The sequence below is a fragment of the Rhinatrema bivittatum genome, chromosome 2 (assembly GCF_901001135.1).
Source record: "Rhinatrema bivittatum chromosome 2, aRhiBiv1.1, whole genome shotgun sequence".
In the NCBI taxonomy this organism is placed as follows: Eukaryota; Metazoa; Chordata; class Amphibia; order Gymnophiona; family Rhinatrematidae; genus Rhinatrema; species Rhinatrema bivittatum.
In genome coordinates this window covers 785,606,800-785,678,888 of record NC_042616.1, presented here as the reverse complement: position 1 = coordinate 785,678,888, position 72,089 = coordinate 785,606,800, and positions in this window count along the sequence as shown.

The following is a 72,089-nucleotide window of genomic DNA, read 5'->3' as shown; positions in this document are numbered from 1 at the left end:
TAACATGGGATCTATTTAATGTTTGGGTACTTGCCAGGTACTTGTGTCTTGGATTGGTCACTGTTTAAGAGAGGAAACTGGGCTTCATGGATCCTTGATCTGACATATTTTATATTGTTATGTAAATTACTACGATATTGTGTTATAACTGCATGCATAACTTAAAAAGAAAATAATGGTAAGGTTTTTATGTACAAACTCCCTGAATGTACAGAGGGGAATATCACTAGTGTATCTAGATAAGATATTAGGACAACACGAGAGGGTACCTGGAACTATAACGTTTCAAAGGAAACAGAGCTACTATTTGCATTGTAGGAAAAAAATATGCTAAAACTTTCAGCATTACACATTGCAGGTCAGGAGAATGTACAAGCAGATATATATATTTTTTTTATTTGTACTTTATTATCTTTTTCAAAATGAACATCAAAGTATTACACTTTGTACAGAAACATGGCATCATAACGCAATAATTATAATTATACATAAAGTAATATTTACCAAGCAATCTTCCTATATTGTTACCCATTAGACCACTATCAAAGTGGGGGTGGTGGAATGAACAGTAGGAATATATAGGTAATTATTTTAAATTCTAAAACAAATAACAAGTATAACCTCAAATATCAGATGATGAGATTCCCTTAATTCTCTAGCATCGACTGGACTCTCTTTGATTGTATAAAGTCCTTTAATTGTTCTGGTTGAAAGAAAATATAACTGTCTTGATTATACTTTACTGCGCATTTGCAGGGGAATCTTAGAAAAAATGAAGCTCCCAACGCCAGTGTTTCCTGCTTCAAAGCCAAAAAGCTTTATCTGTGTAATTTTCGTCAAGTCCGGATATATTTTCAATTTTGCTCCCATAAACAATGATTCCATTTTTTTTGAAATATGCTCTCATTACATCTGTGAGATCTTTCTCATTATAGAATGTTATCAATAAAGTACTTCTTTCAGTTATTTCAAATCCTGAGGTTTCTAGAAACTCCATCAAATTGGCAAAGTCTCTTGGGATTTCTTGCACATTCTGTTTATTCCTGCTTGGCAAAAAGTATACTTTGTCTAGGGGTGGGGTTTCTTGAGAAGGAAATTCCAAAATCTCAGTGAAATACCTTTTAATTGTACCACGAGGAAATGATTTTCAATCATTTCTATTTTCAATCATTTCTATTTTCCTATTGATGTTACCACAATCTTGAATTATCACATTTTGCACAGATTTTACTTGCTTGATCTCATTTTCCACTTTTTCAAATTTCTCAGTTGCTTCCTGCTTTTGCATTTCAAAATTTTTATTCAACAAATCCATTTGTTGAGACAAGTTATTGATTTTATCAGAACAATCTCCACATGATTTTGCTATAGCAAACGTTAGATGCCAGAGAGCGTCTAAAGTCACCACCTCAGGCTTTTCCAAGCCTATCAATACTCCGGTGGAAAGAACGGGAGTTATTGCAGGCCTACCTTCACCACCTCCTGCCTGCACTTCTCCACCGTCCTGATTGCGCTCACCGGGCTGTACCGCCTCTAGGTCTAAGAGGCTAGCGGCTAGAGGATCCTGCGACGCAGCTCCCTCCTCCTGCGAGTGATTAATCTTCACTTCGGAGTTCGTCCTCGAGCGCGGGGTCGAAGTGCCTCTAAGCTCCGGTGGTGACCTCTCATCAGGTGGGGATAATGATATTTCGTCCGTGGTTAGCTCCGCTCCTCCTACCGCGGGTCCAACAGCCAGAGCATTATTCCCCTGTTGTACGGGGGTTATGGCGCACTGTAAGATGTTTTTTTGCCCAGGAGGCAGAGTGGTCACGGAGGGGTAGTTCCTCATCCTGCCCTTTCTTTTTGGCGGCATTTCAATGCAAGGAAACACATTTTTAGAAGAAATCGCACGGAGCAAACAAACAGTGCTGCCAGTCAGGGCGCCATCTTAACTCCACCCCCCACAAGCAGATATTTTGAGCAAAAATCTGAAGGCCAAGGTGCTAGGCCATTGGGCATAGAAAAATGGGGTGAACTATAGATGGTTCTAAAAGCAACCCATCAGGCAAGAAGATTCTTCAACCAACAAAAAAGACTTTGAATGCGCTGATACAGGAATGGCCAAGGGAAACATTGCTTTATGCTTTCTTCTTACCTTGCCATAAATACAATCAGAGGTATAGCGAGAATATTATGTAATTAACTTGTACTTTATTGTTAACAACATATGTTAAAAGATTTTTTACATGTCATGTGGACCACTAACAGAACTTGTAAACCATCAATCAATATACTAGGGATGTGCATCGGGTGCCCGATCGTTTACGCTTTCGGGTTCATGTGGCCACAGGAAAATCTCATTTTCCCGTGGATCGGCATTCTTTTTTTAGTAAAAAATCATTTTTCGGCTTAGTGCGCAGTAATGGAAGTTAGCGCGCACTAACAAAACTAACAAAAACTAACAAAAATAAATGGTTTTTTGTTAGTGCGCGCTAACGGGAGTTAGCACGCACTAAACCGAAAAATGATTTTTCTCGAAAAATCGGGGAAATGTGATCGTTTTTCGATTTTACAGATATAAACAAATTAAGAAATATTGTATGATATTTTAATTCGTTATAAAAATGATTCACATCCCTACAATATACATTGTCTCTGTAAGCAACTTTAACATTGTTCCATAGATCATGCAAATTATCAGTAAAAATACACCACCCATTAAACCCTCATATACATTTATGCATTACCCTCCATTCATACCATTCATACCTTATGCTTCACATACCAGCCACACTACACATCCATCTAAAATCCATTCACCAAGAGAAAAAAAGTCCCCCATCACACATTATATTCCAGATTATGTTGAGAAACACTTATATGCTTTCAAGCAGTTAAATCAACTTCTATTCTCTGTATATTTCTTCTGTTCTCAACTGCCTAAACTCCCGACGAGAGCCTCGTTTCCCCCAGAGCAAGGGACTTCATCAGAGAAATTGGTGAACAAATGCCATCTTAATTCACACATGTATGGTGTGTTCAAATAAGTTCTTCAACTTCTTCAAACACTTTCAATGATCAATTATGTCCGAAAGGGTCTACTAGACATCTACCCATCTGCAAAATAATAAAAAAAACTGCTAATTATCCATTCAACATCTGAACAACCAATTATTTCTATGATACCCCATGAAAAGGTTCCTTCATGCATATATTTTGACTTTATTTAAAAAATTACCGGTACCTAGTGCAACTGCGTAGCTTTCTGAAACTCAACTTTGATCCCGCTTAAAATTTCCTCAGCCACATATGTCATCCTCTTCTCAACAGTATATCGCCAACATTTTCTTCAAATTACCAAAACGTTTTTCAAAATTTGTAACATGGTACCTTGATCTGCAATAAATATGTATATGTATCAAGTACCATATACATCTAAATAAGTAATGTTCCTTCCTATTTACACAGACCACAATATAAGTTTACTTACTATTCAAACACGCGGTGTCGGCACTAATTTTTCAAGTACACCGCATTTCTCCATAGAAACCGCATAAGTTAATTACATAGAAACTCCATAGAACTGCATAAGTTAATTACATAATATTCTCGCTACACCTCTGATTGTATTTAGGACATGAGAGATTTTCAGAGGCACTGCATGGTGTTCTTCTCACCGAGGCCATTCATTGGCTATATAATAAAGAAGCTCAGGAAGGAGAAGGTATAGGAGGTCCTAGTAGCACCGGACTGGCCGCGAAGTCCATGGCATGCTGATATAAGCAAGCTGATAGTGGATCAACCATTGAATTTTCAAAGTATACTGGGTCTCCTTCGCCAGGGATCAGCAGTAATGGGAAACCCATCTTCATTCTCGCTTATGGCATAGCTATTGAGTGGGTGAGATTACCCAATAAGGGATACAAACCATCGGTTATTAGAACAAGGTTAAGTTTTAAAGAGAATTCCACAAAGAGTTTGTGAGGATATGGCAAGTTTTTGAAATATATTGTAGACAGATTAACTGTTCACCATGGTGTTACAAATAGAGATGTGTATCGTTTTTCGCCAGAAGTAGGAAATTGAACAAAATTTCCTACTTCGTTGCTGTTTCGTTGTCCCCGAAACACGAAATGCATTTTCCCCGAATTTCGGGGAAAATTCGGTTTTCGGGTTTGCCTGGGGAGAGGGGCACAATTTTTTTTTTAAAAATAAAAAACCACCCCAAACATTTAAATTAGCTATAATACACCCCCCCCCCCCTGATCCCGATCCCTCCCCAAGACTTACGAAGATCCCTGGTGGTCCAGCGGGGTCCCGGCTTCCATTTGCCCTCCGTGCCCGGTGTACAGTGCAAGCCCTGCGCCTCAAAATGGTGCCGAATAGCCCGAACTCCCATGTCACAGGGGCTTTCGGCGCTATTGGTCAGCCCCTGTCACATGGCCATCGGCGCCATCTTGTGCTCCTATCATGTGACAGGAGCTGACCAATGGCGCCGAAAGCCTCTGTGACATAGTATGGGCAAAGGCTATCGGCGCAATTTTGGTTACTGGCAGCCGAAAACGAAATCGCTCCCGGACCCCTGCTGGACCCCCAGGGATTATTGGCAAGCCTTGGGGGGGTCAGGAGCCCCCTCCTGACCCCCCCAAGGCTGCCAGTAACCAAAATGGCGCCGATAGCCTTTGCCCATACTATGTCACAGAGGCTTTCGGCGCCATTGGTCAGCTCCTGTCACATGATAGGAGCACAAGATGGCGCCAATGGCCATGTGACAGGGGCTGACCAATAGCGCCGAAAGCCCCTGTGACATGGTAGTTCGGGCTATTCAGCACCATTTTGAGGCGCAGGGCTTGCACTGTACACCGGGCACGGAGGGCAAATGGAAGCCGGGACCCCGCTGGACCACCAGGGATCTTCGTAAGTCTTGGGGAGGGATCGGGATGGAGGGGGGGGTTGTATATATGTACGAAAAATGCTTGAAAACGGTTTTAAATGCTTGGGGTGGGTTTTTTTTTCAGCTTCGTTTCCCGATTCGTTTTTCGGCCCGGTTTCGGGTTTTCTCGTTTCGTTTTTCGAAAAAACGAAACGAGAAAACCCGAATTGTACCACGAAGTATTCGAACCAAAAAACGACCCGGTAGAAAAAAACGAAGCACATCTCTAGTTACAAATAGAAGATTTTCTGACATTCTTACAGAAGAGTCTCAACAAAGTCTTGGCCTTGAATTCTTTAAAGGTACAGGTTGCAGCAATTTTTTTGCATTAAAGGGAAAGCTAATGGAACACCTATTTGTCTCACAAGGAGGTGTCACCCTTTTCAACAAGAGTAGCTTTTTCAACAAGAATAGACTTACTTTGTGGTCTATGATACTGTTATGGAATTTGAATTTGGTGTAAGTCCACTCAAAGGGTGAGCTATCGGTTGGCCTTTTGCTGCTAGGGCATCTGTAGGCTGGCTATAAGACAGCTGTACTGTGGGGCTATCCGTGGGAGTAGGAGTGCAGTTGCGTGTTCTATTTTTTAACAGAAGTGAGCAAAGAGAGGGAAGCAATCCAGTCCTTGTTTAATTTTGGACTCCTACTGTCTCTGAATCTTTAGACCCTCCCATCCTCCCCTTACCTACCTACCTATGGTCTAGCTTTCTTTAATAATTATCATAATAATCATATAATTAATCTAAATTAGATTCATCAATATATTTTCCATTTAAAACAGCATCCTCAAGTTCTGAAATGTTTGAAGACCTCTTCTTATTCCCCATGTCTTTAATATATTTTCTATTCCTGTTGCTATTCCTCCCTAATATTATTCCCTGCTGCAAACCACAACCACTGTCAAGTTCACCCTCCCCTAACCTTAATTTCTCTTTCTCACCTGCCATTCTGACATCTGCACTGGCCACTGCTCTTGAAATTCAAAAGTTCTTCCCCTCATCCTGCATTTTTCACTATCCTTGACACCATCTCATTGCTGTTGTCTTAACAGAGACCTGGCTTTCCCCTGAGCACGCTGCTTCAGTTGCTGCTTTGTGTCATGGAGGTTATCTTTTCTTCCACACACCTCGCCCAGTAGGCCGTGGTGGTGGTGTTGAACTGCTGCTCTCCCTCTCCTGCAGATTTCAACCCCTTCTCCCACCTCAATCCCACTCTTTTTTTTTCCTTTGAAGCCTTTTTCCTTCCACCTATTAACTCCACTACCTCTCCAGGTAGCTGTCATCTATGGACACCCCGATAAATCTCCCTCCTCTTTTTTCACTGACTTTGATTCCTGGCTTTCCTTCTTCATTGACCCATCTTTCCCTTCCCTTATCCTTGGTGATTTTAACGTCCATATTGATGACCCCTCTATCTCTTATGCCTCAAAACTCCCTTCTTTTATTTATTTATTTATTTATTTATTTGATCTCTGACTCTGCTCTACCACCTCTATTTACCAGCATGGCCACTGCCTTGACCTAGTCTTTGCTTCCAACTACTGTCTCTCAGATTTTTCCACCACAGTTCTTCCAATCTCAGACCATCACCTGAATACGTTCACATTAAACCACCCTCCCCCACAGACTCATCCAGTCACCACAATTACTTTTAGGAATCTCTAAGCTGTTGACTCTTGCATCTTTTCCACTGCTATTTCATCTCTCCTTTCCTCCAAAACTTTGTCTGAATTTGTTGATGAAGCAGCTTCTTCTTTCACTCTCCAGCATTAGACACTTTTGCCCCTCCTCTTACCCGTCCTGTAGGCACACTAAACCCCAGCCTTGGCTCATCTCTACAATTTGCTGCCTACTTTCCTGCGCTCACTCTGCAGAAAGTCTCTGGCTAAAATCTCGTGCCCATGCAGACTTCATACTCTTCATATTCATGCTGACTACTTTCCAGTATGCTATTGCACTTGTCAAACAAGACTACTATGTCCATCTGACATACTTTCTTATATCAAGCCTCACCATTTCTTGCCACTCTCAATTCCCTGATCAAACTTCCTTCACCTCCCTCTTCCCTTTCTTTCTCTGCCCAGACTATGGCTGACTACTTCCATGACAAGATTCACAAAATTAGTCTTGAGTTCTCAACTGTTTCACTTTTACCTGCCTCTCCCCCACTTCCTTCCTCTACCTTTCCCCTAGCTTCTGCCACTCTCTCCTCCTTTCCTGAAGTCACAGTGGAGGACTGCTCATCTTCTCTCTTCCTCCAAATTCACTACTTGTTCCTCTGAACCTGTCCCCACCCGATTCCTCAGCTCCATCTCCACTTCAGTTGTCCCTTCTATCTGTCACATCCTCAGTCTATCACTCTCCAATGCCACTTTTCCTGCTGCCTTCAAACATGCTATAATCTTACCACTCCTTAAAAAACCCTCACTGGATCCTACCTGTCCTGCCAACTATCGTCTCATATTCCTTCTCCCTTTTGCCTCCAAACTACTTGAATGTGCTGTTCAGTTCACCACCACTGTCTTGATTTTCTTATATCTCAAGCCATTCTTGATCCATTCCAATCTGGTTTTCACCCTCTACATTCAATTGAAACAACCCTTGCCAAAGTTTCCAATGACCTGTTTATGGCTAAAGCTAAAGGTCTTTATTCTATCCCTATCCTGCTTAACCTGTCTACTGCTTTTGACATGGTTGATCACCACCTTCTCCTTGATACTGTGTCCTTGCTTGGATTTCTGGACTCTGTCCTGTCTTGATTCTCTTCTTACCTCTCCCATCACACTTTTAGTATTTCCTCTGGTGGTTCCTCCTCTACTGCCAATCCACTATCAATTGGTGTGCCTCGGTGGTATATCCTGGGCCCTCTTCTCATTATATACTAATTCCCTTGGTGCTCTGATTTCCTCTCATGGCTTTCAATACCATTTTTATGCTGATGACTCCCAGATCTACCCATGTGCACCAGAAATTTCACCAGAAATCCAATCCCGGATCTTGGTCTGCCTGTCTGACATTGCTGCTTGGATGTCCCGCCACCACCTTAAACTCAACATGGCCAAGATGGAGTTCCTTATATTTCCCCCCAAGCCCACCTCTTCTCTTCCTCCTTTTTCTGTTTCTGTGGATAACATGGTCAATGCCCCTGTCCCATCAGATTGTAACCTTGGAGTCCTCTTCTACTCCTCTCTCTCCTTCTTTATGCATATCCAAAACACTGCTAAAACATGTTGTTTCTTTCTTTATAACCTTGCCAAAATCCATCATTTCCTTTCTGAACACATTACTAGAGCCCTTATCTGCTCTCTCATCTCCTCCAGCTTAGACTATTGCAACCTGCTCCTCACAGATCACATGGCAAACCATCTCTCTCCATTGCAATCTGTCCTAAATTCAGCTGCGTGACTTATCGTTCACCAAAGTTGCTATGCTCACATAACCCCTCACTGCATTGGCTCCCTATCTGCTCCACATACAGTTCTGGCTCCTCTTTCTCACCTACAAATGCCTTCTTCTGCAGGACCTCACTACCTTTCCTCTCTTATCTCTCTCTATACCCCTGCTTGTGCACTCCGCTCATTGGATAAGTCACTCCTATCTGTGCCTTTTTCCACTACTGCCAATTCCAGACTCTGTGCTTTCCACCTGGCTGTGCCATGTGCTTGGAATAGTCTTCCTGAACTGGTGCATCATGCTCCCTCTCTTGCCATGTTTAAATCCCAATTAAAGACCTACCTTTTTGAAACCGCTTTTAAATCTTATGCCTGATTGTCTGTTTTTAGTTTTGACTATCTTTCTTTAGTTTTAACCAAATCTCTTGTCCTGTATGTTTGTCTTATTAGATTGTAAGCTCTGTTGAGAAGGGACTGTCTTTTTGTATGTTTGTTCAGTGCTGTGTGTGTCGTGTACTGCTATAGAAGTGATAGTAGTAGTAGTAGTAGTAGTAGTAATAGTGGTAGTAAGTGCATTAGCAAGCCCTTCTTATGAGCCAATAGAATAAGCAACTTGGAAGGACTTGGCATTGAAACCAGCATTTTTATTGTCAATTCATTCAGCAAGATGCATTTTGGAGCTGCAGTCTTTGTCTTGCAAGGCTCCCTTTTTAAGGTTTAGTAAGGATACTGTAATGGTGAGGCCTATTTCATAAGGTAGTTTAAGCGTTTCATTTAAATCAGCACATAATAATATATATTCAGCATGTTTTATATTCTGCAGTCTACATAACAAGATAGATGCTGAGTACAGTATTAGACATAAAATATAAAAACAATGCATTTTTTGATGAGAAGGATTGCAGGGGCCTATAATATTTAAAGTTCTTAGATGCCAGGAAATGTGTAATAGAATATTTAAAGATGACAAGTGAATTCCTTAATTGATAGATTGTGTTATTAAGTAGCACACATAAGGGGGAAACTTCCTCAAAGGTCACCTTCTCAAAATGGATTAAGAAAGCTAGAGTGTCTGCATATTTACTTCAGGAGCTGCAATTGCCAGAAGGCATCAGGGCCCATTCGACAGGCGCATAGTCTTTATCGTAAGCAGAAATACCCACAGTAAATCCAGTTGATAAGGGTAAAGCTGCAACTTGGATATCTCTGGGTCCATTTGCCAAGCATTATAGGTTTGATGTTCTTGTAAGATAAGATGCTAATACTGGGACAGCTATCTTAATAGTAAGTTTGCAATCCACCCTCCCAATATAATGGGGCTTTGATACATCCCACAGGATCTTGACTGGTGGAGCAGAAGGGCAAGGAAGGAGAAATTGAGACTTACCTGCTAATTTCCTTACCTTTACTTCTGTTACACCAGTCAAGAAGCCCACTCTGGGATGTGCAAATTGGGCAACCTCTATGAGAGTGAGTTCTGATTGACAACATGTTATAAATTGCAAAAAGAAAAGAAAAAGATTAATAAAAGGCGGAAATGGCTTGAGGAGAATTGTCATTCCTCCAAGGATTTTTAAGACTAAATTTCTTAGTCAAAGTTCTTCTTAGAGTACAAGTTGATGATTTATCTCAAAGTATAGATATTACATTTTGGGGGGTTTTTTGTTGAGATTAGGTCAAAATTTTAGATTTGTAATTACATTTTTGTGTTTGTGTAAATTCAGTGACGAGGTGAGCGCAGGTATACGGTTCTAAGCCACTGCACAGGATTAAAAGGAGAAATAAAAGACAGTTTGACTAATAAAAGATTTACCAAAAATTTTCTAACGATGAAAATAGTAAACTCTGACAGATATTACTTTAATAATATAAAATAAAAACAGCTAATAATAATATGACATCAGGATAAGTAGGAATCTGCTGAACTCAGAAAAAGAAAAAGCAGTTATACAATCCAACAGTTGTGAGCCAGAAGTCTAGTTAAGCAGTAGTGCTGTCGAGGTCCTCTGACCTCTAGGCCTATATAAAGTAGGGGTGTGCATTCGTTTTTGCCGTTTTCGCCGTATTGGCGATCCGCAACGTACACTGCACTATTTGTAGTATTCGTGGGGAAGCGAAACGTATCGTGATTCCCCACGAATACACAAATATTCGCCGAATTATACGGCCACCTAAATAAAAATTTAAACAAACCCCCCATCCTCCTGAACCCCCCCAAGACTTACCAAATCTCCCTGGTGGTCCAGCGGGGGGGGGGGGGGGTCCGGGAACCATCCCCTACACTCACACCCTCAGTGCCGGTTTCATCATGGCGCCGATAGCCTTTGTCACAGGGGCTACCGGTGCCATTGGTCAGCCCCTGTCACATGGCCATCGGCGCCATCTTGTGCCCCTACCATGTGACAAGGGCTGACCAATGGCACCGGTAGCCCCTGTGACATAGTATGGGCAAAGGCTATCGACGCCATTTTGAGTACTGGCATCGGACGGCCGGAGTGCAGGAGGTCACTCCGGGACCCCCGTTGGACCCCAAGGACTTTTGGCCAGCTTGGGGGGCCTCCTGACCCCCACAAGACTTGCCAAAAGTCTAGCGGGGGTCCAGGAGTGACCTCCTGCACGATGGCCGTCCGATGCCAATACTCAAAATGGCGCCGATCGCCTTTGCCTCACTATGTCACAGGTACCGACAGTCAGCCCCTGTGACTTAGTGAGGGCAAAGGCGATCGGCGCCATTTTGAATACTGGCAGCAGATCACCTTTGCCCTCACTATGTCACAGGGGCCGACCGTCGGTACCTGTGACATAGAGAGGGCAAAGGCGATCAGCGCCATTTTGAGTATTGGCATTGGACGGCCGACGTGCAGGAGGTCGCTCCCGGACCCCCGCTGGACTTTTGGCAAGTCTTGTGGGGGTCAGGAGGCCCCCCCAAGCTGGCCAAAAGTCCCTGGGGGTCCAACGGGGGTCCAGGAGTGACCTCCTGCACGCCGGCCGGCCGTCAGCCCCTATGACATAGTGATGGCAAAGGTAGCGCCGGTGCCATTTTGAATACTGTCAATACGGCCGGAGTGCAGGAGGTCGCTCCTGGACCCCCGCTGGACTTTTGGCAAGTCTTGTGGGGGTCAGGAGGCCCCCCCAAGCTGTCCAAAGGTCCCTGGGGGTCCAACGGGGGTCCGGGAGCGACCTCCTGCACGCCGGCCATCCGTCGGCCCCTATGACATAGTGATGGCAAAGGTAGCGCCGGCGGCATTTTGAATACTGTCAATACGGCCGGAGTGCAGGAGGTTGCTCCCGGACCCCTGCTGGACTTTTGGCAAGTCTTTTGGGGGTCAGGAGGCCCCCCCCAAGCTGGCCAAAAGTCCCTGGGTGTCCAGCAGGGGTCCGGGAGCGATCTCCTGCACGCAGGCCATATTGCCAATATTCAAAATGGCGCAGGCGCTACCTTTGCCCTGTTACATGGTAAGGGCAAAGGGCCATCGGCGACATTTTTTTTAGCATAGCTGATAGAGTGGGAATGGGAGATCGCTCCCCGTGGCCCCCCTGGACCACCAGGTATGTGTAAAAAGTTTTTTGGGGGGGTCGGGAGAGTGGGGGAGGCTAAGGGGGTAATTTTAAAAGGTCGGGTGGGGTTTTTTTTATCGGCGCGGGCCTCACTAAAAAAAATTGGTGATGTGAATTGGAATCGGAACCGATTCCAATTCACATCTCGTAGCGATCAGATTCCCCCCCCCCCCCCCCCCCCAGCCGAACCCGATCATTAAAACGATCGGGCACACGATTCACATCCCTAATGTATATCCTTCGGGGTATAGATTGTTTAGAATCACTGAGTCATGGTCATACAGCCATGTTTCAGTTATGAGAATGATATCTGGAAGGGTATCCTGAATTAAATCATGGATGATTGGAGTTTTTTTCCTGATTGACTGAACATTGATGAGAAGAATAGTAAAGGAAGTCAGGATTAATGTGAATGGGTTAATTGAAACTTTGGTTAGAGGAATCGAAACTAAATGATGTGTTCCTACTGACCAGTGAAAAGATCACAGTGATCCATATCTTCCATTTCCAGTGATTGTTGAAATATTCATGTTGGTTACCATGAGAACTTGAATCTGTAAAAGAAAAAATAATGTTTAGTAGTGCAAAGTCTAAAAGATGCTCACGAAGGGGCGAACAAAGGGGTGTGCCCGTTTGTCGCGCACCTTAGGCACATGAACGCACCGGCACACAGCGCCTCCGGCATCGCTGCTATCCCCCCCTTATGCCGTCACCTCCAGATGATGTTGGAGGTGGGACAGGACAAGCCCGTGCAGCTAAGGGGGAAAGAGCAGATGGAAATCTCAATAGCAAGTTAGGAGCAGCGTTTTCTTGGCAGAAACTCCTGCACTGAAGCTAGGAGTTGATGTAAGTGGCATCTGCAGCAAAAGTGGAAGTTGAGTCCGGCGTCGCTGCTGCCCCCCTTATGCTGACGCCTCCAGATGACATTGGAGGTGGGACAAGACAGGACAAGACAAGGACAACACAGAGCATGGATCATAAAGCCCGAATGCAGCAATACAGGAAGGCCCTGAGGGCCAAGACAGATAGAGGCCTAGAAAGGCCATCAGGCTAGGCAAGGCCTGGATAGGCCAGACATCTGGAGTAGTCCAAGATAGGTTGCAAGCCAAGGCAAAGAACAGGAAGGCCAGATGGCCAAGGGCAAGGCTAGGAGCAAAAAGCCCAAAGCTGTAAGGCAGGGCAAGGCTAGGAGCAGAAGGCCAGATGGCACAAGACAAGCACAATAAGGAACAGAAAGCTGGAATGCCACAGGACAGGGCAATGAGCAAGAAGGCCCAGAGGCAACAAGCAAAATTAGGAAAGGCCTGGGTAGGCTGCAAGGCAATGGTGGCTAGGGCAAGGAGTCAAGGGAGACTTGATGCAGAAGCATTGAACAAGGACAGACAGGGTTATGTAGAGCTGGAGCCTGGGTGTGGTGCAGGCAGGAAGGAGGGCATGGCCAGTAGGGATGTGCAGCAGTGACGGATACATTTGATTCGGTATTTGTATTCATAGGGATCCAAATCCGTTACATCCGTTTTTGGGGGATCCCGATTCGTCCATTAGTTACATATGGGATTCGTTTCCCATTAAAGTTAAAAAAAAACAAAACCCCATCCCAACCCTTTAAACTTAATTACTACAACCCCTCACCCTCCTGACCCCCCTTCCCCCCAAGACTTGCCAAAAGTCCCTGGTAGTTCAGCGGGGGTCCTGGAGCATTCTCCTGCACTCGGGCCATTGGCTGCTGGTATTCAAAATGGTGCCGATAGCCATTGGTCAGCCCCTGACACATGGTAGGAGCAATGGATGGCTGGCGCCATCTTGTGCTCCTACCATGTGATAGGGGCCGACCAATGGCACCGGTAGCCCCTGTGACAAAGTAAGGGAAAAGGCTATTTTTAATACTGGAAGCCGACAGCCCGAGTGCAAGAGATCGTTCCAGGATCCCCGCTGGAACACTAGGGACTTTTGGCAAGTCTTGGGGGAGACTCCTGACCCCCAAGACTTGCCAAAAGGGTCAGCAAGTCTTGGGGGGGGTCAGAGGCTCCTGACACCCCCAAGACTTGCCAAAAGTCCCTGGTGGTCCAGCGGGGGTCCTGGAGGAATCTCTTTCACTCAGGCCGTCGGCTGCCAGAGTTCAAAATGGGGCTACCGGTGCCATTGGTCGGCAGCTGTCACATGGTTGGAGCAATGGATGGCCGGCGCCATCTTGTGCTCCTACCATGGGACAAGGGCCGACCAATGGCACCGATAGCCCCTGTAACATAGTAAGGGCAAAGGCTATCGGTGCCATTTTGAATACTGGCAGCCAACGGCCCGAGTGCAGGAGATCGCTCCAGGACCCCTGCTGGACCACAAGGGACTTTTGGCAAGTCTTGGGGGGGGGGGGGAGTTAGGAAGGTGGGGGGGGGTTATTCGTTAATGATTTGTTGCATTCGTGGGGGTTCGCCATACGTTTCAGAATCCCACAAATGCAACAAATAGGGACCTATACGTTGTGGATTGCGCATTTGTTCAAAACGAATGCACATCCCTAATGGCCAGCCTCGAGAGTATGCTCATGAAAGTACCCGGGTGGAGCAGAGGCTGCAAGACAGGTTGAAGCATGAGACCAGGGATGCAAAGGAGAAAGTTCTGAATGGAGCTCACTGGAGGCCTCTGCTGGTAAAGAGGTGTTCTCATTGGGGTAGAGTAAGGCTGCATAGCAACTGAAATCGTAACAGTACAGTTGAACATTGATATCCTGTGACTTACATATATCACAGAATAAAACATGTACAAATCTGTTCTTAAGAGGACAATTTTCAAAGGGATTTTCCTAATTGACTAAAATGTTACTTTCCTAGATAAACTCTCTAGGCTGAAATCCACTCTCCCCTTATCAGCTACAGGGGTACTATTCAGTAAGCCAGTTAGTGAACAAGTAAACTGGCTAAAATTAGATGGATAAATTGTCCTGAAAATTTTATGGGATAAATGTCCCACTGAATATTCTTGCTACATGTAGCCAAATACATTAACTTTAAAACCTAACTGGCTGTGTTAGAATATAATCACAACAAATAAGGGATCCTTTATATTTTTTTTTATATATAGTCAATATCACATTTACTGAATATACATTCTTTAATTAAATATCAATTCATAAGACAACATTAAATATTCAACTTTACAATCATATTGTCATAACCCTTTATCATATAACACTCTGGACACCTAATATTATGTACACATAAATCCCCAGTACATCACCATTTAAATATATGTCCCTAAAAATTCTACCTCACTCACTCACACATGCACACTTCCTATCCCTCTACAGGATACATTAAAATGTACACCATCCCACAATATTCTTTTACTGCTTTTTCTATTTTTCTCTAAGACATTCTATACATATATCACTATCTCCACATTCCCTACAAGGACCCTTGTTTCGCCTCGCACGGCTTCCTCAGGGGTTATCTTCTTTAATAATTTTCATTAACCACTCTTCATTCCCGTAATAATGTATATAATCCCACCGATCAAAAATTTCACGTTGTTATACCCACATGTCCAATAGTATCATCTCACAGTACATCAATCCTACACCATTCCTTTCATCTCAAAACAGCTTCAAACTTCTTCCGTTTATTCCATATCATTAATTTTTCACAGCTTCTCCATTGAAATAGTAGTTAATTCATCTCAAAGTTATTCCGCTATTCCTTTCTATCCTCCAATATCCTCCAGATGTCCATCAAAACTCCACTAGCAGCATTTTCAGAGACACCTCCATCCAACGAATCACCATCAAGGGCACCATCTTGGGTCCTGGGGCTTCACCGGCACGAATCGCGGCCGGGGAGGAGATGTTCCCATCCCCTCTATCTCCACAACGCCTCGCTACGGTTTATAAAGTGTCTTTGGGGCAGACTGCTGCGGTGTGTCCTGATCTTCCTTCCCCGAGAGAGGACCCCACGGACAATTCGGACTCCTCCTCCTACTCCTTCTCCTCTGATTTTATTTTATTATTACACAAGTCCTTTAAGGCCAGGAGGAATAGCAAAAAGAATGCTGCTGGCAAGTCTGCTGTGGGGGACATGCCTTCTAAGGCCAGAAAGCATCCTAGAGCTGAGGAGACCATGGGGGCCTTAAAATCCAAGCGTCCTTTGCGGTCAGGGGCTTCGCAGGGTGACACGGACATGGATGATCAGGACCCCTCATCCCAGCCCCCAAGGGGGGTGGAGGGGGATGGGGACCCGCAGAAGGGGACTGTTTGTGAGTCGCATGGTATCGAGGGAGATGATCCGAAGGTGGTATGTCTCTTCAGGAGAGAGGAACTTGGTCCGCTTATTCCCGCAATCTTGGGGGAATTAGGGATCGAGGCTCTGCCGGAAGAGTCCAGGTTATGATCAATGGATCCGTGTTGTTGGGCCTGAGGGGTCCTCCTTCATTTTTACCCTTCCATTTTTCTGCTTCGGACCTCCTGTTTTGGGAGTGGGACACCCCGCATCTGGGATTGAAGGTCTCTAAAGCGATGGATAGATTATATCCTTTACCAGAGGAGGCTTTGGATCTCCTTAGGGTTCCCAAAGTGGATGCTGCAGTGTCAGCAGTCACAAAAAAGACCACTATCCCAGTTACAGGTTCCACGGCCCTTAAGGATTTACAGGACCGAAAATTGGAACTAAAGCTCAAGAAGATTTTTGAAGTGTCGCTCTGGGGGTCTGAGCAACGATGTGCAGCAATTTTTCCTTGAGGGCCGGCCATCGCTGGGTACAGCAGCTACAGGCCAATGAATCACTGTCGGAGGAGGAAGCTCTTCAGGTGGGTCGCCTTGAGGCTGTGATTGCTTACAGTGCTGATGCCCTTTATGACTTGTTGAGGACGTCAGCCAGATCCATGGTTTCCGCTGTCTTGATGCGTCGCCTGCTTTGGTTGAGAAACTGGTCAGTGGACGTTTCTTCCAAGGCCCAGTTAGGTTCTTTGCCTTTTAAGGGCAAGTTGCTGTTTGGCAAGAACCTGGAAGACATGATTCAATCCCTGGGGGAGAATAAAGTTCACCCAGGACAAAGGGTTCTTTTTCTTCTCGGTCTCATTACCGGGATAGTCAGAGGCCTCGGGCTTCTCGGTCGGCTACTTCCTCCTTTAGGCAAAATCCTAACAGACAACAGTCTTGGTCACAGTCCTTTCTCGGGAGGCGTTTCAGTAGGCCTGGTGGTACCCAATCAGCACATGGAGGCAAGCTTCAGCAATGATGTGCGGCCAGTCCATTCCTTGGTTCTGTTGATAGGGGGCAGACTGTATCTGTTTTACGAGGAGAGGGCCAAACTCACATCGGACCAGTGGGTCCTCTCGGTGATAAGACAAGGCTATGCCGTAGATTTTTCACGCCGTCTCTGGCCCCGGTTTCTGGTCTCCCCATGCGGTTATGTGGAAAAGCGTTGGGCGGTAAAAGGAACGTTGCAGTGCTTTCTCGAGCTTGGTGCAATTGTACCGGTTCTGCCAGCGGAACAGCGGAAGGGCCAGTACTCCATTTACTTTGTGGTTCCAAAAAAAGAGGGGTCATTCTTGATTTAAAGTGCATCAACAGATGTCTTCAGATCCCTCGATTCCTCATGGAGACCTTAAGGTCCGTCATTGCCTCGGAATGGACGGGGGAGTTTCTAGCATCCCTAGATCTGACGGAGGTGTATTTACACATTGGAATTAGGACCAACAATCAGAATTTCCTGAGGTTCTCCATACTAGGACATCATTGTCAGTTCCAAGCTTTGCCTTTCGGCTTGGCTACTGTACCTCGGATGTTCACTAAGATAATGGTAGTGGTGGCAGTGCAGCTATGGAGGGAAGGATTCTTAGTACATCTGTACTTGGACAATTGACTGATACGGGCAAAATCGGAATAGAATTGCCGGGTGGCTGTCCACCATGTACTTCAATTGTTGAGAGAGCTAGGGTGGGTAGTTCCCTCATAGTCTTTGGAGTACCTGGGGGCACTGTTCGACATGCAGCGGGGCAGAGTATTCATCATGGCAGAACGCATTGCCAAGCTTCAAGGTCAAGTTCAGGTCTTATTGTCCAAACAGCCTCTGCAATTGTGGGATTACTTGCAGGTCCTAGGTTCCATGACATCTACTCAGGAGTTGGTTCCATGGGCCTTTGCTCATATGCACCCCTTACAGTCCACTTTGTTTTCTTGGTGGAACCCAGTGTCCGAACAATTTCAGCTGCCCCTTCCGCTGACCGATTCCATGAGGTCCAGCCTGGATTGGTGGCTCTGCCGAGACAACTTGAGCTGCAGAAACCCCCTGGTAGTTCCTGAGTGGACAGTGATTACCATGGATGCCAGCCTCTCCAGGTGGGGAGCTATGTGCCTGAGGAAGTTGATTCAGGGGCAGTGGTCTCTGGAAGAATCTCAGTGCTCGATAAATTGCCTGGAGACCAGAGCAGTAAGCTTAGCATTGCAATCCTTCCTTCCGCTCCTCCGCGGGAAGTCAGTCAGGATCCTATCCGACGATGCGACAGTGGTGGCTTACATCAATCACCAAGGAGGGACCAAGAGTCAGTCCGTAGCGGCAGAGGCTCAGCAGCTGATAGACTGGGCAGAACACCACCTAGTCAGCATCGTGGCATCCCACATAGCCAGGGTTGACAACGTTCACGCAGATTTCCTCAGTCATCATCATCTTGATCCAGGAGAATGGGAACTTGTCGATGTGACTTTTCAGGCCATCTGTGCCAGGTGGGACACACCCAGCATGGATCTGATGGCGACATTCAGGAATGGCAAGGCCACCCACTTCTTCAGTTGCCGAAGAGAGACGGGAGAGGAGGGAGTCAATGCTTTAGTTCTTCCCTGGCTCTCAGACGTCCTGCTTTATATGTTTCCACCTTGGCCTCTGATCAGCAAAATACTCAGACGAGTGGAACTGCACCAAGCAGAGGTAATTCTTGTAGCATCAGAATGGCTGCGATGTCCGTGGTTTGCGGATATGGTCTACCTGGCGGTGGAGGGTCCACTGCGGTTTCAGGAGATCCCAAACTTTCTACATCAAGGACCCGTTTGTTTAGACCAGGCAGATCACTTTTCTCTAGCGGCATGGCTTTTGAGAGGCAGCGCTTGAAGGGCAAAGGTTATTCGGATGCAGTGGTAACTACGCTTTTGAGATCTCTCAAAACGTTTACTTCCCTGTCTTATGTCCGGGTCTGGAAAGTCTTCGAATCCTGATGCGTGTAGCATAAGGTGGCTCCTACTGGAGTGTCCATTAGGGATGTGCATTCGTTTTGAACAAATGCGCAATCCGCAACGTATAGGTCCCTATTTGTTGCATTCGTGGGGTTCTGAAAAGTATGGCGAACCCCCACGAATGTAACGTATCAATAACAAATACATTCCCCACCCTCCTGACCCCCCCCCCCCCCCCCAAGACTTGCCAAAAGTCCCTAGTGGTCCAGCGGGGATCCTGGAGCGATCTCCTGCACTCGGGCCATCGGCTGCCAGTATTCAAAATGGCGCCGATAGCCTTTGCCCTTACTATGTCACAGGGGCTACCGGTGCCATTGGTCGGCCCCTGTCACATGGTAGGAGCAATGGACGGCCGACACCATTTTGAATACTGGCAGCCTACAGCCCGAGTGAAAGAGATCGCTCCAAGACCCCCGCTGGACCACCAGGGACTTTTGGCAAGTCTTGAGGGGGTCAGGAGGGTGGGGGGGTTGTAGTTAATTAAGTTTAAAGGGTTGGGATGAGTTTTTGTTTATCTTTAATGGGAAACAAATCCCATATGTAACTAATGGATGAATCGGGGTCCCCTGAAAACGGATGTAACAGATTTGGGTCCAGACAAATACGAATACCGAATCGAACGTATCCGTCCCTGCTGCACTTCCCTAGCATCCATGTCCGATATTCTGTTTTTCTTACAAGCCAGATTAGCCAAAGGATTATCATGTAGTTCCTTGAAGGTGCAAGTAGTAGCTCTTGGTTGTCTATGGAGTACTATACAAGGAGTGACGTTGTCCGCACATCCATATGTGGCTCATTTCCTTCAGGGAGCCAAGCACTTGCGTCCACCGGTAATGCATCCTTATCCTTCGTGGAGCCTAAACTTGGTCCTTACAGCCTTGTGTGCTGTGCCTTTTGAGCCATTGAAATGGGCAATGTTGAAAGATCTCACCTTAAAGATGGTGTTTCTTGTGGCTATTTCCTCGGCTCTTAGGGTGTCAGAGCTTCAGGCATTATCTTGCAGGGAGCCCTTCTTAAGGATTTCGGATTCCAGGGTATCATTGCAGATGGCTCCATCTTTTCTCCCAAGGGTGTTTTCCTCATTCCATCCTTTTCGGATCTGAACTGGTCAGATCCCCTTTATAGGGACTTGAGGAAACTAGGTGTCCACGGGGCTATGCTGTGTTATTTGGAAATTACAAAGTTTTCGGGTTTTGGATCATCTTTTTATGCTGTGGAGTGATCTGAAAAGAGGTAATATGGCATTTAAGACCACGATAGCACGCCGGCTGTAGGAGACCATTAGTTCAGCCTACTTTCTGTGTGGTAGATCTTTTCTGGTTGGTCTCTGTGCTCATTCTACCCATTCGCAGGCGGCATCCTGGGCGGAATGTCAACAGGTTTCATCATAGGAGATTTGCAGAGCGACGACATGGAAATCTTTACATACCTTTGCGAGGCATTACAGACTGGATGTCCAGGCCCCGGGTTCTGGAGATTTTGAAGAAGGGGTACTCCGAGCGGGCCTCTCTGGCTCCCAACCCAGGTAAGTAAACTCTGGTACATCCCATGAGTCTGGACTGATCTGGGTACATACAGAAAAAGTAAAATTGGTTCTTACCTGATAATTTTCATTCCTGTAGTACCTCGGATCAGTCCAGAGTCTTGCCCGCGTAAGGCATAGAGGTAATGGAGAGTCCGCTCATTCAGCATTTGTTAGTTTTATTCTGCAGATCAATCTTGTATACTGTGCTAAACGCGTTCTGTTCCCATTTGGGGTTAGTGATCCATTTTAAGTTTAATGTTACTGTATATAGTTAGTTTGGTTTTGAACCATTCTGCTTTGTGACTGAGTAATACTGACAGATTGTGGGTGGCATCTGAGGATACAGGGCAGAGTCTGTCAAAACATCTCTGTCTCCATCTGCTGGAGGGGAGGCAAAACCCAGGAGTCTGGATTGATCCGTGGTACTACAGGAACGATAATTATCAAGTAAGAACCAATTTTCCTATAGAATATGGGAACAGGGTACAGGTGAGAGTGGAATTGAATGCAGTTAGGAGTACACTAGAACAGACTGGAGCTGGATGAGGGTAAGAATGAAACTGGAACAGGGACTGGGGCAAGACAGACTAGAAATCGATAGGACTAACCAAGACAATGACTACACAGTACATGGAACATAGAATGTCTGAAGGCAGCGTAGGCAAGAAAAGCCCTGAGGGGCAAGGCAGAGAGGGGCCTAGAAATATGGAGAGACCTAAGAGTCTCAGGACTAGGCCAGAGACTAGGAAACAGAGAGGCCTGGAAACAGATGAGACCTGGGAGTCTCAGGCAGCCCTGACAGGTCAGAAGCTGGGAACCACACGACAGGCAAGGGAACCAGGAAACAGAAGACACAAGGCCAAGGAAACGAGTCAGAAGGCCCGAAAGCCATGAGGAAATACAGAGAATGGCCTGGAAAAGCCGCAAGGCACAGATGACTAGAGCAAGAAGTCCAAGGGAACTTGATACTGTAGCACTGAGCATGGGAGAGGCAGGATTAAGTAGGGCAGGAGTCTGGGTGTGGTGCACACAGAAGAGAGGTGCTTGGCCAGCCAGGGGTTAGAGTTCATGGAGATCCTCTGGTGGTGTGGAGGCTGTAGGACAGGTGGAGGTCAAGGACCAAAGATGTGCTCGTAGTTCAGAGCCAAGATAACTGGGGTCTTCTGGTGGAGGGGAGGCCTGGCAATGGCCAGAAATGCAACAGATTGGTGCTACTTAACCCGATATTTTATGAAGATATACAGTTAAGTAGAGAGATATTGAGCCACATAAGACCAGATAACTTTAGACCTGCTTTAAAGCAGGTCTAAAGTTGTCAAGCTAATTTAGCTGGATAAGCTACTAAGATAAGAACACCTCTGCAGGTGTTGAAGATATTCATTTCAAAGTTCCGAATCTGCATAATACAAGGATTTTCTACTTAATGTAATGTTTCTCTTGGGACATAGAAACATAGAAATCATGGCAGAAGAAGACCAAACGGCCCATCCAGTCTGCCCAGCAAGCTATGCACTCTTTTTTTTTTTTCCTCTTACTTGTTATGCTTGGCTCTTAGTACCTTTTAGTTCTATTTCCCTTCCACCCCACCATTAATGTAGAGAGCAGTTTGGAACTGCATCTAATTGAATATGTAGCTTAGTTAGAGGTAGTAACCACCTCAATAAGCAAGCTACACCCATGCTTTTGTTTACTCGACTATGTAATTCAGTCCTTGTTGGTTGTTGTCTATATATAGATCCTCTTTTCTACATTGCCCCTGCTGTTGAAGCAGAGAGCTATGCTGGCTATGCTTTGAAAGTGAAGTAACAGACTTTCTCCCCTGCCATTGAAGCCGAGAGCTATGCCGGCTATGTGTTGAAAGTGAAGTAACAGACTTTCTCTCCTGCCGTTGAAGCAGAGAGCTTCAACAATTAAGGTGCTTTTTATCAGTGTCCCTTAGATATTAAACTCTCTGACAATATCTTTTGTTGAAGATCAGTAGAGCATGCCAAGCATATTTTCTGTTTAGCCTCCAGAGTCCTAGGTTTTCCCTTCTTCCATCAGTTGGAAGCCATCTATTTATCTTGCATAGCAAATAATGATACATGGATTTTGGAGCACTAAAAATAATTCTGCAGTTTCTGTTGTAATGTGCAGTGAAGCTGCATCCACATTGAGGCCAGGAGTCATGTGAGTGATATAAATTTAGCCATAATGAGTTATTGAGAGTATCAATTCCTTTTCATTATTAGGATACATGTTCTCTAATGACAATATCCACAGTCAGAGAAATTATTGAGAGACACACTATTGAGCATGCCCAAATGAAAAGATTAAAAAAAAAAAAAAAACAAACAAAAAAAAAAACCAGCTCGAAGTAATGCAAGCCTTTAGAGATTTTGTGTAATCCATGGAGTACAGCATAAGAACTTAAGAACATGCCGTACTGGATCAAACCAAGGGTCCATCAAGCCCAGCATCCTGTTTCCAACAGTGGCCAATCCAGGCCATAAGAACTTGGCAAGTACCCAAAAACTAAGTCTATCCCATGTCACTGTTGCTAGTAATAGCAGTGGCCATTTTCAAGGACAACTTAATTAATAGCAGGTAATGGACTTCTCCTCCAAGAACTTATCCAATCCTTTTTTAAACACAGCTATACTAACTGCACTAACCACATCCTCTGGCAACAAATTCCAGAGTTTAATTGTGCGTTGAGTGAAAAAGAACTTTCTCCGATTAGTTTTAAATGTGCCACATGCTAATTTCATGGAGTGCCCCCTTGTCTTTCTATTATCCAAAAGAGTAAATAACCGATTCACATTTACCTGTTCTAGACCTTTCATGATTTTAAACATCTCTATCATATCCCCCCTCAGCCATCTCTTCTCTAAGCTGAAAAGTCCTAATCTCTTTAGTCTTTCCTCATAGGGGAGCTGTTCCATTCCCTTTATCATTTTGGCTGCCCTTCTCTGTACCTTCTCCATCGCAACTATATCTTTTTTGAGATGCAGTGACCAGAATTATACTCTGTACTCAAGGTGCGGTCTCACCATGGAGCAATACAGAGGCATTATGACATTTTCTGTTTTATTCACCATTCCCTTTCTAATTATTCCCAATATTCTGCTTGCTTTTTTGACTGCCGCAGCACACAGAACCGATGATTTCAATGTGTTATCCACTATGACGCCTAGATCTCTTTCTTGGGTGGTAGCTCCAAATATGTAACCTAACATTGTGTAACTATAGCATGGGTTATTTTTCCCTATATTCATCACCTTGCACTTATCCATATTAAATTTCATCTGCCTTTTCGATACCCAATTTTCCAGTCTCATAAGATCTTCCTGCAATTTATCACAATCTGCTTGTGATTCAACTACTCTGAACAATTTTGTATCATCTGCAAATTTGATTACCTCACTCATCGTATTTCTTTCCAGATCATTTATAAATATATTGAAAAGAACGGGTCCCAATACAGATCCCTGAGGCACTCCACTGCCCATTCCCTTCCACTGAGAAAATTGTCAATTTATTCCTACTCTGTTTCCTGTCTTTTAGCCAGTTTGTAATCCACGAAAGGACATCGCCACCTATCCCATGACTTTCTATTTATTTATTTATTTATTTATTTATTTATTTATTTGTAACTTTTCTAGACCAAAATTCATACAAACATATCACATCAATTTACATCGAACTGGAATAGAATAATATAAAATAACATGGAGAAAAGAATACAAAGTTGCATTGAACAAGGAAAAAAGTAACTTGGATGTGGGAAGAAACCGAAAATAACATCATGATTAAAATAGTAAAGAGGAAAAAGGAGGCTAAAACTAAGGCATAATTAAGCTAATTGAATTAAGACAAAAGAGTGTCAACTGATAAATCTTTGATTTATATAGGTTAAGAGGGAATAGGGGAAGAAGAAAGGCAATAGGTGTCAGGCAATAAATTTAAGGATTATATTGATTAAGCAGGAAAGGGGAGATGGGCTGACAAAGATAAAATAAGGGGGTGGGGGGGGGAAGGGCAGGAAATTTACTGTAGGTACCATAGTTCTTAATAGGTTCTTACTAGGTACTTACTGGGTTCTTACTGGGTTGTAAGAGGGTATTGTGGGTGAAGTGGGGGTTACTAGAAGCCTCTCATGAGGAACTTTGTCAAACACCTTCTGAAAATTCAAATACACTACTTCTACCAGTTCACCTTTATCCACATGTTTATTAACTTCTTCAAAACAGTGAAGCAGATTTGTGAGGCAAGACTTGCCCTGGGTAAAGCCATGCTGACTTTGTTCCATTAAACCATGTCTTTCTATATGTTCTGTGATTTTCATATTTAGAACACTTTCTACTATTTTTCCTGACACTGAAGTCAGGCTAACTGGTCTGTAGTTTCCCGAATCTCCCCTGGAGCCCTTTTTAAATATTAGAGTTACATTAGCCACCCTCCAGTATTCATGTACAATGGATGATTTTAATGATAGGTTACAAATTTTTACTAATAGGTCTAAAATTTCATTTTTGAGTTCCTTCAGAACCCTGGGGTATACCATCTGGTCTAAGTGATTTACTACTCTTCAGTTTGTCAATCAGGCCTACCAATCTTCTAGGTTCACCGTGATTTGGTTCAGTCCATCTGAATCATTACCCATGAAAACCTTCTCTGGTACGGGTACCTCCCCAACATCCTCTTCAGTAAACACCGAAGCAAAAAAATAATTTAATCTTTTCGTGATGGCCTAATCTTTTCTAAGTGACCCTTTAACCCCTTGATCATCTAACAGTTCAACTGACTCCCTCACAGGCTTTCTGCTTCGGATATATTTTTAAAAGTTTTTACTGTGAGGTTTTGCCTCTACGGCCAACTTCTTTTCAAATTCTCTCTTAGCCTGTCTCAATGTCTTATATTTAACTTGCCAACGCTTATGAATTATCCTATTTTCTTCAGTTGGATCCTTCTTCCAATTTTTGAATGAAGATCTTTTGGCTAAAATAGCTTATTTCACCTCCCCTTTTAACCAATCTTGTTTGTAGCTAGGTATGTATCTATGAAATATGGGAGTGATTTTATAACACCTCACCAAAATCAACTGGCTAAAAATGGGAAATCCATTTTGAACATTATCCCACCAAACTTACACATGATTACACCTGCTATTTTGTGCACAGAAACATGTTAGGAAAATGTACATGCATACCTTAAAAATGCAGAAGTATGCGCACAAGTCTGAACTCCCTTAGGAAGACCTCCTCTCAGTCCGGGTAAACTTACACATGAATAGGCAGTTCATGTGTACTTTTCTCCTTGCATCAGGTGGATAATTTTGCAAAGGGCCATTTCTGTGTATGAAACACTGTTTTACCCTTGGAAATGCCTTTGACTATTGTCCTCTGTAAAATAGCTCTAAACCATCAGTTAAGAGAAGCCATGCTAAATTGTATCTGCTAATACCACATCCTACAGATTTAATGGATGTGATAAATTGAGAATGAAACTATCCTTACATAACCTTTAACTCCCTGAAAACAAAATGTTGATAGATTAATGAAGGGGAATGGAGTGGAGGAGTAGTCTAGTGATTAGAGCAACAGACTAAGAATGAGGAATGTCTGTTTCAAATTTTACTGCTCCCACTGATACTCCTTGTGTTCTTGGGCAAATTACTTCATCCTCCATTGCATCAAGTACAAACTTAGGAGTGAATTTTCAAAGGCATTTCCTGTGTAAAAATATGAAATATGGGCATTCATAGCATGTACAAACACATAGGCAATTTTATTAATATTGAGAGTACATGTACATTTTTGGTTTTGCACACACATTTTACCGGGGGCAATGGGGGGGGGGGGGGAAGAGATAGCCTAGGGGCATTCTGGGGTGGGTTAAAGGAATAAACATGTAGATTGCTTTTCTTAGAGATTAGATCCAGCATTTTATTATTTTTCTTTTATTTTTCTTTTTGTGGATTTTTTAGGTAATATTAATTTTGTTCTTACTAAATTTTATCTGGATGCTTATTTACTATTTCATCTTTCTTTTATTTGCTACAATCTTACTGAATTTTTATTTTATTCTATATTTGTTATTATTGTTATGTTATTGTATTTGTATTAACTATGTAAACCATTGTGACAGTACCCCCAAATGATGGTATCTAAAAATCTATTAAATAAATAAATAAGATCTATATATATATATATATATATATATATATATATATATATATATATATATATACATTACCAAACTTTCTTGTACATTTTTAGACCTGCTATTTGACTGGCACAAGTGAAATTAGTCTTATCTGTTGTTTGCAGGTTCTTTTTGGGAGGCATGAGTGAAGCATTGGGGATTCAGAACGAAGTACTAGAGGGTCTATGTGAATTGAAGAGGACTAGAAGAACCTGTGAAGGTATCAATGAACTTAAGTACTCATGAGGACTTTAAAATACCTGTCTCCACTTTTAATTCTGGGTGTTTATTCATACAGTGTCACAATTATTTTGTGCATACAATATAAACCAAGTATGTTTATAAAATGGATAGAGAAATTATACCTTTTCTTGCTTTGGATGAACTATAAAAAGTCTATACATGTTTGGGCATTTTGTCTTATTTGAAATTTACTGAGAGCGACGCTCTTTTTTCAAACAAAAATGATAGCATTTAGGACATTTTCAGTGCTGGGAGTATTACATAGTATCCAAATGTTCATGACTGCAATGGTTGGTGATCTTAACATGCTGGTTTTTGTTTGGATCTAGAAAATTACCCTGAAGCAGCTTTTGTGAAATGCTGGCCATTGTTGGTTGGTTGTGGTTTAGCATTTCTGCAAGTGGTCAGTTGGTGGTTGGAGGCTTTTGACCAGTTATTGTAAAAGGTATACACCTTATCTTACCAACAGTTGGATAGGCAAGCATCAATACATTTCTGAGGTCTTTTCCTCCTATTATATGTATCTAATTGTGATAGTGTTTACAAGCATTGGTATTTTAGGATTTGAGTGAAGAATTTCTTGATTTGTGTACTTTATTTCTTCACTAGCCTGTGTGGGTTGATTCATTTGGAAATATTTGCACATACTGAAGCACAAGCACATACCTCTGGTTGGGTGTAGCTCCCTCCTGTAGGGGGGCTTAAATTCTGGAGTCTTGATTCTGTAACTATAATTGAAGTGTGTATTTTTTATTCTGTAACTATAGTTGAAGTGTGTATTTTTGCTTAGTCCAGCCCTTACAGAATGCAGGATATCTATGTTCATGTTCCTGGGATTGTTGTTTTTTCTTTTGGTAAAGGATGTTTATACCTCATGGAAGGAGGCCTGGAATGAGGAATGGAGAAAGGATGCCTTTTTCCAACTTTAAAGATACCAGGTTTTGCTCCTTTTAATTTTGATGAAGCAAGTTTTATCCACCTTTCCTTTCTCAATTTTGGTTATATTTTGAAATTGTTTTTGTTTTTACCATCTGAATTCCACAAGAATCCAGGGACTCAGTGTTTAACATCTAAAAGGAGTTTGTGTGTCTCTAAATCAAAGAGATCTACTGACCCTTGGAAGGCCCTTGAATGAATGAATCGTCAGTTATTCCAGGAAGAAGGTTAAATTAACCTTAAACAAGACCAATGGCACCCATCCAGTATAAACCACTAATATATTTTCTGTATTTTGAAGAGAGTGGTGGGAAGGTACTCTATAGGTACCATCAAAGATACTGAGAAGAATGGTTAAAAAGCAAGATATAAGTTCTGTACATCTGGCTAAACTGGGGACTATTGTTACAGAAGTGGACCATTGGCTCGAGGTGGTGTTGGCGCAACCAGCAGAGAGAAGCTCTGTAGGTCCTCACCATCGGTAGGTGGAGTTGGCTGGAGCAGAGACCAGTAGGGGTGTGCATTCGGATTGACCGCATTAGTAAAACGCAACTCATATTTTTTTTTTACTTAAAAAATTGATTCGACATAAACGATCGGATTTCCCACATATCGAACATAGATATGTTCGATATGTGGGAAATCGCGATTGTTGAGCCAAAATAAAAATTTAAACCCCCTCACCCTCCTTAATCCCCCCCCCAGACTTACCACAACTCCCTGGTGATCGAGCGAGGAGTGAGGACGCCATTTCTGCAATCCTTGGCGAGAAGCATGTGACGTCGGCGGCACGTCGAGTGACGCCGGCGGCACGTGATTCCCGGCTCGTTCGCGCCGGACGGCTCGTTCGGCCCAAAAAGAACTTTTGGCCAGCTTGAGGGGGTCAGGAGGCCCCCCCAAGCTGGCCAAAAGTTCTTTTTGGGCCGAACGAGCCGTCCGGCGCAAACGAGCCGGGAATCACGTGGCGCCGCGTCACTCAGACGCGACGTCACGTGATTCCCGGCAAGTTCGCGCCGGACGGCTCGTTCGGCCCAAAAAGAACTTTTGGCCAGCTTGAGGGGGTCAGGAGGCCCCCCCAAGCTGGCCAAAAGTTCTTTTTGGGCCGAACGAGCCGTCCGGCGCGAACGAGCCGGGAATCACGTGACGCCGACGTCACGTGATTCCCGGCAAGTTCGCGCCGGACGGCTCGTTCGGCCCAAAAAGAACTTTTGGCCAGCTTGGGGGGGTCAGGAGGCCCCCCCAAGCTGGCCAAAAGTTCTTTTTGGGCCGAACGAGCCGTCCGGCGCGAACTCGCCGGGAATCACGTGACGCCGCGTCACTCGACGTGCCACCGACGTCACATGCTTCTCGCCAAGGATTGCAGAAATGACGTCCTCACTCCTCGCTCGATCACCAGGGAGTTGTGGTAAGTCTGGGGGGGGGATTAAGGAGGGTGAGGGGGTTTAAAATTTTTTTTTGCACATATGTACATATACCCAACTCATTGGATTTTTTTTATGTCCATATTGGCCGCAAGTGGGACCCCCTTTCGGACATAAAAAATATGAACATAAAATTTTGCTCTGCACATCCCTAGAGACCAGAGCTTCACCAATACCAGCCCTTGTTCCCTTTATGTTGAGCCCACGAATGCTGGGGCCGGCTATGGAAGTGAAGCTCCATTGTATAGAAGATATTGCAGGCCAGCACAGTGAGAAAGTGGAGTCAGTACGAACAGCAGTCGGGACAGGCGGCGATTAACAGACACAGATTCAGTCTATGGTCAGAGGTGGGCAGAGTTCACTCAGTGTCATGGTTTAGGCAGTGGTCATGGCAGGCAGAGTTAGAGCAGTAACAGTAATCAGGCAGTGGTCAGAGGCAAGTAGAGGTCAAACAGTGTCGAGGTCCAATCCGAGGTCAGGCCAGAAGTCCAATTTGAAGTCAAAGCCAGAAGTCTAATCCAAAGGGTCGAGGAATGAAGAGAAGGAGGGAGGATAAGGAACCACAGGAGCAAGATCAGACACTGAAGACAGATGAAGGGAAGACTGACCACGAAGACAAGAACTCAGAAGACAAACCAGACTGCCAAGGAACCAGGAACAGGACACACACCAGAAACAGGAACCAGGAAGCAAGGATCAGGACTCAGGATTCAGGAAAGCAGAGGCAAAGCACTTCTCCAACTGAGTTGACCTATTGCTGACACAAGGAGCAAGTGCAGCAGTGGCCGTAAAATAATCCCCTGGTGGTGATGTCATCAATGAATGCCGTTTGTCTGTTCACGGCACTGGCCCTTTAAGAAAGGGCAAAGGCAGGCGTGTGCACGCGCCTATGGAGGAACTCTACCACCGTTAGCGTCAGAGGCCAGCTGAGTGTGGTGGCTAGCCATGGGTAAAGAGAAGGAAGCAATGGCAAAAGCAGGAGCAGTGCGGTGATCGGTTGCATCTTCCTTTGGGGGTCTCCCCCGGCATCTGGCAGAGTCAGTACAGGGCTCGGAGCTGGAGAGGGAGATGGTATTCCTGCCTTGGGCAGTGGCATCAGCTTCACGACGGCCCTCATCACGCTGGGATGGCGCGCTTTTGTTCGAGCCTGGCTGGAGGTGAGCGCAGTGGTCTGCGAGGATAGCCCGGGGACCGCCAATTGTAACAACTATAATTGATAACATATAAATTGGGTTTAAGAATTCTATTCACCAAATTCAGGAGGAACTGGAAAGGTTCAAGAAGAACAAAACAAATTATTTCAATTTATGAAGTCACAAATTTATTAGTGAAACCAGAAATGTAAATGGACTATATTGAACAAGGACTTTGCACTCATGGAAGGCAGAGTTAGAGCAGTAACGGTAATCAGGCAGTAATCATAGGCAAGTGGAGGTCAGTGTTGATGTCCAATCCGAGGTCAAACAGGGCCTGATTTACTACAGCTTTATTCCCATTCTGTGTCCATGTTAAAAATGCTTAGTAAATGAAGCCCTTAGATTGTAAGCCCTCTGGGGCAGGGAAATATCTGCAGTACCTGAATGTAATCCACTTTGAAGTGACTGAAAGATGTAATATATATTTATCTATGCCATATATCAATACTATAGATATTCTCTCTCTCTCTCTCTCTCTCTCTATATATATATGTTAGAGTCAGAAAATGACATATATGAACATTTTCATCAGTTCTAAACCAATTATCAGTAAAGTTAAGTTGGAACCACCATCAGTTTCCAGCATGATTATTAACTATGAAGTTTAAATATGGGTTTTGACAATGCTCAGGGCTTTGACAACAATCTCCCCGCTTGCAGAGAATTCTGGACTCAGAAGGAGGCTGATGTCAGTAAAGAGAGTATGAACAGAAGAAGCCCTTAAAGCTAAGCTATAGGTGGTCCTCGGGGTCCTGTAGTGAGATATAAGCCTGGGGTTAACAGAAGTATTCATCTGTGTGCATCCACATACATGCATAAATGCTGCAGCACAGATAGGTTTGAATGTTGGGCTCCCTGATTGTAATTCCTCTGAGGAAGTGATCTGCCAAGCGTACATGAATTTGTACCTTACTTTGAGCCTGGATTTGGAAAGGTGAGTAAATAAATCTAAATCCAAAGAAAGAATTCAAAAGGTAATGAATTTGCAGAATCACATTCACTTTTATGTGATGCTGGATCTAGCCCTTAGGCAGGGTAATTTTCAAAGGAATGTTTGCAATTAAAACAATGGTTTTTTTTTTATCTGCAGAACTTGGGAAATCACCTTTTACCAAACTGCCCACCGATATGCAGCTAAACCTTGGGGTGCATGTTATGTTCGTTTGTAAGTTTCCCCAAATTGCATGGAGGCTTTCCTGGGGATGGAGTTGGGGGTGTTGGCCTTACACACCTTCTTTTGTATTTTAAAAGGTATGCACACAAATTTCCAGGAAAGGTTTTGCAGACATTTCACAAGTGTAATTTATGAGAGCGGTTTTGGGGTGGAATAATTTTCAAGGCCGACCTGTGTGCGGATATCAATTTTGAAAACTAGTGTAACTTCTGTGCATATTTGCTGACTTTTTTTTTTATGTGTGAAGCTACAAAATTACCCCAAAAGCAGGCAATTTGCAAACTATGCATTTTGGTGCAAAGTCCACTGGTACATTGTATCCACATGCTTTTCATTAATTTATAAAAGGAAAGCTTTCAATCTTGGTGCAGGACATTTACCCCAGCATTTGGTGCGAGTATTGTTTTGTTTTTTTTTTCCTCAAGGAAATAAAACATGCGAGTCTGAAAATGTGATCCCCGCACATACATTTCTTACCTGACCTAAACATACTCCTTCACTTGCATACTGAGCTGCTCTGCTCAATCACAATAGAAACGAAAGCTGCAGTCGTGTGGCACGAGAGTTTCATCCTCAGGTTTGGACAGAGAAATTAAAACCAAGAGCTCTAACTTCTCGGAACATAGTCGCCAAAGGTGAATGATGCCTGTCGTCATATTAGGTAATGAATGGGCTTAGTAATTGTCATTTACAGAGTAACTTTCAACATGTAGTTGTGTTTGGGAATTGAGATTGGTTTAGTATTCAGTTTAAATGACAACACTATCTCCAATTTGCAAAGGTTTCTATTTAGTATTAATTTAAAAATGTAACAATAGTTTCTGAGTTGTATTAGCTTTCCTAGGCTACAGAGAACAATTATTTTTACTTCTGAACTCTACCCCGAAATATTTTATCAGAGTTTGCATTTTGCCTAATATGTATAATAGATGAAAATGCTTAATTATTCTGTTCATACTACAAAAAGGCTTACTTATTAGCTCCACTTTGTGTACAGGTGTCGTCAAATGAATGTGAAGACTCCAGATTTTCAGCAGTAGGTATCGAAATTGTATAGTCAGCTTTGAAATCCTTAAAAGACCTGCTGAAAAACAGCTGGGATAGGGCAGCCAACCTGGCAGTTAGATAGAGAGGAGCAGAGGTCAGTGCAACATCTGCTCTGCTGATCTTCTTATTGCCAATGTGCTCCTGGCTAGGTTGATGTTGTTCTAGTAATCTCTCAGGCGTGTAATAGGTAAAGTGCCAGCATGTCACTACCTTCTGCCTCATCTGACATTCTAGTAATGTGTTTCCCGTGGCAACTATTTCAGGAATCATGACCTTGACAGAGGGTTTGAAGTGGTCACTCCTAATACATGCCCAGCAGTATGCCACCGGTAACAAATTATCTGTCTCTCTATCTAGTTTTTATCTTTTGCCGTCTCTCTAGCTTGCATTTTTTCTTCTTGCTGGAGCCTTTTTTTTTTTTTCTCAAGTCTGATCTGCTTCCCTGATTATACGTTCCAAAAATTGCTTGACTGTGGCATGTGCTGTGATATTTATTAAAAATGCAAACAGCTGAAGAAAACAATTTCTCTCTTCTTCATCCCATTTGCATTTATTGTGGGAAGTAAGTCGAGAAAGACAGTTTGCTTTGCTTAATAATTCTTTTCACACCTATGGGACAGGTCCATGTGAAAAAGACATTTTCTCACTGTAGCCCTTTTGCTTAGATATTCTTTTGGACACAGCTGTTCTGTGCGTTCACACTGCAAGCCCGACGGTAATTAATTGTATATCTGATACTGGATGTTGATGCTCGTTCTGTAAATTCATACAGCCTATGTACAGTAAAGAATTGTGCTTCTGTCCTTTTCTTGCCTGTAAAGAGAAATTAATAAAACAAGCAAACTTTCCACTTCAGAAGAATTGTTTTAAATCGCCAGTCTCAGTGTTTTCATTCAATGTGTTCTTTAGATGGCAAAAGCTCCAGCATATACAAAAGTATAATCTATTTGTAGCTCTCCAGGCTCCGTCCCAGGCAGCAGAGAGCACACCAGCCCTGGCTTCGGTCTGTTCTGAAATAATTAATTTTTCCAGGTTTTGTTTAGTGCATCATTATCAATGAAAAGGAAGGACAAAAAGTGCTTACAGCTCAGTGGCAAAACAAAATCTTACCCCTTCCAGGACTTAACTAACCTCTACACTAGCCACATAGAAAGAGTTGTTGTTTTACTAACTGAACCCAGTGGGATGTGCTTTTTCCAGTCCTTTCCTAACTGCAGGCAGCTGATCTCAGTTCAGATCCCTTTTCTGTCTCTAAAGAAAGAGAAAGAGAAAGAGAGAGAGAGAGAGAGAGAGCACTCTTTTTTTTTAATATCAGCTTCAATAATTGAAACAACCTGAATGTGGGTGGTGTGGAATTTTGCCCTACCTTATGGCTAGGGCTCCCCACAGCGATCCTTTCACCACCAATTGCATATTGTCTGCATTTCCCTGTAGTTTACCTTGCTTTTCTTAATTCCTAGTCCCCCGCTTCCTTCAGCTTCAAGAAGATGGTTCCCCCATAGCTTGGCTATCAATTGTGAAAATTCCGAACACTTAGAGGTGCCAAGTAAAATTCTTGCTGACGATGTCCTTCCGTCCATGCATGACTTATTCAACCATTAGTAGCATAGTAAATGATGTCAGATAAAAACCATTCATTCAATAGCATCATTCAATTAATCCTCTTTATATGAGTGTAATCTATCATTAACCCCAAATTATACAGGATAGAATAGAGCCCCTATAGGAATCCTGCATCTCTGGTTCTGCAAACAAATATTCTGTGTCCATAGAAACACTCCAATAAGGTGCAGAGGAAGACATTAATCCATACTATTAACCATACGAAAAAGAATATTGAAATTTTGGCATCATCTCACTAACAATGACTTACATTCCATCCTGCACCAGGCACTCTGTGAAACAACACAAAACTCTACCAAAAGCACACTTAGCACCTATGCAGCAAACTTATCATTCCCAAACAGCATTTAACACCCAGAACGAAACAGCAATAAACCTACCTATGAAAAGGTGGCACTGCAAATATTGCAATGAGCCCAAGAACACTAATATACCTCCTCAATAAGACTGCTATGAATCCCCACACAAAACTACATACTAGCACCTCAGTCATAAATGCAGAACACAGACAGACCCTCAACAACATTTAGAAATAATGAGGAAAAAAATGAAATGGAAATCCCAAGATGTCAGACTCCATCACTGGAGAACTTGAAACAGAAATGCATCTCTTCCTCTGCTGAGCAAACTAAAAGGATAAGAGATGCATATTTCTAAAATGGACATATTCAAGTCAATAACCTAAAAATAAAATTATCTTCTAACTTTGTTATCTGGACACCTTATTTTTCAAATTGTGTTAATACCAGTCTCTCTTTTCTATTTTTTTTCCAGGGTCTCCTTTTATTTTTTGTTTATTCTCTCTTTTCCTGTCTTTTCACTTCTTTCTCTTTATTTTTCTATGAGATTGATCTTTCACTTTCATCTCCTCTCTTCATTTCTTTATTCTGCCTCTATGTTATAGTTTAGTGGTGTTTGGGTGGATTCTTGGGTACTGTGGTAGATGACCACGCCCATGGGGATGATCTCCGCGGGGAGCCACAGTGCTGGGCTAGATTCAGGACCCACAAACAGAGTTAGATGTTTCATTAGACAGCGGATGTGTACCACCAGAGGTGGCAGTAGTAAGTTGATCCAGAGGTAGTAGTCCAGGGACCCTCGATAGAGGGAACCCGTCTCACCAAGTTAGTATAGGGAGATCCAGGTGTAGGTTTCCCAGTACAGCAGAGCTGTAGATGAGATAGACTGAGAATTAGGTTACTCACTAGATGGTAGCTGTAAGGTTGGCGATTCCACCAAGCTGTAGATGGTAACAGGCACTGAGGCAGGGAGAGCAGGCCCTCAAGGAGCGAGTACCTGATCCCAGTAAAACACCTGAAAGGAAAGCAGAGGACCCCCGAAGAGCAGGTACCCAGGTTAGAGAATACCCCGAAGAGCAAGGTAGAGCTTCCAGCCGCAGTATGGAAGCGGCAGAGTAGCTTAGACCAGACGAATTCAATCCCTGCTAACTCAATGAGCTAGCAAACAAGTACAGGCTAAATACCCGAATGGCATATTGTCACTTGAGGGGGACGCCCCCGAGGTTCGCACCATAGCTGCAATAAAGATGTGGGTGGCACATGCATGTGCACCCTAGGAGGCTCTTGGGAGAAACATGGTGGGAGGCAACGCCATAGCCGTTCTGAGGATGCTGGAGAGCGCGGCTTGCAGGCACTGTGGTAGCCACCTTCCCATGGCTATTGGGGAGAGCAGAGAAAAAGGTGAGGCACAAGGGTCGAAGCTGTCTGAGACCTACGGACATAACAATATCCACCTTCAAAAGGGCCCCCTCCAGACCTCCTACCTGGTCTTGGTTTCTAAGGATGCATTCTGTGGTATTGCTGAAGCATCTCTTTATCCATGATATTATCCAAAGGTTCCCAAGAGTTTCTTCAGGTCCATAACCCTCCCATGACAGGCGATATTCCCATACTCTGCCTCTCTTTCTCACATCAAGGATAGTGTCTACCTTGTATTCGATGTCTTCTTCTGCATCAATAGGTGTAGGTTCAGGTGTCTTGGTTGAGAACTCACTAAGGACTAGGGATGTGAATCGTGTGATCGATCGTCTTAACCATCGATTTTGGTTGAGGGGGGGGGAATCTGATCGTCTTAGTTTTTTAGGTTAAAAAATCGTTTTATCGGGGGAGGGCGGGAAAACCAGCACACCAAAACAACCCTAAAACCCACCCCGACCCTTTAAAATAAATCCTCCACCCTCCCGAACCCCCCCAAAATGTTTTAAATTACCTGGGGTCCAGTGGGGGGGGGGGGGGGTCCCAGCACGATCTCCCGCTCTCTGGCCACGGCTGCATTAAGAGAATTGGCGCCGGTGGCCCTTTGCCCTTATCATATGACAGGGCAAAGGTAGCGCCGGATCCATTTGGTTCCTGTGAGCGCATGCCGTGACCTGAGCACCCGGATGGACGTCCGAGGTAATGGCGTGCGCTCATGCGCCTTCACTGCTTGAGCGCCCAAATTGGACGTGCGTTCATGCACCTTCGCCTGCGGGGCTGCTGGAAGCCGCTTTCGCCGTCGGCTGCCCCCAGGAGGCAGGGGAGCTGCGGTGGGCACCCCAGGAGGAGTGGAGATGCATGAACGTACTTCCAATTTGGGCGCTCAAGCAGCGAAGGTGCATGAGCGCACGCTGTGACCTTGGACGTCCATCCAGGCGCTCAAGTCACGGCATGCGCTCATGCGCCTTCGCTGCTTGAGCGCCCAAATTGGACGTGCATTCATGCACCTTCGCCGGCGGGGCTGCTGGAAGCTGCTTTTGCCGCCGGCTGCCCCCGGGAGGCAGGGGAGCCGTGGTGGGCGCCTCGGGAGGAGGGGAGAGAGGACTGGGGCTGCTGGAAGCATGCAATAAGTTTATTTTTGTTACAATTTCTATTTGCTTTAATAACATGTCGAGTAGATTTTCACCCTGCGCCTTGCTTCGGGAGGGGGGGAGAGAGGAATGGCAATCCCCGATGCCCAAGCGTAGGAGAACCATCCACTTCCTGGTACCTGTCATTTGAAATGACATTTCAAATGACAGGTACCAGTGCACCCAGGATACTGTATAGGCGCTGTATAGCGCTCTATACAGTAAAATGGATTGCGCTTCATGGACGCTTCATGGAGGCGGCTTGCATTTGCATGCCATTTAAATACTGTATCGAGTGGTATGTGATCCGAACTCTGCGCGCGGCAAACGAACGGGCGTCGGCACTGCTGCACTTTTTCTTACGAGCCCTTACTGTATCGGCCTGATAATTAGATTTAACTCTTTCTTCTTTATCCTCACCTTTCAGTCCTCAATCTCCCCTTTTCAACTCTCACTTACCCACCAGCTTTCCATTTCCCACTCCCACCACATTCCCAGTCCATCTCCCTGCTTTCTCATTCTTTCTGTCTCCTATTTTCCATTCCCTAGCCCTTATTTTCACCCTTTGTATACATCTCCTCTCCAGTCCTCAACTATTTTCCTGTGCTTCTAATCCTCTCATTGGCACTCTCTCTTCCTCTCCTCCCCTCCTGTTCCATTTGTTTATCTTTTATCCCCTAACCAGCATCCAAGTATCTTCTTTTACCTCCTCAACCTTATTCCTGTTATCTCACCCTTCCAAAATACCCTCACCCATTTTCTCAGGGGGGGGGAGCACAAACGTTCTACTCTCTCACATATACACACTTTCCATACATACACATTACATCAGTGTTTTTTAACCCAGTCCTCAGGGCAAACCCAGACTGGTTTTCAGGATATCCACAATGAATATGCATGAGATAATTTGCCGGCACTGCTTCCATTGTATGCAAATCTATCTCATACATATTCATTGTGGATATCCTGAAAACATGACTGGCTAGATTGAGAAGCTCTGCATTAGATTATTTATACATGCTTGCACACATACATGATCTGTCACCCGCACATAGTCTCTCTGCTGCATACATCCACAAATGTTCTCTCACTCTCCCTCATAAATGATCTCTTTCTCCTTTATACATGCTCTCGATATCCTTCACACACACTCTCTTTCTCCCCCCCATATACATGCCCTCTCTCTTTCCCCATACACACAGACGCTCTCTCTCTCTCTCCCCCCTATATACACACATGTGTTCTCCCACTATACAAACACACTTTCTCTCTCTCCCCCTCAGTCACACACACATACTCTTTCTCTCTCCCCCATACATGGTTTCTTGTGTGAAACATGTATGTATGTGTGTAGAACAGAAAGACTGACTATCTCTGCCCCTCCTCACACACACACACACACACACACCACACTTCCCTCCCTACCTCCATTTCTCTCAGTTTCTTCATGCAGAAAGCTCACGTGGCATCAGGGTGCTTCCTTTTTCATTTGTCGGGCTAACACTTCGGGGTGTGCATTCGTTTTGAACTCATGTGTAAAACGCAACTTTTTTTTTTTTTTTAAACTTAAAAAAGTGATGATGCGCAACTCATCGCGATTTTCAACTTATTCAACATAGCTATGTTGAATACATTGAACCTAAATAAACACTTAAACCCCCCACCCTCCTGACCCCCCCAAGACTTACCAAAACTCCCTGGTGGTCCAGCGGGGAGTCAGGAAGCCATCCCTGTATTCCTTTGCGAGGAGCACGTGATGGCGTCACGTCGGAGTGACGCGGACGTCACGTGCTCCTCCGCACCTCCGCTCCCGGACCCCCATTGGACCCAACCGGAACTTTTGGCCAGCTTGGGGGGTCAGGAGCCCCCCCCCCCCAAGCTGGCCAAAAGCTCCGGGACCCTCGTTGCACCCAACCGGAACTTTTGGCCAGCTTGGGGGGGGGGGGGGGTCAGGAGGCCTCCTGACCCCTCCAAGCTGGCCAAAAGTTCCTTTTGGGTGCAACGAGGGTCCCTGAGCGATCGCGCGGGGAATCACGTGACGCCGACGTCACGTGCTCCTTGCAAAGGAGTTCAGAAATGGCGTCCTGACTCCCTGCTGTACCACCAGGGAGTTTTGGTAAGTCTTGGGGGGGGGGATTAAGGAGGGTGAGGGGTTTAAATTTTTATTTGCACGTATGGACATAGACTCAACTTATGGAATTCTCCATATGTCCATATTGACCGCAAATGGGACCCCCTTTCGACTTATGGACTTATGAACATAAACTTTTGCTCTGCACATCCCTACTATGTAAGTCTTTGGAAATTCACCCCATGATGCAGACACTGTAGGAAGCAACTGCTGTTGTGATTATTTATTGCTTAAATAAAAACTAATTTAATTTCATAATGCATTTGGAGCTTTCTAGGTGGCTGTAAATACTGAAGGTTATATTAACTGTAGAAGAGCACTATGTGAAATCCAAGAAGAAATTAACTGGTAATAGTGAATAGTTTATATTGCCATCATTATTGGTAAGACGAAAGTATATATCCAAATAATATTCAATTTGCTTGCTACAACGATAGTCCTCAGTGCTCATAATGAAAAGTGTTAACTTAGTCACCAAATATTCATCAAATATTCAACTACTTATGTGAAAAAAATATTCACTATTCAAATCACATGTGGAATCCTCTCCCCCCACCCCAAATATGAGATGCTGCATATTTTGGAAAAAAAATATTTGCAAGTACTTTTAGATCAGTTCTCACTCTGAACTGTGAAATATATGATCAATTTCATTTAAATAAGCACATCACTCATTATCCCTTTCCTGATATTAAGAAGACTTGTCCTCTCGATGTCACCACAATATCTGGAATTGGAAGCAAATGTTTTCTAAGCATGTCCCCATCATGATGTCACCTCAGAGTAAGGGCAAGAAGCTAAAATCACTTCCCCACACTTCAATCACAAAACTGTCTCAATTAAATGGGCAACAATATATTACCTATTTTTAAAGACAGTATGAGGCTAACTTTCAAATCGTTTAGACGCCTAACTTTGGGGGTCATTTACTAAGCCGCTATATTCTCCCTGGAGAAAGAAATACAGCAGGAGTTTACTAAGCTGTTTTACTTGGCATTGAAGCTTAGTAAACCCCCCATATTTTTTTTTCCCTGGTGGTAAAATACCCTGGGGAAAAATATCACAGCATAAATGCCCCAAAAGCTGTGTGATGGCTGCCCTTTCGGCCGGGGCTGCCATCTTGTTAAAGGGCCATATCAGCCTAATCAACCCTCCCTGAGTGTGCAACTTCCCCATGGATCTTGTGAGACCCGCTTTCCATGCTCCACCCTTGCTGTCTTCACAGGTGGCCCTAATGTTAAAGCCAACAACAAAAAAATGAACACCCTTCCCCCTCCCAAAACTTTTCAATAAAATACACCTGAATTTTGACTCCCTCCCCCAGCTCTTTGACCCATCCTAGCCCAATCCCCTCAGGCTTGCCTTTAAGACCTGGTGGCCTAATGGGGCTCAGAGTATCCTCTTGACTCCAGGCCCAGTGGCTTCTCAATTCAAAATGATTCCTGCAGGCCATGTGAACTTATATTTTTTTATTCATTTTAACGTTAGGGCCACGTCTAGAGAAGGATGGTGGGGGGATGGAATGTGGTCTCAGAAGATCCTGGGAAGTTACATATTGGTGGTGGTGGTGGGGGGGGGGGGGGGGAATCAAGCCAATATGTCCCTTTAAGACTCTGCCTGGGAACATCAGGCCAATGATCCCAAGGAAAGTTAGCCGCAACTCCTGAGTTGCAGTTAACTTTAAGGAAAATAGCACAGCTTGTGATTTTTCAAGCATGCCACATTATTTTATTTCCTTAAAATGTACTAGTAATGAGCTCCTTTGCATATATTTGCAAAGCATTTGCATGCAAAGCAGCTCATCAATTTATGCAAACCCATCATAACCCTTGGAGACTTCAACATTCACATCAATGCACCCTCGCAATCCAAAACATGCCAAACCATCACTGATGCCCTCTCAACTCTAAATCTAAACCAAATAATCCAATCACCAACTCACAAAGCTGGCCACACTATCAACCTCATCTTCATCAACACTGATTTCTGGCACGCAAACTCTATTCAAACCAAAGAAATACCCTGGTCTGACCACCACCTCATCCAAGTGACTCTAAACGCCAACTCCAGCTTTAAACCTCCTAAAACATCTCCAAATATAATCTCCTACCGTCCACCATTCAACACAGATCTCCTTCAAAAATCTCTTCAAGAAGAACTTAACAACATAAACCTAACAAATTCTGAGACTGCAACTTCATCTTGGATAAATATTACAAAAAAAGTGGCAGACTCCATTAACCCCATCATCACTAAATCTATACAACAATCCAAACACAAGTACCAGTGGTATAATGAAAACATAAGGATTGCCAAATGACTACTCAGGAAAAAAGAAAGGGAATGGAGAAAAAACAAAAACACTACCACACTAAATAATTATCGGATCAGCTTAACTGAATACAAAAACATTATCAACAATGCAAAAAAGGAATTATTCTCCAAAAAAATCTCCAAATTTCATCATAATCCCAGAATGTTGTTCACAATAGTTCAGAAACTTACCAAAACCACTCAAGACTTCACATCCACCAAACATGGAAGTGACGACTTCGCTGATTTCTTCATCACCAAAATATCTCACTTAATCCAATCCAACTTAACCGACAACAACCAAAGCACAAAACTTAACGCCAAATTAACTTCATCATGGTCCAACTTTGATACCGCATCCACACTTGAAATTCAATCTATTATAAACAAAATGAACCCCACTAGCCATCCAATTGATAGCATCCCAATAACAACCCTTAAATCAATAGAACCCACCATAATACCATTACCAAAATTGTTAACCTTTCTCTAACTGAAGGTAATTACCCCATATGCCTCAAATCGGCTGTCATAAAACCAATCCTAAAAAAAAACCAGCCTTGATCCTGAAATACTCTCCAACTACCGCCCCATATCAAACCTCTCGTTCATTGCCAAAACCATTGAAAAAGTCGTACACACTCAACTTGATGACTATCTTGAAACAAACAAAATCCTTCACCCATCCCAATATGGATTTAGAAAAAACCTAAACACTGAATCTCTCCTTATCTCCCTAAATGACATTATTATAAGAGGCTTTGACAAGGGAGAAAACTACCTCCTCATACTCCTTGACCTCTCGGTCGCCTTCGATACAGTAAACCACAAGATACCTTTGGGACAACTAACTCAAATTGGTTTAACTGGGACAAGCCTACAACGGTTCTCCTCCTACCTATCTGACCGTACATACCAAGTATTAATCAAAAACAAGCCATCAAAAATGATCAACCTTAACACTGGAGTCCCTCAAGGATCTGCTTTATCTGCCACCCTTTTCAACATTTACCTTCTCCCCATCTGCCAACTACTTGAAGAGCACAAAATCACACATTTCCTATATGCTGATGACATTCAGCTTCTAATTCCCATACATAACTCTATCGAAGACACCTACAAGAAAACCTCAGATCTAATGGTTTCAATCAAACATCTCCTAAATTCTTTGAAGCTAATAATCAATTTTGACAAAACTGAAATAATTCTCATGGACAAAAAACAGAATCCAGCGCCACCACCCCTGACAATTCCAGACAAACACATTATATCTATAATCCCCACCAACCACACCAGGAACCTCAGAGTCATCATTGATAAAGATCTCTCTTTTAAGAACCACATATCAAATAAAACCAAAGAAGGATACCACAGACTCTTAACCCTAAGACATCTGAAACCATTTCTGAACCCAGACGATTTCAGAACAGTCCTGCAACTACTCATTTCCTCCACATTCGACTATTGCAACTCCTTACTAGTAGGAATACCCTTTTCAACCCTCAAACCTCTACAAATATTTCAAAACTCAGCAGCCAGAGTCCTAACAGGAACAAAAAGAAATGACCACATAACACCCATATTGACATCGCTTCACTGGCTTCCTATTACTGCATGTATTGCCTACAAAGCAATGACCATCATTCACAAAATTTTAAACAAAGATGACCAAGGCCTAAACACGCTTAATATAACTCATCAAAAACGCTCTAGAAACCTACGCTCCAATAACTGAAATTACTTAAACATCCCTACCATAAAAGATGCACATCTGACAACAACAAGAGAAAGAGCCTTCTCCATCGCATCCCCCAAACTCTGGAACACACTACCTGAAGACTTCAGGTAGTGTGCTTGAGAACTCAGCACAACATAAAAACATTCAAAAAAAAGTCCTAAAAACTTTTTTCTTCCGCAAATTCTTCACTGACCCACTATCAACTGACCATACTAACCATCAAATGAACTCTCAACTCTAATCTCCAACCAAACTCGCCTCCCTCCACTTCCAACCCAAGAATAGTTATTTGACCTGACTTGCTTATTTCTATATATGCTCATTCTGTTATAATGTTTCAATACTGTTAAGAAAATAATATTCACTTTGTAAACCATTATGATGGCTCTACCGAATAACGGTATATAAAACTCATCAAATAAATAAATAAATGCAGTATTTGGAGTACAGTGATGTGCATGATCACTGCGTTAAGGAGTTTACCATGTGGTGAACGCCTCACACTGCATAGGAAATACACCTCTTTGAGCACTACATTCCTAAATTTAGCCCTTTGAAAGTTGACTGGAACTGAGTTGTGAAATTTGGGTGCCTAAAACGTAGTGATGGCCAGGGGTGGATCTGGTCAAGAAAAGAAAGTTAGAGCTCAGCTCTGATACCTAGAATTAGCCACTTAACTTAAGCCCTTTCATTGAGGTGAATGAACGGTGGCTTTAAAAGGAGCCACTCTTTCCCTCTTCACAAATCAAAACAAAGCAACATCATGGCAGACAAAGCTCCTTTTTCCTGTGTTTGCTCTCTTAGTTCTGCTCAGGCTGAAAGGGAGGGAGAAGCTCACTGGAGCAGTGCTGTCGTGCGTTTTATTTTGATTTGTTTTGCTAAAGTCCATAGGCTCTGGAGAGCTGAGAAACAATCACTTGTGTGTTAGACAACTTTATCCCTTTATTCGGTGAATTAGCTGAAGTATTAGGTAAGAAGTCAATCACGGATGGAATTCTACCACAAACCTCTGCAAATATGTGGACAAGAAATTGATTTTAAATAAATAAAATAAATTAAACATGTAGCCATTCTCTCCTCATCTTGCTTTTATATCCTCTGACAAAAGCAAGAAAAACATTGTGGGCCGCAGTATACCATAAAGACTTTGCACCGTTCGAAGGTGAGAGAGGTAGGGTGAAGTATATTCAGAAAATAGCACAGGGACTAGCCACCAAGTACGAAGAAAAGAGCCACACGCAGAGCTACCATCGCCCAGCTCAGGAGGGAGACTTTGGACAAGTCCTGGTTTTGAATTTGCGTCCCAATGCAGTCTGGTACTTGTAGTCCCTAATTCTACCCAATGAAATCAGCGCTGCAGGCCCTTTAAGCAACAGATTGGGGTTTTCAGAAATCAAGCACTTTCCTGAAACCTCCCTTCTGGAACTGGGTAACTTGGAAGCTCTGCATTCACACGTGCATGGGGTGAATATCTTCTCCTGTGCCAGAGCAAAGGGCAGTAAGGGAGTGTCTATCTAATGTGGTTCGGCTTCATACTCTAATCACATTTGTGTTAGCCCTGTATATATCCCAAATAGGTCATATTATTACAGTTCATATTTTGAAAACCCTAATCTCTGCTGCTATTCACCAAAGGGAGGCTAAATATTGTGGAGGTGAATGTTACTGTGAAATAGCACACATCTATAAAGATTAGGTGACCTTTAACTGATAATGTGATAGATTTGTTTTTAAGACCTCTACACATATTAACAGCACTTTTAATACATGCTAATTACTCCTAGATTCATCAAGCCGCAGTAAACATGGCAGAAATATGGCGCCTTAGAGTCCCATGATAAAAGGTTTGGTGTGGTCAGGGAAGTTAACGAAATACCGCATTGTGTAGGTAAGTAACGTGTGGTGCGCAGTGACAGAGTATTGCGGTGTCCGTTATTTTACATGTCACGCATCATTTTACGTCTGGCGCGTTATTTCCTTTGTTTATATATATACTGGCTTCCTGCAGTTGCCTCTTTGAGGGTGTGTCAGGAGTTAGAGGAGGAGAGCAGTTTGATGAGCTTTTGGAGGCATAGGTGTTGGTTAGAGGAGTTCATTTCTCAATCACCTGATTGCGTTGTCCTGTTTCTTGTGTTTCATCTGTTTACCTTAACCATTGTTTATTGTGTTTCTCGGTGTATGAGAGAAAAGTGTTAGTTCTGTGCATTGGTCTAGTTTGCCAGGCTGTCTCTTTGCATGGAGGAGTTAGTGGAGGAATGCAGGAGAGGTGAGCAGTGGGGTGTGGCAGAGGATTGGTGAGGTGTGGTGGAGAAATGATGAGGAGCAGTGTGGAGATGATGGAGAGTGGAAGGTGTGGTGAGAGAGGAGAGATATGAGGAGAGGAGGAGGGGGAGAGGAAGGGGGAGAGAGGGGAGGAGGAGGAGGAGGGTAAGACTGTAGGAGGAGAATGAGTAATCATAGGGAGGAGGGAAGGGATAGGAGGAGGCAGGATGTGGAAGGGTCTAGGCAGGTGAGTGTGGAGGGAGGAGGGTGGCAGTGTGACAGACAGGACAGAGGATGGGAGAGTTATCAGGGCAGTTGCTAGATGAGGGGAGAGAAAGGGAGGGGAGTGGGACTGGCAGCAAGAGTCAGGAGAGTGGCACCACCTCTCCGGAAATGGAAATGGCAGCCCGATCCTCTGGCAACCAGGTAGTAGCTCATCCACAGCTACACACCTACAAGTTCAATGTGGAGGATAACAGGCAGCTCATCGCTGGCATCCTGGGGAATTAAAGTCACCTCTTTGGCAAGCAGGCTGTGACCACCTCCAAAGCCAGCAAGGGCCAGGTATGCACACCATCACTCAGGCCGTATCCCAATGCAACATCATAAAGAGGACTGGAGAGCAGATGTGCCACTACTACAGGGACTTAAAGGCGCAGTTGAAGTGGTCAGGTATTTACATGGGCCAGACTGGAGGAGGAGCTGCTTGCCCAATTGTCCTGATGCCGATGGAGAAGCAGCGTATTCAACAGCTGGGACCAGACTTCTTTGAGGGAATGAGCAACGCCCTGGACATGATGCGAGTTGGGGCCGGTAAGTCACATCACCTGTAAATGTGAAGTATGCTACAAAGGTCCACACATTTTTGCATAAGATGCTCACATTGAATGATTCAAATTGCACATCTTATGCAAAACAGTACATGTGCACTTCTTAGCATTCATTCTTATGTCTCCTCCTTTGTTTCCACAGTTATTTCCCATGAAGCCCCAGTTCCCAGCAGTGCAGCCTCAGCTCTCAGTGGCCCCTTTCGCCTGGATGCTGAGACACAGTGAACAAAGGAGGAGGAGGGGCAGCAATAGCCACAGCAATAGCTTCTAGCACAGCTTGGGCCGCCCATAGCTCTTGACTCCAGCCTCAAACTCTCAAGCCTAATGGAGGGATTGCCCTGCCATTGGAAAAACATGTCCCGTCATCAGCTGCCTCCAGCACTCCACGAGTCCTGTGGGATTTCGACCAAGACACCCAGCTAGCTTAGACCATCAGCACAGCAATGCCAGCATTGCAGCAGCAGATACCACCTCCACCTCCACCTCCACAACCTGCAAACCCACAATCAGCAGCACAGCAGAATCAGCAGTGGATCCAAATGTGCAGGCCACACTTAACTGCATAGAGAGGAGAATTGGGGTACAGCTACAATATATACAGGCAGAGCTGGTCTGCTTGAGGATGGCTCAGATCAACCACACCAATGCCAAGCAGCAGCAACCAGCAACCTTTACACAAGGGTTTAACCTCCATCACCACTTCAATCAACAATTTGACAACAGTGTTATTGCAGCTCATTCTGTACCTGCCACAGCCTGCACCCATGCCATCCACATTCTCACAGGAGTCTGCTCCGCTCAGCAAGCCACAACTCTCAGGGGTAGGCCTCTGAAAGAAATGTCACCCCCAACAACCAAAAAGCTCCGGAGAGGAAAAGGCCCATGAGGCACACAGGTGCAAAGCCTCAAAAATGCACTCAAAGATAACTTTTTCAAACAAGCCAGGCCTGTTCTCATTACTGAATTCTTCTGCCAGCTAGATGGGAGAAGACTGCTGGGCCATCCTGTCTACAGAGTTCCTGTGCTAGTTAGATGGAAGAAGACTGCTGAGCCGATCCTATCTATAGATTTCCTGTGCCAATGAGATGGAAGAAGGCTGCTGGGCCCATCCTGTCTACAATGTTCCAGTGCTGGCTTGCAGATGGCAGAAGACTGGAGGGTGGCCAATGTAACCCCAATATTTAAAAAAGGCTCCAGGGGCGATCCAGGAAATTATAGACCAGTGAGCCTGACTTGAGTGCAGGGAAAAATAGTGGAAACTATTCTAAAGATGAAAATCGTAGAGCATATAGAAAGACATGGTTTAACAGAACACAGTCAACATAGATTTACTCAAGAAAAGTCTTGACTAACAAATCTGCTTCATTTTTTTGAAGGGGTTAATATTAATAAACATGTGTATAAAGGTGAACCTGTTGATGTAGTCTATTTGGATTTTCAGAAGGCATTTGACAAAGTCCCTCATGAGAGGCTTCTAAGAAAACTAACAAGTCATGGGATAGGAGGCAATGTCCTTTCGTGGATTACAAACTGGTTAAAAGACAGGAAACAGAGAGTAGGATTAAATGGTCAATTTTCTCAGTGGAAAAGTGTAAACAGTGGAGTGCCTCAGGGATCTGTGCTTGGACCGGTGCTTTTCAATATATTTATAAATGATCTGGAAAGGAATACGACGAGTGAGGTTATCAAATTTGTGGATGATACAAAATTATTCAGAGTAGTTAAATAAAAAACGGATTGTGATACATTACAGAAGGACCTTGTGAGACTGAAGATTGTGCATGCAAATGGCACTTGAAATTTAATGTGGACAAGTGCAAGGTGTTGCATATAGGGAAGAATAGCCCTTGCTGTAGTTGCACGATGTTAGGTTCCATATTAGGAGCTACCAGTCAGGAAAAAGATCTAGGCATCATAGTGGATAAAACTTTAAAATTGTCAGGTCAATGTGCTGCAGCAGTCAAAAAAGCAAACAGAATGTTAGGAATTATTAGGAAGGGAATGGTTAATAAAACGGAAAATGTCATAATGCCTCTGTGTCACTCCCTGGTGAGGCTGCACCTTGAATCTGTGTACAATTCTGGTCGCTGCATCTCAAAAAAGATATAGTTGTGATGGAGAAGGTACAGAGAAGGGCAACCAAAATGATAAAGGGGATAGAACAGCTCCCCTATGAGGAAAGGCTGAAGAGGTTAGGGCTGTTCAGCTTGGAGAAGAGGCGGCTGAGGGGGATATGATAGAGGTCTTTAAGATCATGAGAGGTCTTGAATGAGTAGATGTGAAACGGTTATTTACATTTTCAGATAATAGAAGGACTAGGGGGAATTCCATGAAGTTAGCAAGTAGCATATGTAAGACTAATTGGAGAAAATTCTTTTTCAATCAATGTACAATAAAGGACCGACAAGCACCTGCGGGGAGGGCCCCCTTAACAGGGTGCTTTCCGGAGTGGACGCCTCCCCCCTTCCCCCTCACCTTACCTCAGCAATGGGGCGGGCTTGCCCAGAAGCGGGCCGGGACGGCCCGGGCAGGAGAGGAGTTGTCTTCTGGATCTGCGTGTCGATGTGCGGTGACGTCATCGAGCTGGCCTATTTGCTGCAGCAGGGGTTTAGGGATCGAGGTGGCCCGAGGATTGTGGTGTGTGACTGTTTTTACGGGCCGATTGAGGCCGCACCAAAAAATTTAAAAAAAAAAAATTGGGCGGGCAATTCGGCAGGCAGCAAAAAAGAGGACCCCGGGACCGGAGTAAGGAATTTAAAGGGGCAAACCGTCTTTTTCGCCACGAGACGCAGTGGAACAGCCACGTGAGAGACCCTTCCTTTAAAAAAAAAAAAAAAGAGCAGCACATGGAATGGAATGGAACAACTCCCCTATGAGGAAAGACTAAAGAGGTTAGAACTTTTCAGCTTGGAGAAGAGACGGCTGAGGGGGGATATGATAGAGGTGTTTAAAATCATGAGAGGTCTAGAACGGGTAGATGTGAATCGGTTATTTACTCTTTCAGACAATAGAAAGACTAGGGGGCACTCCATGAAGTTAGCATGGGGCACATTTAAAACTAATCGGAGAAAGTTCTTTTTTACTCAACGCACAATTAAACTCTGGAATTTGTTGCCAGAGGATGTGGTTAGTGCAGTTAGTATAGCTGTGTTTAAAAAAGGATTGGATAAGTTCTTGGAGGAGAAGTCCATTACCTGCTATTAAGTTCACTTAGAGAATGGCCACTGCCATTAGCAATGGTTACATGGAATAGACTTAGTTTTTGGGTAATTGCCAGGTTCTTATGACCTGGATTGGCCACTGTTGGAAACAGGATGCTGGGCTTGATGGACCCTTGGTCTGACCCAGTATGGCATTTTCTTATGTTCTTATGTTCTTATGTGTTCAATTCAACATACCCTGTCGAGGCGGGCCCACTTCCTGGTCTAAAAAGCCGGGCTTAACGTCTGCAGGCATCACAGAGGACGCAAAAGATCCAGGGGCTTGACTGGCAGAATTTAAAGGTCCAGGTGCTGTTTTCTTCACTGCAATAGAAGGGACCCGGAGGCAGAAGGCAGCGACGCAACAGGAGAAGCAGAAAGAAAGGAAGGGACAAAAGGACCTCGCTGGACTCCCGGCCCACAACTGAACTGTGAGTAATAAGCTTGTTTTCTACGTTCGCACGGAGATAACTGGGGAAAGAACAAACGCACGTGGGAGGACAAAGGGAGCAAGGCAGACCAGGGGACAGAGCCAGAAACAGAGCGTGGCGGAGCCCCGAGCCAAGCAGGCGAAGATACCCGAGCGTGCGGGGGAGGGAGGAGGAGGCCATGGCAGAACTAGCAGACCAGATGGAGCGAAGGCACGGGGGAATGGCAAAGGACAGACCCCGAAAGGAAGCAAGGCACAGGCGGGGAGGAGTGCGAAGGGAGCAACACCCGCCGTGGACACTGAAAGTGCGATGGGGAGCGGCAGTGGCAGAGAGGCAGGAATGCAGCCATGTGGCCCCCGATGGGACCGAACGGAAATACAGCAACAGCGCAAGCACAGACAGGACAGGAAGGAAATCCTTACTTTTCCACCACATGGCAAGCACCGATGTACCCCCCTTGGTGGCAGGTACCGCCACCATGGTACACAGCACCGGTAGGCAGCACCGCCGTGGGAGGTGGCCATACGTCAGGAGCAGAGGCATCAAGGGAGCCAGCACAGGACTCAGAGCAAGTAGCGCCAGAAGGGGAACTGTTCATCAGGGAGGCTGGTACCGATAGCGGAAACCAAGCAGCGACATCGCGAGATGTGGACGAAACAAGGGAAGTGCGAGCGGAGGTGGCCAGAAAACATCGAGGAGGAGCGGGATCAGCAGGAGATGCAAAAGGCAAGAGGACTAAATGGGAGAGAAATGCCAGTGATTCCAGTGAGGGATCCTCTGAGGAGGAATCCGAAGGGAGTGAGGCATCGGCAGACACCCTGGTCAAGGCACCGCGTGATATAGCGTCAGCCAATGCAGCCGCGGTAGCCCTCCCCAACTTGGCTGAGTTGTGGGAGAGTGTGCGAAAGGCATTACGAAGCAAGATAAGAAAGCATGAATACATTGATATATTCACAATATTGGAGGGAAGGAAAGGGGCAGCCGAGAAGAAGAAAGGAAAGAAAAAGGCGGAACAAAAAGGGGGGGGGGAGGTAAGGTGCCCAGGACCATAACCAACTGGACCAGGGCATTTTTGAGAATGATCAGTGTCATAGGGAGAGAGGATCCATCACAATACACCCCGATGTTAAGTTATGTGGATTCCATAATAGAGGCATATAAAGAATATCAGGGATGGTGCTGGTTAAATTACGACGAAAAGTTCAGGGACAGGATGGAGGAGAAAGGGAACCTGTCATGGGCAGCACAAGATGTGGGATTGTGGTTATGACAAATGACCAGCAAGGTTATGGAGTCAGGGTCGGTGCGCAAATCTGTTACGCCACTTAGCGGTACGGCACGTACGAGTATTAATCAGTGGGGAGAAAATGGTAAGAGCAGGGTGTGTTGGCGCTTTAACAAGGCAGGGTGCACTTTTCAGGACTGTAAGTTCAAACACATATGTTCGGTATGTGCGGCATCCCACCCGGCAACAAAATGTGCTAAGAAAGGTCAGGGGCATACGGCTGGGAGTAATGGGAAAGGGAAGCAATAAATCATTTGACAAGGCCCCCTCCCCAGTGCGTTTGGCGGTCATTATGGAATGGTTGACTATATACCCGAGGCGAGGGGAGGCAAAACATCTGAGGGACGGTTTTGAGCACAGCTTTAGGATACCTTTTCAGGGTCAGATTAAGGGCATAAGCTCCAAGAACTCTTCGTCCGCAGTTAGGCACGCAGACAAAGTGCAGCAAAACGTGGACAGGGAGATCGAATTGGGCAGGATGGTGGGATCTTTCGCGGACCCCCCCCCCCCCCCCCCATTCGTGAGAATGATGTTGTCACCTTTGGCAGTAGTGCCAAAAAAGGAAAGGGGAGGAGTTCAGGTTAATAATAAACCTCTCCTACCTGCCAGGGTTTTCAGTAAATGACGGCCTGCCAGTGGAAGCGTGTACCGTGCAATACGCTTCCTTCGATGAGGCCGTCGCATTGGTGAGATGCTGCGGGGAAGGTGCATTACTGGCAAAGGCAGACATCAAATCGGCTTTTAGATTGGTCCCCGTACACCCTCACAGTTTTCCCATCTTAGGCTTCCACTTTCAGGGTTCATATATTTAGAAAAAACTAAAAGGTGCAGTGCAAAGGTTAAGAGCGTTCAACAGGTATGGACATTGTTTAAAAATACCATCTTAGAAGCACATTAAGAAAGGTGGAAGTAAGGCCAAATGGTTTTGGTATGGTTAAAAGGTGATATGAAAGAGGCTATTTTAACCAAAAAATCTTCCTTCAGAAATTGGAAGATTGATCCCTCTGAAAAAAAATAGGAAAAAGCATAATCATTGGAAAGTAAAATGTAAAACACTGATAATACAGGCTAAGAGATAATTTGAAAAGAAGTTGGCCAAAGAGGCAAAAACTTGTAATAAAATCTTTTTAAAATATATCCAAAGCAGGAAGCCTGCGAGGGAGTTGGTTTGACCGTTAGATGCTGGAGTGGTTACAGGCATTTAGGGAAGATGAGGCCATCATGGAAAGACTAAAATAATCATTTGCCTTGGTGTTTACTGTTGAAGATGTTGGGAAGATACCCAATTTGGAGACAGTTTTCAAAGGTGATGATTCAGATGAACTGACCCAAATCATTGTGAACCTGAACGATGTAGTAGGTCAGATTGACAAACTGAAGAGTAGCAAATAGAGCTGGACCAGATGATTTGCAGCCAGGGTTCTGAAAGAAATCAAAAATGAATTTTCAGACCTATTACAAGTAATTTGTAACCTATAATTAAAATCATCCATTGTTCATTCATTCATTCATCATTCATTGCTCTTATCATATTTGTATCACTGTCTGTCACAAAAAAATCCTGCTTGAAGACTCCTGACTCACCGGTTTAGCTTCCAACCCTCCAGCATCTTTGTTATGAGTGATAGGATTTTATATAATATATGTAAGTTATCCATCATCATGCAGCATAGCCCATCTGTACCCTAATGCTCCCTGCTAAAGCTGCTACCTACTCTTCCTTGGCCAACTATGAACAGAGTGCCATCAGGGAGTAAGGTATAGCATTTACACTTGTCCAGATGTCGCTGGTGAAATACACAATATGCCCCTCTGCCTTAGACAGATGTGCCTGTTGTGACTACGTCACTGATTATACAGGGTATGGATAATCTGCCGTCTAAATGTAGTCCTGGATAGCACTTAATTGTAACTGGGGGCTAGCAGATACTTAAAGCCCAGGTTCTCCACTATCTGCAGGGCCTGGTCATCCAGGACAATCATTTCCCCAAAGCACCTCTTCACTACTTTTGATGCTGCCTGCCTTTTGCCAAGGATCAATGATGCAGAACACCACCCTATTTCATTTATGGAGGGTTGTCAATGCTAGGGATGTGCAGCCGGAAAATTTTCATTGCATTCGTGATACGTATTCGTTGGGGGTTATTTCCACTGCATTCGGACGTATGGCACCCCAATACGTTGATATGTGAATTTGTTTTCCGGTTCACATTAAAGTCAATGGGGGAAAGATTTCCAGCCTATTTTTGGCTACAGAATTGGGGTTTTATTATCAATTTAGATGCAACTTCTGGGGAGCAATCATCAGAACAACAAAAGAGCTCCAAGGTACTTAGACTGTGGCAAAGTGGCACCAAAGTGGCATCAATAGCCTAAGGCACTGTAAAGGAGCAAAGGGGTACCAGAAGTGGCAAGAGTGCTTTAACAGAGGCACAAAGCAGCAGCGAGAGTGTCAAAAACACACCACAGCTTCAAAAGAGAGCACCGATAACAGATGCATGAACACTCGAAGGCAGCACGACAGGCAAAGCGGCAAGACATGTGGCATTGACATCCTACAGCACAATGAAGGGGGAACATAGCAAGCAGAAAGACTAGCACCAACACACTGAGGAACCATGAGAGTGGCAAGAACACCACAAGGACTTAAGTGAGCCGTCTGGTGTATGGCAGCAAGGCAGAGTGGCAGAAAGCTGATAGGGGCAAGACAGGCTGGCAGAGCGAAGGTAGTCTGGTCCCTGTAGTTTTGATAGGGGCAAGGCAGGCTGGCCCAGGAGAGAGTTTCCGTTCCTTTGTGCAGGAAAGGGCTCCCTAGAACGGGTTCTCCCCTAGGGTGGGGTGTTTCCGTTGGCGTCTAATGAATACCCAGAAGCTACTGACTGTACTAATGCACTTCAGCTGATGACAAAGGAATTTGAAGAGCTCTCAGAAATAAGAAAACTGTTACTCAAGTCCAAATCTACAATATCAACCTATGTTGACTTTGTACCCTACAGTGCCTCTATAAACAATGGGAACACAGAGGATGAACTAGAGTACAACTACCACCAGTTTTCTATAGCACTAGAAACATTAATGTGGCAACTAAGAAACATCTAGGGAAAATGTCCCGTATTTTGAAGGTCATGAAAACTATATCCTAGCTCCAAGCTGGACAGACAGGCACAGCGTTTGAGGTCAAGCCTAGTAGGGACATAAGGCCTGGATGTACAGACACAGCATTAGAGGTCAAGCCCTTGTAGGGACGTAAGGCCTGCATGGAAAGGCACAGCATTAGAGTTCAGGCCCTTGTAGGGACGTAAGGCCTTGACAGTGGACGGATAGGCACAGCGTTAGAGGTCAAGCCCTTGTAGGGATGTAAGGCTTGGACAGACAGGCACAGCGGTCGAGGACAGAGGCCAATCCCATCTAGTGACATAAAGCCTGGACGGACAGGCAAAGCAATCAAGGTCAAACGCTTGTAGGAACATAAGGCCTGGACTGAAGGCACAGCAATAGAGGACAGAGGTCAATACCACCTAGGGACATAAGGCCTGGATGGACAGACACAGCAGTTTTTTGTTTTTTTAATTTATTTATCTTGCTATTTTCAAACGTTTCCAGCACTTCATAGTCGATTACACTCAGGTACACTCAGGTATCTTGCCATCTTTCCCTATCCACAGAGGGCTTACAATCTAAGTCAAACCCTTTTAGGAACACAAGGCCTGGATGGACAGGCAAAGCAATCGAGGTCAAACACTTGTAGGAACATAATGTCTGGACTGACAGGCACAGTAATAGAGGACAGAGGTCAATCCCACCTAGGGACATAAGGGCTGGCCGAACAGGCAAAGCAATGAAGATCAAACACTTGTAGGAACATAAGGCCTGGACAGACAGGCACAGCAATAGAGGACAGATGTCAATCCCACCTAGGGACATAAGGCCTGGACTGACAGGCAAAGCAATCGAGATCAAACACTTGTAGGAACATAAGGCCTGGACTGACAGGCACAGCAATAGAGGACAGAGGTCAATCCCACCTAGGGACATAAGGCCTGGACGGACAGGCAGAGCAATTGAGGTCAAATACTTGTAGGAACATAAGGCCTGGATGGACAGGCACAGTAGTTGAGGACAGAGGTCAATCCCACCTAGGGACATAAGGCCTGGACAGACAGGCAGAGCAATAGAGGTCAAACACTTGTAGGAACACAAGGCCTGGATGTACAGGCAAAGCAATTGAGGTCAAACACTTGTAGGAACACAAGGTCTGGACGGACAGGCACAGCAGTTGAGGTCAAACACTTGTTGGAACACAAGGCCTGGATGGACAGGCACAGCAGTCGAGGACAGAGGTCAATCCCACCTAGGGACATAAGGCCTGGACGGACAGGCAAAGCAGTCGAGGACAGAGGTCAAACCCATCTAGGGACTTAAGGCCTGGATGGACAGGCAAAGCAATTGAGGTCAAACACTTGTAGGAACACAAGGCCTGGATGGACAGGCACAGCAGTTGAGGTCAAACACTTGTAGGAACACAAGGCCTGGACAGACAGGCACAGCAGTCGAGGCCAGAGGTGAATCCCACCTAGGGACATAAGGACTGGACGGACAGGCAAAGCAATCAAGGTCAAACACTTGTAGGAACATAAGGCCTAGACAGGTGATGGTCAGGCACAGTGTTTGAGGTCAGGCCCTTGAAGGGATGTACGGCCTGGGCAGGGGACGGTCAGGCACAGCGTTTGAGGTCACATACATTTGCTGCAGTGCTTATATTATCTGGAGCATAGGAGGCAGTTGGAGCAGCTGCAAGGCTTTGAATTGCTTTTATTCATCTTGCCATTCACAGGGAAAATTTGGTAACCCAAGCAAAGGCAGGTTTACTTTCAAAAACACTAGCATTTCCATCAACTCTGGTGCCAGCCTTGAACGGTGAGAGCTCATGATATCCCCTGTCATTGAAAAGACACGTTCACTGGGCACACTGGTTGTTGGACATGACATATATTGCTGAGCCACTTTGGCTAGGTGTGGCCAGACAGTGGACTTGTGTGCCCAATATGCCGGCAGATCTGTCTGCATGTTTTCTATCGGTTCTGAGAGATACCATGTCACTGACAGCTGTGCTGGTGTCTCCTTTGCTTTGGCAGGCTGAGAGTCACTCATGCCAGCTGCTTTCTCTCTTGCCCATTGCACAAAAGATGAATCTTTATGGGAAACATGCCTTGGGCATTCTGACATGGAGGAGGACATACTATCTGTTGCTGACACAGTGCTGCTCCTGCTTGGGCTAGCAGCACAACTCTCTGAAGTGCCCGCTGTTTCCACATAAGAACATAAGAAAATGCCATACTGGGTCAGACCAAGGGTCCATCAAGCCCAGCATCCTGTTTCCAACAGTGGCCAATCCAGGCCATAAGAACCTGGCAAGTACCCAAAAACTAAGTCTATTCCATGTAACCATTGCTAATGGCAGTGGCTATTCTCTAAGTGAACTTAATAGCAGGTAATGGACTTCTCCTCCAAGAACTTATCCAATCCTTTTTTAAACACAGCTATACTAACTGCACGAACCACATTCTCTGGCAACAAATTCCAGAGTTTAATTGTGCGTTGAGTAAAAAAGAACTTTCTCCGATTAGTTTTAAATGTGCCCCATGCTAACTTCATGGAGTGTCCCCTAGTCCTTCTACTATCCGAAAGAGTAAATAACCGATTCACATCTACCCGTTCTAGACCTCTCATGATTTTAAACACCTCTATCATATCCCCCCTCAGTCGTCTCTTCTCCAAGCTGAAAAGTCCTAACCTCTTTAGTCTTTCCTCATAGGGGAGTTGTTCCATTCCCCTTGAAGCCTTTAGTCTTTCCTCATAGGGGAGTTGTTCCATTCCCCTTGAAGCCTAATCTGTCTCTGCCTATGGTGCTCCTCTTCATGGACTTTTGCTAACAGCAGGTCCTTCACCAATAAGAGACAATCGTACTGTAAGGTGAGTTTCCCTTTCACACGGGGATCACAGACTGTGGCGAGCATGTATGTGTTCTGTTCTGTTAAAGGCCTTAATCTCTCTTTCACCTGCTGCAAAATGTCCAGACAATGCAGCACCACAACTGTCATTCCCTTTTCCTGTTTAAAGGCCTCCAAACGTTCATCCAGGAGATAAACTATAGGGATGATGTCAGCCAAGGTGGCACTTCTGGAACTCAGCTCCTCCATGACATCCTTGAAGGGCTGCAGGATTTTTACCAGCTGACTCAAGACTAACCAATCATGATATCCTAGGGGATTCTGCATACCTATGTCCATTGTACCAGAAAGTTCATGAAGGGGTGTCTGCAGCTCCACTAACCTCTCGAATATCATAAAAGTGGAATTCCAACAGGTGGCAATGTCTTGAATAAGAAGCTTGTGAAGCGTCTTATTCAAGACCCTTCACAAGCATCTTGTGAGGCATCTCCAAGCGTCTTGTGAGGCATCTCCAAATCAGTGTGCTTTTTTCGGAGTACCTGCCCCGTCTTCACACTTCTGTGGAAGTGCGTTGCCATGTTCCTGCACTTGTGTATTAACCTATGCAGGTATTCATTATCTTTGTCGTTAGAATCCAACCCCAGAGCTGACTTCACTACCAGGTGCAGAGTGTGTGTAAAACATCAGATGTTCTTAAAGCACCCGTCGTTTATTGCCCTAACCATGTTTGCACCATTGTCTGTGACAAAGAACCCTGCCTGAGTTTTCCTGTCTCGCTGGTGAAGTTGCCAGCCCTCCAGCATCTGTCTCATGCATGCTAGAATATTGGCTGCTGTATGGGCCTGGTCCGTCAGGTGGGTGTGCAGTAAAGCCCACCTCCACCCTGATACTTCTTCAGTAATAGAGCTGCTGGATGCCCCTGCCTCAGCCATGTCCCACCAGTGTGCTGTCAGAGAGAAGTAAGAGTGTGCAGCATTCATGGCAGTCCAGATATCGCAGATGAAATGCACTCTTCCCTCTGCCTTAGCTAGCAGCGCTTGCATGCGACTGCGACACTGCTTGTACAGGCTGGGGATGACTTTCTGGAGGGGAATTTGTAATTTGGAAGTACGACCTTCAGAAAACGATTGAAACCCACATTCTCCACTAACTGCAAGGGCTGGTCATCAAGGGCAATCATTTCCCCAATGGTCCTGGTTACAAGTTTGAGGCTGCCTGCCTCCTACCCCGGGATAGCGTTACCGCACTCCACCCCATTTCCTCCATGGTGGATTGTCGCTTCTGCCACATATCAGGGGGTTGCTGGCCTGCCACCTGACTGCTAGAAGGGGATGAGGGAGTAGGCTGACTCTGCTACTTTTCTACCACTGCACACTGCTTGGAAGAGGTCCCCCGACTGGTACTACCACCATCCCCATGATGGTTCATGCCACAATTAGATAGATGTCCCATTTGCTTGCCTCTGCTAATAGCCCTGGCACAGTAATTACACAGAGCATAATGCAGGTCTTCCGTCACTTTAAAGTGGCTCCAGATCACAGATGTCTTTCGTGATCCTCCCCTCTCTTAAGTCTTGTGGGTGGAAGCTGCCACTGGAGCTGAGGTAGTGGGTGCACCCTGAGAAGCATTGCCAGGGGAGGGGGGGCCTCAGTCACCCTCTGTGCCTGTGCTGACTGCTCTTCCTCCTCCTCCTCATCACTTTAATCTCTCCCCTGCTGCACTGAAGTGGAGACTAAGACAGGACTAACTGATCCTACTGAAGATTCTTCACCTATTACTTCTTCCGTTTCTGATGAGAATCCCACACAAGAAGATTCTTCATCTGAATCAGATGCAAACAGTGACTGTGCTATCTTGTCAATACTAAGTGTTAGTTGAGATGTCTACATTTTGTCTGGCATGACTCTGCCTCCCCTTCCTTCACCTCCAAAACTACAGGGCCAGAAACATGTGGTGGCGATGGCAATGCATCATGGTCAGATTTCATTTTTTATCGGGATGGAACTGCCAGCCCCTACAAAGAATTTAGATTGTGACACGTGCCTTTTTAACTTTACTGGTTGTGTTGCACTAGTGTCTTTTGAGGTGCCTCCTCTGCCAGTACCAATCACTCGACTACATCTATCTTTCCCTGACATTATGGATTTAATGTCACTGAGTAGTGCCTACCACTGCCCACTGTCATGGTGCTTGGCTGTGCACTGTGTGTGGTGTGCACACAGACGCTGCTTGCTTGTAAGAACAAAAGAGGCAGACTCCCTGGGCAATTGACTGCACAGACCCACCCAATAGTAAGGTTCAGTCTGTTAAACTAACCACTATCCACTGTCACGGTGCCTGGCTGTGCACTAATGTGTGTGGTGTGCCTGGCTGTGCACTAATGTGTGTGGTGTGCACATAGATGTTGCTTGCTTGTAAGCACAAAAGAGGCAGACTCCATGGGCACTTGACTGCACAGACCCACCCAATAGTAAGATTCAGTCTGTTAAACTAACCACTACCCACTGTCACGATGCCTGGCTGTGCACTAATGTGTGTGGTGTGCACACAGACGCTGCTTGCTTGTAAGCACAAAAGAGGCAGACTCCCTGGGCACTTGACTGCACAGACCCACCCAATAGTAAGATTCAGTCTGTTAAACTAACCACTACCCACTGTCACAGTGCCTGGCTGTGCACTAATGTGTGTGGTGTGCACACAGATGTTGCTTGCTTGTAAGCACAAAAGAGGCAGACTCCCTGGGCACTTGACTGCACAGACTCACCCAATAGATAGGTTCAGTCTGTTAAAAATACCCAATGCCCACTGTCACGGTGCCTGGCTGTGCACTAATGTGTGTGGTGTGCACACAAACGCTGCTTGCTTGTAAGCAAAAAAGAGGCAGACTCCCTGGGCACTTGATTGCACAGACCCACCCATTAGTAAGGTTCATTCTGTTAAACTAACCAGTACCCACTGAAGCCCAGTGCACAGAGAGACTAAGTGACTTGAATTAAAAAAAAATAAGTTTAAAAAAGCTGGAATTTTTGTCACTCCATAAAAATGGATGAAATTGAAAATAATATATCTCTCCAAGCCAACCACAACACCCTAATGGTGAGTGGTAGCTGCTTCTCTCCCTGGCACAGCTTCTCTTCTCAGTCAGATCACCTAAATAAACAGCTTGAAAGAAACAGGACAAGCTGGCCCTGGCACTGCAGCAAAATAAAGAATAATTAGCTTTTTATTTCCTTAACTAGCCTATCTCTCAGTGCAGCCTCCTCTTACACCAAGCCCACCTCCCCAGAGCATCACTGGAAATAAAATGTGTGGCTCTCCTTGTGCTGATCTTTATATAGTGCTGGCTCATTAATAAAATCGACAGAGAGCACAATGACAGCGCAATTGGCTACATTCAGTGCATTTCACAAAATGTCAGTGCAGATACGCTGCATTCCGGTCTCCATGCCGACCTGTCCGACCCTTTCCTGTGAGTCACAGTGACTCTTTCCTGTGAGTCACAGTGACTCACAGGAAAGGGTCGGACAGGTCGGCATGGATACCGGAATGCAGTGTATCCGCACTGCTTGTTCTTCTGTCAGGCTGAGCTGTTTCCACAGCAACACACAGTCCTCTGCCCCTGCCATTACTTCCTCTACCCTTTCCTTTCAGTGACATAATTAATGAGCCGATTCAGTAAAAACGCGGGAGAGCGGACGAATGCCCGCTCTCCCGGTGCATGCACCGGCCACTCGCTGGTGCGCGTGATTCAGTATGTAAATTAGGTGGTGTGGTAGAAACGGGCAAAAGGAGTCACTAGGGACACTAGCGCGTCTCTAGCGCCTCCTTTTGACCCGGAGCGGCGGCTGTCAGCGGGTTTGACAGCCAATGCTCAATTTTGCCGGCGTCAGTTCTCGAGCCCGCTGACAGCCGGCAAAATTGAGCATCCAGTTTTCGGCCTGACAGCCGCCGACCCAATTAAACTTTTTTTTTCTTTTTTCTTTTTACTTTTTACACCCTTCTTAGAGTAAAATGTGCAGCTTGGCTGCACATTTTACTTTCTGTATCCCGCGCGCATACCTAATAGGGCCCTCAACATGCATTTGCATGTTGAGGGCTCTATTAGGTGCCGCGGGTTGGACACACGTTTTCCGCCTCTTACTGAATAAGAGGTAAGGGAAAACGCACGTCCAAGGGCAGGTTAACAGTGTGCTCCATCAGAGCGCATTGTACTGTATCGGCCTGTTAATGTGGACTGCTTACTGGGGATTTTGATATCAGAAAAGAATTTATTGATACTGTGCAAGCATTCTCAATATCACTCTATTATTGATACTGTGCAAGCATTCTCAATATCACTCTATGAAGTGTGTCTGTCTCACCCACTCAATCTAGTTCACAGACTGAGTTCACAACAATGCATAGCAAGCACAGAGCCAACTTGCCAAACAGAGTTACCAGCAGCAGTTTACTAGGGGTTGCACAAAATCAGTCTCTGTCTTTCTAGGGCTAATCCTCACAATGTGTGCAAAAATGTCTCTGTCACATAAATAGACATGGGCTCATATATAGTGTATGTGTATGCGCTGCTGACCAGCTCTTTTTGCAGACAAAAAAAATTGTTAGAAAAAAAACAAGAAGGCTTGCAAGGATGTGCTTCTCTTCACTTCAGTCTGTCTGCAGCTAAACAAAAATCAGTCTGCACTGGCACTGCTTCAATTTCTACTCCACTCCTGCCCTGCCTCCAGTGAACACAGAAAGCAGTGTCACTGCCTCTCTCTGTCACAGTGAGTGAGAAACCTCTAACTACAGCACAGATCAGAAAATGCCCATTCCTAATGTCAGTGTCTTCTTTGTAAAAACTTGTTTTTCATTCTAAGAGAGATTCTGAATGCACAACTCATCTCTGCAAAATGCAAGAGAGCAAATAGAGATTCTTGCACATAAGGCCAGTGCTACCATTTTTACTTTCCTATGCAAAAAATTGTTGTACTGTTTCTTCAGTCCCTCATTCTCTTTTGTATTAACACAAAAGTGTTGTTGTTTTCCCCAATAACCAACACACAATAGAAGCTGTCAGTCTTATGCTCTGTCCCAGGCCTCCTCCCCCCCCCCCTTTTTGCCATCAATAAAAAGACCTGCTCCCTCCTGCAATCCAAACTGTCAAATTTGACATACCCCTCTGAACCTGTTGTAGCCCATCCATTCTGAATTGTGCAGGAATGATCCCCAGGTGCTTCTGCTCTACCTACCGGCACATAGAATAGGTACCAGCTGGATCCTGCAGCTGGCACCAGTTTGTTGTACAGAAAAAAACATGTATGGCTATGGTGCCACCCAGAAAACCCTGCAAAAAAGAAATTGGAACCGATATACTATCAGGCCTATTGTATCATATGTTAGGTGTGGTTTTGGCTCTTGGACAGCCTTGAATAAACTGAATGACAACAATATGGTAAAATTCCCATACCACAACAGTACTAATTGCAAGCACTCAAACAAGAACAACCCTGTCTATAAAAAGGCAAATAATACACCAAGCCTTAAAATACCTCCTATAGAAAAGCAGAACAAATCAGTTTGCTATAAATTCCTACACAGAAACTACATGCTAGCAGAATACCTCACCTCACTTACATGTGAAGATTACAGACAGACCTTCACCAAATATAGAATAAAGAAACCATAAAGTATAAATAGAAATATATCGACAGAAACTGAACAAGCTAGACTCTGTATGCAATAGAGCAATGGAAAAACAGAAATGTCACCAGTCCTCGTATATCAAATAATAAAATCAAGAAATAAAATACAATCATAATAAACCATATTTACAAAAAGAACAATGCCAAACAAATGATGAACAGAATAACATCCAATAATTAAGAACTCATATAAAAAGTTTAACAAATTTATAAACAATAATAAAATATTTCAAAATAGCAGATGCATCAAACACCCAATAATTAAAACAAGCATGGACGAATCACATTTACCATACTTGAAAACTTTTGATTTCTAAACACCTGAGCTTGTAGTAGATTAGTAGGGGTGCTACAAACTTTTTTCAAACACACACCTCCAAGGCTGGCTCCCAGTCACCCTCATACCCATCTCACAGACTCCCATTCATATATACCCATCCTCCCAGGCAGGCTCCCATTCACACATATACCAATCCACCCAGGGCAGGTTCCCAGTCACATCACACACACCCATCCCACCAGGCAAGCTCACATTCACATACAACACACACACACATACAAACACATTTCTTCTGCTGTTGGAGGGATTGGGTCCTCTGGCATCTGCACACGCCTCTCCCTTTTTCCACTGCCAGTGGGTTGGGGTCCACTAGTAGCTACATGGCCCTCTCTCAGCTCTCTTTGGTGAACCCCTTCCACCGCAGCCATCATTCTCCCAGGTGTGTCACCCCATGCAATTGCACAGATTGCACACCTGGTAGTGTCAGGCCTACTAGCACATGGTTAGACCTTTCAGTGGGAGGACTTCAGCATCACTTGATCCAGATGGCAGCTATAGACTATTTAAAAAGATGTTTCATCAAGATTTGTTCTCTTTCTGGTCTTCTTGCCAACTTGTCCTGCTTCTTCTTTCAGGAGGCTGCCATGTCCCACAGGCAACAGTTGGTTGCTATAGTTACCAGTTACTGCCTCCTCTCCTGTTTTCTCAGTATGGCTATAGTCTTGAATGGGAAAGAAACGACTGAGACAAAAATATTCATTAAATTCATATGTTCACTCCATTCATTTTGGGGTCCATAAATGAAATAAAAATGGACTCTGTCATTGCATTTAACCTATTTGTTTCAAATTAAAGGACATCCCTACAAGCCACTTAATATTCTACATAGGCGGAAAGATCACTTTGAACATCCACCTTTATGTTGAAAGAGAATCGATACTATTCATCTGTCTTATCACAGACGACAACATGCTGGTAATTTCTTTAGGCTCCAAGAATGGACACGTATTTATACTTCAGTTTTCTCAAATAAGTTTAAATGAAAAGGATTTGAGAAAATGGGTCTTTGCTCCTGCCTATTTCTTAGGATTTGTTTTATTACAACTTTTTCTTCTCTGAACAGGAAAATCTATGATACAGCCATTTAATAAAAATCATATGCATCTAAACTGAGATGTATGTTATTTCAGGCTTACATATGAATTACATGTATCTCTATCGGTAATATCATTGCTGATGGTACATTTTATTGGCAAAAATGCTGAACTTGAAAATTAACTTTTTAAAAGCCCTCTTAGAAAGTGCAGGACCTGTTCAGCTCAGCAGTGGGAGCCATTTAAACCCTAGTGACTCTTTCCTGGGGCAGGAATAAATAATACGTTTGACTTGGGGGATTCTAGGAGCAGCACAAATTGGGTATATGAATTTGAGGAAATCAGTCTAGGGAGGCTGGTGTAATTCAGGGCTTTAGTAGAGTGTCTATGGGGTCCCTCATCCTCTTTGCAGCATGAAAATATTTTTCATAGCCATGATGAGAATGCAGGGATGGATTCTCTTTTTTTTTATGGGCGGGGGGGGGGGGGGGGTGAGGAGGAGGTAACAAATATCAAATTTTGTCTGCTGCTATTCATCCTAAATTTGGTTGAATCAGGATCTTAGAGCACTTGCACTGGTATGTATTCTAGTTCCAATAATGCATTTTAAATCATAAGTAGCTCTATAGATGTCACAGATGGCAGCATTTTCAACAAATTGAGACTTTAGAAGATTTGTGCTCTCTTCTCCTATAATGATTTTATGACCATTTAGAAGAACCTGCTGTTAAAGGAATTACCTTTTGAAATGACATTGCAGTGTTATTTACCAAGGCATTAGTGATGGGGAGGGAAAATAACCAAGAGAGGAAGAAAGGAGCAATATTAAAATACATATGCATTCCTTCACCTTTAAAAAGTGATTTATTTGAACAGAAAATAGAAGCCCAGGTTTTGCAAGCAGTTTGCATTTCTGATGACATGATGGTTGCCATAAAAGCTGAAGAGTCAGATCAATTTTATGGGCAATTAATGGGGTCTATCCAAAAGAAATTAATTTTATGGCGGAGGTTGAACAAGGTGATAGTATAACACTTAGAGCTGCATTGAGGATGGGAAGGAATACTGGTTCATTGGTTATTATATGGTTCCAAATGAGCATAGCTGCAGGCAGTTATTTATGCTTCAGGTCTGCTCACCCTTTTGTTATGAAAAGGTCTTTTATTTTCTGGATGGTTAAAAAGAGCAATTTATATATGCACCAGAGAATATGTGAATTGGACTTTAAAGACCATTAGACTCACATATTTTGTGTTGTACATATCTTCTGATGTTTTGCAATAGTATTAACAGAGCAAAATATAAAAGTGAAAATAACCCTTCCATGGTTTAGTTAGTTATGGTGTTAAAATCAATGTACTGAAAAAAACTTCCTTCCATGCTGCTAAAAGTTTCTTTATAAAAATGACACCTTTAGATTGCATGTTTGCGTGCTTTGTGTTTCTAGATCATAGTTAAAAGTTTACAAGCCCTGAGTATTATACTTTGCTTCTGGTCTGTGAAAATGACCTGTGAAATTCAAGCTGTGTTTTTGCTGCTTGTATTACCAGCAGCTTGTTTGAAAGGAAAGAAACACAGAGTCACTGCAGGGAAAAGGATCGGCCAATGATTGCATGAGTAAGAAAATTCTCAGCTTGAGGTTCGCAAACTATTTGCACTGAGCAGGAATCAAAAGTGAAACAAATAACAGGAGCTATGCTTTAAAAAAATAAAGCATGGACATTTGACAACTGACTGTGTCCTCGTTTCATGAAAATTGGAAAAAGTAGGCAAAAGTGCTAAAATTTGTAGGCCAATATTAAAATATATCTGGCCATGCAAGTTAGCCAGATCAGGCTTATCCAGCTAATTTACATGGAATATTCGGTGGCATGGCAATGCTGCCAATTATACCCAGATAAGTATTAATGTTAGCCTTAACAGCTTACCCAGCTAATTTTAGACATGCTATGGGCCATGTCTAGTTTTTCTGATTAACTTAACTGGATAATGCTCAATATCGTTGCCTATCTGGTTAAATTAGCCTAATAGGTAGTGCAGCCCAGTTACTCCTACTGCTGCTCGCCCACGGCTATATGGCTAACTTTTTAGCCAGATAAGTTACTTATTCAGCTAAGCGATATAACCTGATATTCAGTGGCAGCCACTTAGACGAATAATTCCAGTTTATCAGGCTAAGTGGCATTTGAATATCTACCCCCTTTTATTTTAAATATGTGATTTGCCTCGTACCTTAACTTCATGATGGAAAAGGATGGTGGGAAATGAACAAAGAAGCAGAATAATGCATTCCTATCCTAAGCAAACAACTCATGCAAAAAGCATTGTCTAATGGGGACTGGCTAGCTCAAAGAAATAGGTTGCAGTCAAATCCATCTCAGATCAGTAGTAACTGAAAGTCACCACAATTTGGTGGCCTGTGTGAAATAAGTTGGTCAATTCATAGTCTTCAGTCTATGCTCCCCATGGAAATGTGTCCACAGCCCAAAAAAACCTTAATAACAATGCATGCACTAATTAAGGTCATTGTCAATAGTCTCAATACAGAGGTCAATGTTTGCATAAATCTGGAGATTGAATTGTTTTGTCATCTGTATGGGTGCCCTCCCCCCCCCCCCCCCCACACACACCTGAGACAGGGCAGAGGATGGAGAAGCTTGCACTGACCCTACCTGTATTCCACATTTTTCTGTAGATAGAGAACTTCAAGATCTTGTGCTGTCAAACAGGCACCTATCATAACCGCCACAATAAAAGCTTATTAAAATATATAAAGAGGAGAGAAATAATAGGAGAGGGTAAGCCTTTAATGGAGTATGCCATTTTCAAATTCAGCTTTTTTATTTTTTTTAAAGAAAATCCTTTACTTTTTTCCTATTGGGTAAGTAATACAACTATGCATATATGTCAAAACCCCACCTATAGAGGCAGTCTAAACAGGGGAAAACGTTTAAAATTTTGATGTAATAGTTGCACTGTGATGGCCTGTTTCTCAACCCAAAACTTTCTCTTTTGTCCCTTACAAATCCCTTCACCCCTCAAGAGCAGTGCCCCTTGCCCCTTGGACCCCTTGCCTAACTTATAACAAATTCCCTGATAGTCTAGTGGACCCCCCCACCCCACCTCTCTTTGATAGAATATATTTGCTGGCTGTCTAGTGAACACCTCCCTATCCCCCTTTTCACAGAACATATTCCATGATAGTCTAGAGGACAGCCCTAGCCCAGGGAGCCCCCTTGTTACGGCTATGGCTGCCGTGCAACCGCCTCACCACCAGGGGTCCTTCAAGAGCAGGCTCTCCTGACTGGCACGGTCCATCTTCCTTGTTTTCTCTATGTTCTGGACTTCCCCTTATAACCCTGCCTGACAGTTCCCTCGATGCTTCGGCATCAGGCTCTCTTGGGCTCCTTGCTCTAGCCTTCCTTGCCTTGCTGTGCATGTGGCCTTCTGCCCTGCCTTGCCTTACTGTGCGTGTGGCCTTCGGGCCTCTGCCCTGTCGTGTGTGTGTGGCCTTTGGGCCCTCTGCCCTGCCGTGAGTGTGTGGCCTTCAGGCCCTCAGCCCTGCTGAGTGTGTGTGGCCTTTGGGCTGCCTGCCTTGCTACTTGGTACCTTGACCCAGCCTGAACTCTGACTCTGCTTGCCTGCCACCTGCCCTGACCCAGCCTGGACCTTGACACTGTTGCCTGCCGCCTGCCCTGACCCAGCCTGGACTCTGACACTGTTTGCCTGCTGCCTGCCCTGACCCAGCCTGACCTTTGACGCTGTTTGCCTGCCGCCTGCCCTGACCCAGCCTGGACTCTGACACTGTTTGCCTGCTGCCTGCTGCCTGCTCTGACCCAGCCTGAACTTTGACACTGTTTGCCTGCCACCTGCCCTGACCCAGCCTGGACCTTGACACTGTTGCCTGCCGCCTGCCCTGACCCAGCCTGGACCTTGACACTGTTTGCCTGCCACCTGCCTTGACCCAGTTTGGATGTGGATCCTGTTCCCAGCCAGTTCTCTGCTCCACTACTACCATCATCAGAGACTTTCCAGCCATTCCTATCTCTCTCCACCTGGAGTCACTGCAGAAGGTGGTGTTCACAACACCAGAACACAGCCCAAGCGTAACACCCCTTACTTTTATTTTTATTTATTTATTTAAGTTTTTTATATACCAACATTCAAGACAATAGTCCCATCATGCTGGTTCACATGAAACAGGAGTGCAAAATAAACTTGAACAAATAGTGCGGAAAAAGCAGTTACATGTAACAAGGAAAAATAGAACTTGGAGTAAGAAGGAAAAGGAAGACCAGATAATTACATATAATTACATTGTAAGAGGTAACTAATAATGATGTTGCTGGTGATGTGTATTGATTGTTAGGAGTTAGATAGTATTGGAGTTAGGAACTTTAAAATGTTACCCTGTAGTTTAGTGGGGGGACCAGACCACGCTAAAGGCGTTGCCTGGCCTTTGCCTTACAGGGGCAAAGGGAGGGGAATGCCATCTTTCCAAATGGCCACAACCTGGGCCTGCAGCCTAAAAAGTGCTCTGGGACCCCGCTGGACCAACAGGGTAACTTTTTAAGAGCATAAGAACATAAGCAGTTGCTATACTGAGAATCTATCAAGCCCAGCAACCTGTTTCCAACCGTGGCCAATCCAGGTTTCAAGTACCTGGAAAGTATCCAAACATTAAATATTAGGGATGTGAATCGTTTTTTGATGATTTAAAATATCGTCCGATATTCTTTAAATCGTCAAAAATCGTTAAAGAGTGCGATACAATAGAAATTCCCCCGATTTATCGTGAAAAATCATTAATCAGGTTTGTGTCCACTAACGGGAGTTATTTGGAGGGAGGGCGGGAAAACCGGCACACCAAAACAACCCCTAAACCCACCCCGACCCTTTAAAATAATCCCTTATCTTCCCCCACCCTCCCAAACCCCCCCAAAACATTTTAAAATCACCTGGCTGTCCAGTGGAAGCCCCGGGACCGATCGCCCACTCTCGAGCCATCGGCTGCCACTAATAAAAATGGCGCCGATGGCCTGATAAAAAAAAAACCCACCCCGACCCTTTAAAACTGACCCCTTAGCCTCCCCCACCCTCCCAACCCCCCAAAAAATGTTTTAAAAAATGGCGCCGGCCATGCCCCCACCATTTTTAAAGATGGCGCCGGCCATCCAGTGTTCCTACCATGTGACAGGGGCCGGCCAATGGCACAGATACCCTGTCACATGTTAAGGGCAAAGGGCCATCGGCGCCATTTTTATTAGCGCAGCTGACGGCCCGAGAGTGGGAGATCACTCCCTGCGCCCCCACTGGACCACCAGGTAATTTTAAAACATTTTGGGGGGGGGGGGGGTCGGGAGGGTAGGGGAGGCTAAGGGGTCAGTTTTAAAGGGTCAGGGTGGGTTTTTTGTTTATCGGATCGGGCGCAGCCGATAAACAAAAAAACAATCGGGCCGGACGATAAAAATTATAAGATTTGAATTGGAACCGGAACCGAACCAATTCTGGTTCCGATTCACATCTCTATTAAATATATCCCATGCTTCTAAAGGTAAGGGGGGCTCCAGGGAGCAGAATGGTCCAATAGACTAAAGTAGTCTGTGAAAGAGATGGTTAGAGAGGGGTCACTAGACTGCCATGGAATATGATGTATGTTGGGTGGGGGGGTTGGGAGAGGGTCAAGTGGTGCTACTACTGGGTTGATGGGGAGTGTTTGGATCGGGATATCAACATTTGACAAAAGTTTTGGGAAGGAGGGTGAGTGTCGCCATGCAATTATTAGATCTATATTTTTAAATGTTTCCTGCTGGGCCACTTCTACAGTTGGCGGGTGAATGGGCAGGGGTTTACTCAGACCCCCAGGGGGATTTAGGCACATTGGAAGTAGGGTTCCTGGGCCTTGTCGCCCTTTAATATGATGGTAACCCCTGGCAAAGTGGGCAGCCATTGCACTTTTTGGTCCCTTTCCTTGCTATAGATTTTCTCCCACAATTTTTCAGCAATAAAAAATATCATGGCAAATTAAGCTAACACAATATTTTACCAAGGAGGGGATATAGATCACAGGAATATCCCCTTCAGCGATATTTTTCCCTTCTGTGATAAAATATTGCAGCATAGTAAATGATCTCCTAAGATTGGAGATTTAGAATGTATGGCACACAATAAAGATATAAACATATAGGATAACTTGCAAGCAACGTCATGTGGCCACACACATGAAGATCTGTTGCAGTACATTCAAATTTGCATGTTATGGGGCCCGGAGTCTTGGTAATCCACCTGGGGAGTGGCACGGTACTGCAAGGCAGACTTGGAGCAAGAGGAAGGCCGTTTTTCTGCCTAGTCAGCCCCTCCTCTGCAGGTTGAGCCTTTGGGTTCTGGGTGCCAGTAGGAATCTGTGGCAGCAGTACATCATAGTGGTGAATCAAAACAGGCAAGACAGGCTAGAGAAAAGGCAGGCAAGGCTGGGCAAACTTGGCTGGCTTGACAAGGCAGACAAGGCTGGGCAGGTTTAGCAGGTGAGACAAGGTAGACAAGCTTGGCAGGATTGACCAGGCATTCTTGTCTGGCAGGACAAGGCAAGGCTGGATACTAAGCAATAACTGAAACTAGAAAAGAGAAGGATGAGACAAAGCAAGGACAGGAGTCTGGTACAAGCAGGACTGGAGCCTGGAAAAGTTAGGCCAAGACCAACAAGGCAGACTAAGGCAGGACTTAGACAAGGTAGACAAGGGAAACACAAAAGAAGCCCAAAGGCAGTAAGGCTTAGAACATACAGAATAGGCCTAAAGGCCCCAAGGCAGGATAAAAGAGAGAACAGGCCAAAGGGCTCATGACAGGGAACAAGGCAGTATAGGCCAGAGGGTCTCAAGGCAAGGTAAGAAACTAAAAGGCCCGAAGACCAGAAGGCAAGGCAAGGCAGAAGGCCCATAGGCCATAAGGCTAGGCAAAGAATTCCAGAGCTTAATTGTACGTCAAGTGAAAAATAATTTTCTCCAATTTGTTGTAAATGTTCTACTTTGCTAACTTCATGGAGTGCCCCCTAGTCCTTGTATTATCCAAAAGGGTAAATAACTGTTTCACATTTACCAATCAAGTCCTTCATGATTTTGTAGACCTCTATCATATCCCCCCTAAGCCATCTCTTCTCCAAGCTGAACAGCTCTAACCTCTTTAGCCTTTCCTCCCACTAGCAACTTAGTTTCATGTCCTGGTATCTCTATCAATTTATTATTTTGTTTTACTGCATCCAGTTCTATCTTACCTTTCACCTTGTGGAAGAGGGACATACTCGTAAAGGAGTCCTCGCTACTAAGTCAATTTTGCATGGGAATTCTCTTAGAGTCAACCTACTCTCTAAGGAAGCAGAGAGCTTGTCAAACAAGCTCTACGTGACTAGGGTGACCTCAGAACCTGTTTCTAGGAGACCCTCCCAATTGAATACATTTTGTATTCTGACGAGGATCATGAAGTTGAGTCCCTGAGGCTTTAATTTCACTAAGAAATACTTATGTTTCCTGACAGAGTCCACATCCATAAGAGGGTTCAGGACTCTCCTGCGGCTGGATGTCACCTGATACTGTAAAGGTACGGGCATCTCTGGGTTAGAAC